We start from the raw sequence: 72,089 nt of genomic DNA on the forward strand, positions 1-72,089 counted from the left end.
TTGTTATTGACTTTCATCCTAAGCCATGGGAGAATGTGGTTTCAAATGGAAGAACTGCGCTTGTCTGCTCTTCTGTTGTCAATGAGCTTAGCTTTTGCAATGTGACTATTACTTAATTGCAGGTGCAGCGTACTTTGAATATATCACTCCTTAGCCCTCATGTCTTCCCTTCCCCATAACGCAGGAAATCAAGATAGAGTTGGGAAAAAAGGCACAGGATGGCAAAATGTTTTTATGCAAATATGTCTGTGGGGGACAAGTTCGAGGAAAAATAGAATTAAAAGGCAAGTTGGGTCCAGCATGGTAGCCTAGTGGCTAAAGTCCTCACCTTGAACTGCCAGGATCCCATATGGGTGCTGGTTCTAATCCTGACAGCTACAGTTCCTGTCCAGCTCCCTGCTTGTTACCTGGGAAAACAGTTGAGGACGGCCCAAAGCCTTGGGCCCTGCACCTGCGTGGGAGACCTAGAAGAGGCTCTGGGCTGCTGGCTTCGGATTGGCTCAGCTCTAGATGACGTGGCCTCTTGGGGAGTGAATCATAGGATGGAATACCTTCCTCTCTGTATTTCTGACTTTCCAATAAAACTAAATAAATCTTAGAAAGAGATAAGTTTATTTTGCTGCAAAACATTGCAATTCATACGTAGTTTTTCACAATATGCATTTCTCATGACATGTTGGAAGACTGTGTGTGTGTGTGTAGATTTCAATTTTTGTTTGCACCAAAATAAGCTGATCTTTTAATTCCATTCTCTTGATCTTTTTGAAATCCTCTATATTCTTGGAAGCGGATACAGGAACTAGTTGTGTGGTCTGAGAACATTGCTGGAATCTGAAGTGGTCTATTTCCAAAGTTTGTAAGCAGAGTGTGACTTTTACCATTAAATACTGAATGAGGGCCTGGCGCGGTGGCCTAGCAACTAAAGTCCTCGCCTTGAACGCGCAATCAGAATAAATAAATCTTAAGAAAAAAATACTGAACTGAAACATGTTTCATTCTTTTATTTATTCTTTAATTAATTAACTAGCTAATTAATTATTGGTAAGTCAGATTTTACAGAGAGAAGGAGGGACAGAAAGAAAGACCCTCCATCTGCTGGTTCACTCCCCAAGTGGCTGCAATGGCCTGAGCTGAGCTGATCAGAAGCCAGGAGCTTCTTCTAGGTCTCCCATGTGGGTTCATGATCCTAAGGCTTTGGGCTGTCCTCGATTGTTTTCTCAGGCCACAGGCATGGAACTGGATGGGAAGTGGGACCACTGGGACACGAACCTGTGCCCATATGGGATCCTAGTGCGTGTAAGGCGGGGACTTTAGCCACTAGGCTATTGCGCCTGGCCTGATTAGCAGATGCTTTTTAAAAATTTATTTATTTGGAAGGCAGTTAAGAGAGGCAGAGAGAGAGAAAGACAGAGAGAGTATTTTTATCCATGATCTCACGCCCCAAATGGCTGCAATGGTCAGGATAGGACGAGACTGATGTCAGGAGCCAGGATCTTCCTTCCAGTGTCCAAAGTGTGTGGCTGGGGTCCAAGCACTTGGGCCGTCTTCTGCTGCCTTAGTAGGCGATTAGCAGGCAGCTGGATGGGATGTGGAACAACTGGCACTCCACCTGGAACCTCTGTGGGACGTTGACATTGCAGGTGGCAGCTATGCCAGCCTACGAAGCAGAAAGTTACACACATCAATGCTAGCAACCAGTACCTTCAATTATTAGAGTCTGCCTCCTTCCTTTTCTAGCACTTTGTGGTTTTACAGCATTGTGTGAGGGCAAGATAAAAGTGAATGAATAAATATTGTGTATTTGCTTTTCAGTTGGCAGACTAATGCATATGCAGGCTCTGAGAGGCAGGAGTTTCCGAAGGGAGATTGTCTGGACTGAGACCCCGCTCTTCATTTGCCTGACGCTTAGACCTTGGGCCAGGTACTTAGTTCTAACTAAGGCTTATGTGCAAGCCTCACATGTGACAGGTAAGACGAACAAAAGGTATACTAGTTAGGATTGTGTTCCAAAACGTAGAATAGACCCGAGTGTCGTGGCACAGAAGATTAAGCTGCTGTTTGGGATATCTCCCACTCAGATCAGGGTGCTAGCTCGAATCCTGACTGCTGTAACACTTGCCATTCAGCTTCCTGCTAACGTGCCTGGGGGAGCAGCAGAGGATGGCTCAAGCACCCATCTGCTATGGCACATCTGCCTAGTATTCCCAGTTTAGCCTGTCCCAGCCCCAGCTGTTGTGGCCAACCAATCTCATTCCCCCACCCCTTTCTCCTTTCAAATAAATGAATAATCCATAAGAAAAATAGAACAAAACATACCAAAAAAATCATGGTTTGCTCGTGGATGTGTTTACATCTTGTATAAAATCATTTTGGAGCCTGGTGGTGTGGCCTAGTGGCTAATGCCCTCGCCTTGAATGCACTGGGGACCCCATTCACATGCCATTTCTAATCCCAGCAGCTCCACTTCCCATCCAGCTCCCTGCTTGCGGCCTGGGAAAGCAGTCGAGGATGGCCCAAAGCCTTGGGACCCTGCACCTGCATGGGAGAGCTGGAGGAGGCTCCTGGCTCCTGGCATCGGATTGGCTCAGCTCCAGCCGTTGCGGCTGCTCAGGGAATAAATCATCAGACAGAAGATCATTCTCTCTGTCTCTCCTTCTCTGTATATCTGTCTTTCCAATAAAAATAAAATAAACCTTTTTAAAAAATCCTTGTGATGTGCACAGCCCTTGTCTGGGTTGGCAGTTCTGTGATTTTCCAGCGACCTGGTTTCTTTGTTCTTCATCCTCTTCCACCTGTGGTTTGTGATTTCCATCCATAAGTTACAAGATGGCAGCTGAGCGTTAACCATTTCACTCATGCTCCAGGCAGCAGCTGGAGGGAACGGAGCATGGAAGTAGATAGGCCATCACTCCTGTCTCCATTCTTTCCTGAAAGCTTGGAAGCTTCACTCCACTAACTGGAGTCTCACATACAACCCGGGTAGTCTTCTAAGAAAGGAGGGAGCGTGAATCTTGGGCAGGTGCCTCTTAGGCTGTGCCTAGGGGACAGAGACACACATTGGTGAAGCAGAGATGATCATTCCCTGTAGAAGTGTTTGGTAAACAGATTGGCACTTGGACAGCACTCATTTCACAATACATAATTATTATCTAATTATAAAGCACCGAGACATCTAAAATAGCAGCCAAATTAAACAGAACAACATTTATAGAGTTTTGGCTTCAGAAGTAATCACCTCAAAGGCAACATATCATTTCCATTAATTGTATATTACTACCTTTGGAAAGACTTTGAGTTAGTTCACTATGTAGATGAGAACAATAGCTTCGCGCTCCGCTCCATCAGCCCCTGGAGTTGATGAACATCAACCACTCCAAGGATGAGGAGAGCTGACCCTGGAGAACGTGTTTTAAATGCTTAGTGGACTCTGTGGGGATTCTGGCTGCATGGCCTCCTCTTTCCAGACGTCAGGCGCTCAGTTCTCTTACACTACTGGGAAATAACCTCGTATATGTAACTGAGAGGAGTGTGTCTAAAATACATTTGCCCTTACTGTGAAGATTAATAGCGTCTAAGACCCTTCCTGTCTACTGCATTCACCTTTGCTATGGTGTCCACCATAATTTAGGCTTATCGATAACACTGGAAAATGATCCACCTGACTTAAGCTGGTATTTTAAGTGGCTGAAAGTGTATAAGGCAAATCGAATTTTTCAAAATACCTACGTATAGGTCTGGCATATAAGACTAACACTTTAGCAATACACAAGGCTTATTTACATACTAAGTCATGGCGATGATTTTGATAAGGTGAGTCCATTACACGGAAGATATAAAATTGATCCTGGGGGCTGGGTATTTGGTGCAATGTTTGCATCCAAAAGGGAATGCCTGGGTTCAAGTTCTGGCTCTGTTGTGGAGTCTAGTTTGTTATAGCTATGCACTTCCAGAACAGCAGGTGGCTTCCTCCATTGCGTGCGCCCCCCTTCTGCCTTCACTCACAGAACCCCCGGCTCCCAGCTTGGGCTCGACCTCACCCTGACTGTTGTAAGCATTTGGAGAGTGAACTAGCAGATGGGAGATCCCTCTCTCTGTCTCTTTGCCTTTCAAATAAAATGAAAAAAGAATTGTTTTTAAAACTTACCATGGTCTGATCTGAGCTCTGCTCACTGATTGATCTATTCGCAGGAATTTGGTATATTACTAAGTACTCTGTTATATTGGAAGCTCAGCTGTCACCAGGTCCAGTTGTAAGCGAAGGAAGCGAGACCCAGAATTTGACCAGCTTGCTCAAATCTCGCAGCTAATGTACGAGAACAGGTGTTAGATCTCCCACAGTTGGGTCCTGATGTCCTGGCTGGTTCACTACCCTGAATTCCTTCTTAGGCATTTCAGTGCTGGCACGGACCTGTATTTTTCTCCAACTAAGGCAAGGAAGGTAGACACTGAATCCGAGGATGACAACTCTTAGCTTTGGACGTGTCATTGTTCAGTCTTCTCTTCCTTATGTAAGTGCTAGTTTCTGCTAAGCAATGCAACCAGGCTGGGTTTCCCAGTCCCCTTGGCAGCCTGGAGTGGTCTAGGGATGTGGACGAGAGTGAGTGAATACAGCTTCTGCCTTAAGTCCTCTTCCCTACCCAGTCCCTTCCTGCTAGTTGGGAGTAGTGAGGCTGGAGCATATCACCTGGATTCAAAAGAAGCCTGGCCCGGTGCGGTGGCCTAGTGGCTTAAGTCCTCGCCTTGCATGCACTAGGATCCCATATGAGCAATGGTATTTGTACCCCGGCAGCTCCACTTCCCATCCAGCTCCCTGCTTGTGGTTTGGGAAAGCAATTGAGGACAGCCCAAAACCTTGGAACCTGCATCTGTGGGGGAGATCCAGAAGAAGCTCCGGGCTCCTGGCTTTTGATCGGTTCAGCTCAGGCCATTGTGCTCACTTGGGGAGTGAACTAGCAGATAGAAGATCTTTCTCTCTGCCCCTCTTTCTCTGTGTAGATCTCACTTTCTAATAAGAACAACTAAATACATATATATATATAAGTGTGTATATGTATATATATATATATATATATATATATATATATATATATATATATACTTTTTTTTTTTTAAAGACAGAATCCACATTTTGAGGATTCAGAGCTGTACCACCAGTTTGGACACACTGCCTCTGGGCTATTCTATATGTGAGAAAACTAAAATATGTAGGCCATGGTGTTTTGGATTCCCCTGGTTACAAAAAATGTGACTGTGCCCTAAATTATATACTTAATATCAAGCAAATAATCCAGCATCATAGCATCTCCCTTTTAAACACCCCATTTGAAATTCAATTCATGAGGGTCAGTTGTGCTTGGAATCAGATTTTTAATTTATACCTTTGTTGTACACCCACATAAAGATTCCCCTGCCAGGAGGCAAAGTGGTTCACTAGAAAAAAATGACCTAGGGAATTTGGCTAAAGGGTCTACCATTAGCTTGCTATTATCTTGCAGAGTGTCTCTGTGGTTACTGGCGTCCTTGGTTATAAAGTGGAGATTGTATTGTTCATTTATCTCCCCAGGTATTATGAGCAATACTTTATAAGACAGAGTTGCAAAGCAGTTGGCAAATGCACGCCTACTGCCTCTAATGCTGAACTAATCCAGTAGCTTTCTTGGCACTCCCTGTCTCTACTGATTGGTAGAATGGCCTTTTGCCTGAAGGGGCTTGACTTGGCTCTGGGCTTGTTGAGCTGATCAGCTCTCCCTGCCTGTACCATTAGAACTCAGTTCATTGGCTGTGATTCTTTTGCTTAGGTTTTGTGGAGCAGCAGAGTGATGAAGAAGGAATCTGAACTGTGGAGTCAGGGGATGAGAAACCCTGGGTGACAATTCTATCCTTTCCTTAAAAAATCATCTGAAAATCAGAGAGAGAGAGAGAGAGAGAGAGAGAGAGAGAGAAATCTATCACCAGGCTAAAGTTAGGACCAACAATTCAGCCCAGGCGAAGACCCAAGTATTTTGGTCTTCATCTGCTACCCCAAGGGTGCACAGTAGCAGGAAGTTGGAATTGGCAGCAGAGCCAGGACTTGAACCTCTGGCATTCTGACAGGGCCACGAGCATGCCGAGCAGTACCTTAACCAAATGCCCATCCCCATGGATTCCTATTTTTATCTCTACATGTACCATCTACATTGCACCCACAAATGTCAGCTGAAGACTTGTTTCTGAAACCCTTCTCATGTGATCGGCAGCAGGTTTTCAAAGCCCACCACTGAATTTAGAATCATGCATTACGCATGAAAAAGAAGCGCCTTGTGCCCAGTTATCATTCCTGTGTTGAGTCTGTGTCCATACAGACAATAGCTCATTGTGACAGCTCAGCCGGCCTCCCAGCGTTTTGCCTGGGAGTCCATTACTTAAGCATATGACTGTTGGCCTTTTTTTATTTCAGCACATTGAGAAGTTTGCCAGAAAGTGCTTGCTTGTGCCAGGCAGTCCTCAACCTTCCCCTCTGGGCAGCCTTGGCTCTTCAGTGAAGTTACTTTTGACTGTTAATCTTTTTATCCTAAGCATCTCTAAGCACACGTATTTGGAAGACTTTCAAGACTAGACCTCCCCCATCCCTCTTGTCTAAGAAGCATAAATCTGGTTGGAGCGTGGTAATGGTGTGTAAGAACAGAATCCAAGTACATTTTAAAACAGCAGTACAACAAATGGTGTCAGGACACTGGGAGAGCAGGATTCTCACCCTCATAGCCCCACCTGGAAACGACTGGTTGATATCAAAAGCTGATTACCAGAATTCGTTGTAATGTAGGCCTTCAGAGGGGTAGGTTTGGATACAATTGCAAGGTCGTTATCTTTCAGGGCAATCTGCTATGGTCATCACTGCACCCCCAGGAACGAAGGTGAGGGGAGGGGGAGGAGATAGGAAGGGAGTTGATTTGGGGTGGGAGATAGAGACAAGAGAAAGGACCTGGCGTTTGCACCTGCTGTATGCTACGAATATAAGTGAATAAAATTAGAATCAAGTCATTTATTCTTGTGAGGATCATGACATTTAGTTCTTTCAACACCCCGTGTGGTGGTGGCGTTATGCCACATGTGCAGAGTAGGCAGTCAGGAATCCAAGAGGCCAAGTCACATTCAGTTAGAATGTGTGGGAGGGAAAAAAAAAATCAGAACCCACATTTACCTGACTCCAACGTGCTGTCTCTTGCCATGAGAGCATATTGTGTTCCTGGAGAATGGGTCGTGTGCCAGGGAGACGGAGGGAGTCCAGAGGGCGAAGCCAGTGTTCCCAGCCAGCTTAAACAGATGCCGGCAAAAGAATATTCTGGGAATACAACCAGCTTGCACAGAGAAAGCAGAGAGGGGTGGGCTCTGTAGTGTAGTATGTTAAGCTGCTGCTTGGGGTGTCCATACCCCACATCAGACTGCTGCTATTGGAGAATCAAGAGTGAGCTCCCCGTTGATGTGCTTGGGAAACAATAGAGAGTGGCACACATATGGGAGGTCCAGATGAAGTTCCTGGTTCCTGGCTTTGGTCTGACCCCAGCACCTGTTGTTTGAGAAGTAGCCGAGAGAGAGAGAGAGAGAGAGAGAGAGAGAGAGTTTCATGCTCTGTTTTCCTCAAATGGCCACAAGGTTCAGGACTGGGCCAGGGTAAAGCTAGGAGTCTAGAACTCCATCCATCCAACTCTCTTGCGAGTGTTGGACCATCTTCTGCTACTTTCCAAGGCTCATTAGCAGGGGGCTGGATTTGAAGTGGAGCAGTTGGGGCTCAATCTAATCTGGCACTCATTTGAGTTTTTGGTGTTGCAGGTGGCACTGTGCCACAATGCTGCCCCAATATATATATATTTTTTTTTAAATGGAGAAAAAGGAACTACTTTGAAACACAACTGGAAGAAACCAAATGTTCAGCATGAAACTGTGTAGCGAGCATGCTTGGTTCAGTGTGTGATGTTGGTATGGAAAACACAAGAGGGTCTTTGCTGAGAGCTTGGATCTACAAAGCAGTAAGATCTGGGCTGATTAAGAATACACCAAGGCTTTCATGGAATGAGACGAAGGAGAATGAGAGAGAAACAGATCTCCCAACAGCTGGTTCACTCCCCAGGTGTCCTCAGTGGCTGGAACTGAGCTGATCTGAGGCCAGGAGCCAGGAATTTTTTTCCTGGTTTCCCATGTGGGACTTTGGGCCATTCTCTACTGTTTTCCCAGGCCACAAGCAGGGAGCTGAAAGTGAAGTAGCTGGGACACAAACCACCAGCCATATGGGATCCTGGCACTTGCAAGGTGAGGATTTAGCCACTGAGTCATCATGTCGGGTCGGAGTATATGCGTTTTACTTTCGGGAAACATGTGATTCTTCTGGGTTTAAGGTGAAATCTAAAACATCTCTCTGATATCTTGGGTCTTGGTGCAGACAGACCTGATGGATTTCCCCAATCAGGCGATCTGAAGGTAGGGAGGTTGTTAAGGGGTCTGACCTGATTGCACAAGCCCTTCAGGAACAGAGAGGAAAGTTAGAGCAGTGTGTCCTGGTTGCATTGGGAGATGCACACTACCGGGTTGGGCACCACTTAGGGGGAGGCCGTGTGGCCAGGCACTGCTGATAGTCTCTGGCAGTTGACCATTGTCCCTGACTGGCAAGAGGAAAACGGGGACCTCAGCCATTTGCTCGCAAGGAAATAAGTTCCAGGAACAGCCTGCGCACTTGGAAGAGGGGCCGAGCTCCAAGCCAGAAAGCAGCTGCTGCGGACATACCTGATTTCTGCGTAGGGAATCTGTCCACGCTGCACCCAACCTAGTCACCCCAAGAAACAATGAGGTTGGCAGCGAGGGTTGTGCTTGGCCTCAGTATTTGCAGTGATTTGTAAGGCAGGCGTAGTAGACTAAGACACATAGATCCTCCCTTTTCCCAGATCCCTCCAGCAGGTGAGGCAGGGACACGGGGGAGATCGGAGTTACTGTTCGTGATGTGGGCGACAGGGTTTGCACCATCAGCTTTTTTCTGATGTCTCCAGAACATTCTTCTGCCTTTAGAAGCCAGTGTTACCCACGTGGGTCCCCTCTGCTCTGGAGTTCTCACCTATGTGACCTGGGGACTCGGTACTTTGTCCTCAGGGCTACTCGGCAGTTTGCATGGAGTCCCTTCTCACCCCGACTTGAAATGGCCCGTCGCGTTGGTTCTGTGCCCTTAGGACCGGAAAGCTTGCTGAGGGTAGGGTCTGCCTCCCATCCTCCGCAATGGTCTGTCATGCACTGAACTTATCACATACATTCATTGAAGGATTAGACACATATGAATGTAATGGGATACACATACATATGCATAGATGTATATACACACACATGTATACATATGTTACACATCTGTATCATATCTGAAAGCTGAATTCTCTCTACATTTGATATCAGCTCAGGTGGGACTTCGGAGAGAAAATGATCTTTCATTTGGGAGAAGCACACTGAACTTTTCTAAATTAAATGTCCTCTCTCTCTCTCTCTCTCTCTCTCTTCTTTGTACAAACTGAGCTTTTAAATCTGGCCAAAGACACAAAACCTTCCCTCCTGTCCTCGTGTTGTTTCTCCTTGTCCAGTTTCTTCCATGTTTGCCAGTCCCCTATCTCTATCCCTTTATTTCACCAAATAATCATCTAGTAAATTCTAGGGAGTCAAATTTAGGTCATCTTTTATTTGATCAAAATATAGTCTTCCTGGCAAGTGGTATCATGATTACTCAAGAACACACATATTGTTTTACTTACAGCGTGCCGTCTTTTATGTCCTCAATATAAACGTTACGGCCGGGTGATTGTGGAGACAAACTGGACTCCATCTATTTGAAAAAAAAAACACTGGCTTCATCCTGCGTACTTTTCTGGCAGTCTCAACGTTTTCAAAGGAGTCTTTGCCCAGCCTTTGTCACTTGCTTGGTTGACAAGCTTTCTGCGGATGCTGAGCTGGGAACCCACCTTGGGCCACGAGACGTCCTCAGCTGGGAGAGGGGTGAAGCCCCAAACCTAGTGCATCACAGGCTAGGTTACAAACTGCTGTGCTGAACCTGGCTCCACCTCTGGACCCCCACCCTCTCTCGCGATGACCATCGGGATCGCTCCGAAAACCCCTCATAGCAAACAAACAATCATACAAACTAAAAAAAAAAACTAAAATAAATAGACAAACAACCAAAAGTAGAGCCTGGAATCTGACAGGAAAGAGCTGGCGTGGATTGGCTCATGCCTCGCTGGGTGGGATACAAAGATTAGTCACTCCTCACCATGGTGTTGGGGATTTCCCTGCACACCCCCCCCAAAAACAAACAAACAAAAAAATGTTCAGCACCTTAATTGTCGACAAATGTCTTGTTAGAGTTACAAGTCAGTCTAGATTACCCTAAAATCTGCCAAGATCAGCAAAATTATACTTCAACACAACAAATGGCTAAATACTAAAATGAAATAGACACGAGATAGCTGAATGGTACCTTATAGCCATTTTAAGGTATATAGCAGTTGGTTCTGTATATAAAACTAAAACTGAAATGTCAATGGGCTAATCATAGGTTGTGGTTAAGAACTTGCTTTCTTTTTTTTTTTGGTAACACACTGGTTACTCACAACCATGTCAATTCCATAATGTTGCAAATTGCTGTTGATGTTATGTCGGGACTCTTGGTTGAATGGGACGATATTCTGCCAGCTCTAACAACGGACCAGAAATGGTCTCCCCAAGACTGTTCAACCCATCTGGACAATAAATAGCTGGACTTTATACTTGGTATATGTTTACAAGGAAAGAATCTTGATTGAATTTGAACTGTGATACTGCATCAAGGTGGAGGAAGCCACCAGGGGGGAGGGGCGTGGGGGGGGGGGAATCCCAGAGCCTATGAAACTGTAACATAATGCAAAATAATTAATAAAAAAAATATGTAGTAATCTTTTATGGAAAATTTCAGATGATAAATTGAATCGTGGAAAGGTAAATAAGCTTGTTCAAAGTTAAAAAACAAACAAAAAAAAAAACAAAAAAAAAACAAACTGCTGTGCTGAGCTTCTTGGAGGGAGAGTGGTTGGCAAAACTGTTTTACGGGGTAAAGACTTTGGAGAATGGTGAAAAATGGTGACATTTTTGTTTGTACAAGACATTCAGCGTTAAGCGGAAGAGTCCAGTCCTGTATGATCACCATCGTTGTTATCCTGTTCTCAGGAAGGGGCTGCCCTATTTAGAGTTCTGGATGTGTACACGTGCGTGGTCTTATTCTGCCTGATCTCCATGCTCACTAGTAACTGTTGAAGTTAGTATATGAGGGTACTTCAAAAAGCGTGTAGGAAAATGGAATTAAATGATGCTTACCTTGGTACAAGAAACTTAGATTCGGGCATTTTTTTTTCATAAGATGCAATTTCTGTTAGTTTTAGAAATATATTTATTTCTATATTGTGTATTTGGAGGACAGACAGAGGCATACAAAGATCTGTCCTTGAGGTGATGCCCCAAGTGTAGTAATAGCTAGAGTTGGGCCAAGCCAAAGCCGAGAGCCTGAATTCAGTCCACATCTCTCACAGAAGTGCTGGGGACTCAGGTGCCTGGACCGCCAGGTTACCATTAGCAGGAAGCTAGATTGCAAGTGGGGTAGAGAGGAAACTTAACCTGTGTGGGTATACCATGTGGCAGCTTAACTGTTGCATTAAACACCAGTCCATTCTACGAGTTTCTTCGAAGATTCTTTATTTACACGGATTTCAGAATTCTTAAGAAAACCTGAATATCATTTTTTTTTTATAATCTTACTCTTCGTGAACTCTTTTGCAGTCCCGCATAGAGCACTGGCTCCAAAACCCAACCACCACCTGTGCTTTTCCATTCATCTGCATAGACGAGTGCTGGTGCCACTTCCGCTTATGGACCTGTTACTTTATGCTTGCATGCATCCATGTTGCTTTATGCTTGCAAGTACCCATATTGCTGCTTCCAAAAGTATGTATTTATTTGAAAAGGAGAGTGACAAAGAGGAGAGAATGAGAACCTTCTATCTGCTGGTTCATTCCCCGAATGATCACAAAGGCTGGGGCTGGGCGTGGTTAAAGCCAGGAGCCAGGAATTCCATCCTGGTCATGTGAGACATGAGTTGGTCAGGGGTCCAAACATTTGGGCCATCATCCACTGCTTTCCCAGATGCAAGAACAGGGAACTGGATGGGAAGCAGAACAACTGGGACTTGAACTGGTACTCCAGTGTGGATGTTGGTATCATAAGGGCTGATTTAACCAACAGAGCACAGTCTTGGCTCCAGTTACAGCTGCTTCTACAGGGATGTGTGCAGTAACATGGTTCTGGGACTCTTTTTACAGAATTAATCAGTAAAGACATTCCAAATCCTTATTTTTCACAGAACCCAGGCTCTTGTGTAATACAACACATGCTACACACAGATGAACTTTTATGTTAAAGCCAAATACACAAATTACACAAATCTTTTTTTTCCCTCTGTAGTAGCAGGTGTCCTATTTTTGTCAGATGTCTTGCTTGAGTCAGAGTGCTTTCTCCAGGGACCGAATAATAAGCTGGCGTGAGAACTAACAAGCGCAAGAGAGGAAAGGAGGGAGGAGTGGCAGAGGCAGTATTTGTTGGATTCTGGTAACTTGTCAACCCGTTGCTTCCAACGCTGTTTGCCTGGGGAATGGATGGCAAGCTGTTCTTTCCAGCAAAAGGATAGTTGAGAAATAACTCCAAGTTTGCAGCCTGGGGTTCAGGCTCTTTCAACCATTCACACTGATAGTGTAGAAGAAGCTAGAAGCAATGGTTGTGAGAACAGACAGCATTGCATGGGGATTAAAAGTAGACACTTGGATTCAAATCTTGCATCGACTAGTTGCGTGATTTTGGGCAAATTGCTGTAGCTCTCAGTGCTCTACTTTTTTTTTTTTTATTAATTATTTTGCATTATGTGACAGTTTCATAGGCTCTGGGAATCCCCCCACCCCTCCCCCTTCCCCTCCCCTCCCCCTGGTGGATTCCTCCACCTTGATGCAGTATTACAGTTCAAATTCAATCAAGATTCTTTCCTTGCAAACATATACCAAGCATAGAGTCCAGCTACTTATTGTCCAGATGGGTTGAACGGTTAGTGCTCTACTTTTAAAATATATATACACACACCTATGATATATATTTATATATGTATCTAAATACATACATATATAAATATATATCATAAGTGCTCTACTTTTAAAATATATATACACACACCTATGATATATATTTATATATGTATGTATTTAGATACATATATGTATTTATACACATATACATTGTTATTATCTATAGTTACCCTACTGTGCAATACAGTTACAGAAGTTTTCTTGGGTGCAGGTTGATTTATTTATTTGAAAGGTAATGTTACAGAGAGAGAGGGAGAGAGAGAACAAGACAGATCTTCCATCCATTGCTTCACTACTAAAATATTGCAATGGCCAGGACCGGGCCAGCCAAAACCAGGATCCTGGAGCATCATCCTCCAGGTCTCCTGTGTGGGTAGCAGGGGCCCAAGCATTGGGGTCATCTTCTGTTGATTTCTCATTAACAAGAGATCTGGATTGAAAATAGAGCAGCCAGGACTCTAACCCAGGGCTCCTGTGGGATGTCAGTATCGTTTCAAACAGAAGTTGAATGATGCTGGCCCCCAGAATTCCAGAACTCTTAACTCTTGTCTAACTTGGTCCCAGTCAATCATCCTGTTCTTGCCCTGCCCACACCCTTTCCATGTATTTTTTTTAAGATTTATTTCTTTTCATTACAAAGTCAGATATACAGAGAGGAGGAGAGACAGAGAGGAAGATCTTCCGTCCGATGATTCACTCCCCAAGTGACCGCAAAGGCTGGTGCTGCGCCGATCCGAAGCCAGGAGCCAGGAATCACCTCCAGGTCTCCCACATGGGTGCAAGGTCCCAAGACCTCGGACCGTCCTCTCCCAGGTTACAAGCAGGAAGCTGGATGGGAAGTAGAGCTGCCAGGATCAGAACCTGCGCCCATATGGGATCCCGGCACATTCAAGGCAAGGACTTTAGCCGTTAGGCCATCACACTGGACCCATGCATGTATTTTAAAAAAATTATTTATTTATTTACTTATGTATTTATTATTATTATTATTATTATTAAATTGGAAAGATAGATTTACAGAGAAGGAGAGGCAGAGAGAAAGATCTTCCATCCACTGGTTCACTCACCCAAGTGGCCACAACGGCTGGAGCTGAGCGGATCCAAAGCTAGGATCCAGGAACTTCCTCTGGGTCTGCCACGTGGGTGCAGGATCCCAAGACTTTGAGCCATCTTCTCCAGGCCATGAAGCAGGGAGCTGGAGAGAAAGTGGAGCAACTAAGACACGAACTGGCACCCGTATGTGATCTTGACACTTGCAAGGTAAGGATTTAGCCACTAGAGTATTGCACCAGGCCCACCCTTTTTCCGCATTAAATCATCTTCCTGATGTAATTATAGTAATGCTGCAGCAGGACATAGAAGCCAAGCTAGAAGGGACATGGCTGAGTCTGCAGCAACACGGTCAGGTGCTACACAGTGACACTGTGTCAACAACAGACTGTCTACTTTGTGATGTCCTAGTGCAGCGCCTGACTCACACATTCGTGTGATACTTGGGTAGGCTCATGGAGATACAGGACGTGCAATTCTGTCCTGAACACAATGCCTGGGAGTGATAATAAGCAGCCGTGTACTGGATTATGTATTCACTACACTATGCTATAAATCATTATTCTAGAATGCATTCCTTCTACTTAAAAAAAAAGTTTCCTGGAGCTGACTTCTGGTGCAGGGATTGAAAATTGCTTGTGATGCTCACGTCCTCTGGGTTCGAGTCCTGGCTCTGCTTCCAAAGCAGCTTCCTGCTGATGCGCTGCACGGGAGGCAGCAGGTGATGGCTTGTCCGCAAAGCCCTGACACTCAGAGCGGAGACGCAGACTGAGTTTCTGCCTCCTGGCTTCTGCCTGGTGCAGCGCTGGTGGTTCCAGGAATCTGGGGAATGAACTGGCTGATGGGAGATCTCCCTCTTCCTGTCTGTCTTCTGAATAAATAGAATCCATACATATTAAAAAATGATTGTAAAACAGTCTGCTGTGATGCTAGCTTCCCACGTTTACTCCATCCCTTAATTGCATCAGCTCTAGATGTGTGTAAGTGCCCGCTGTGGGGTTTGCACCATGATGCAGAGTCATCACTAAGCAATGCCTGGCTGTAATTGCTAGGGAATGAAGACCTGATGGAGACATGACCTATGAGCTCCAGTCTGTGCTTAAGGAATTAGACTGCTAGGCTTAGAGCAAAAAGGAAATCCGAAGAGACTTCCCATTCATGTCTTAAACATTGGACTCATTCCAGTGAGCTCAGTTGAGCAAAGCTAGCTAGCTAGTTGGAACATATTGATCTCTATCTGTTAAAAATTGATGTGTCACTGTTTATATCTTGATACATTGTGAATAATCTTTTAAAAAAATTCTCATTTCCTTTTTCTCTGTTTCTACTGGTGCATGCATTTGTTTTCGCTCACCAAATGAATTAGGAGGATTCACTTATTTTAACGCCTAGAAAACTGGAAAGAAAAAGGAAGAAGTACTGGACTGTTTTCTCATTCAAAAGGCATCCATTTTCCCCACCATCTAGACGCACTCCGTTTTGTGACTTGCTCTTTTCACTTACTATAATCTCGACCTTAAAGAGAGAGGCGCAGGTGGGACACTTTGCCCGTGTGCTGTGTAGCTGTGTTGTGTTTCTTTACCCTTGCTGGTGTGAGGCCTGGGCCATAGCTACAGCGGAATGTCCTTGTCCTTACAAGTGCTAGGTTCAGTGGGTGAAGGGGGATGGTGCCTGGGGAATGTTTGATGATTCAGCTGGAAGTAAAAAGTCAAAGTATACAGAAATCATAGAACATGGGCAACAAACGATTAGTGAATCCGAATAAGGAGTGGTTGGGTGTTGGTTAAGCTATTTTTGTATCTTTTGTGAAGATCTGAGGATATTTGATGTGAGAAGTGAGGAGGCGAATGGAGTATAAAGCCTGGGTCTTTGACACGAGGGTGTGTCCAATCAGAGTGGAACTTTCTCTGACATTATTGGGCACGCTGATACTATGTATTTCACATCTACCAAAATGCAGAAGACATCCCAGGCTCTGGATGTAGTGTTGGCTCATCATTCGGACATGCCCTACTGACTGTTCTTGAAAGTCACCCATGTCAAGGCAGGCATTAGGCACACCAGTTACAGTGCCACTTGGGACACCCACAGCCCATATTGGAGTGCGCAGGTCCAAGTCCAGGTTCTACTCTCAACTCCAGCTTCCCTCTCATGTGCACCCTGGGAAGCAGCCATGAAGGCTCAAAAACACGTGATTCCCAAGCCATTCCTGTGGGAGACAGCTCCACCTCCCAGAGCCTGGCTTTCGCCTTTCGCCCCATCTTTGTTGGTTGTTGTGGGCACTTGGGGGAATGAACCAGTGGAGCAGAGATCTCTTTCCCTCTCTCTGCTTGCTTCTTTGTTTCTGAAACAAATATGATGATTTAAGAAAATAGTGAAATCACTGATGTCTAGGTCACAATTTAAACTCTGAGGATATTACTTGACTCTGTATTATACTCTGAATTGTTATATAGGCTGTGTCTAAGCCTGGTTGATTCTAGAACACACCATTAAAGCATATACTTCTAAAAAGGAAGTCTATCAAAACTCAGAGGCCATCAGTTCTAAGATGCGTGATGACATTGGAGCGTGGAAACTTGGAAATCAGATCTTAGAATTGACCAGGCTTTGGATAGCATCAGGATTGTAGGCCGAGCAAAGGCAAACAGTGAGTGTTATCAGAGTAACCGGTGAAGTGCCAGGGCTTTGGGTGGGTGACGCCCATAGAAGCCCATGATCGGAGTCTACAGGAGCCGATACACCCCGTAACAGCCATGGACACTTCCTGATGTGCCCACTCCTGTGCAAGCATGACAAAACGGAGCGGAATTTATTACAGGCAGGACCTGAGGGGCAGAGAGATTGACAGGTGACAAGAGGGAGGCCGAGTATCCTGGAGGAGCAGGCCAGTCCTGCTGTCTTTGTACTTGCAATTGCTGCATTCTGCATGGGCTTTCCTCCAAATGCTAACACAGCCCTGAAGAAGGACAGGGTGGGGTGGTACAGACTGAAAAAAAAAAAAAATAAGAGCATGCATAGAACGGAGTTGTGAAGTCTGGTTCTCCTTATCTGTGGGCGCTCTCCTGATCATCCTATATTAGCAAACCAACCTCTTGCCCATCCTCATGCCTCCTGCCGCTACTGCATGTTTCTCTGTGGCACCTTCCACCCGGTTCTGTGTTTGTGGGTAAAGGTGTCCTGGGTGTGTCGTGGCTGTCCACAGTGGTGGTGGCACAGCAGGTGCTGTGGTTTGGAGGTGGTCTGAGCTGTTCTCCTAGCAGTTCCTGGAGCTTGGTCCCCAGTGTAGCAATGCTTGAAGGTGATGGGATCTTTGAAAGTCGAGTTCCCTAGATCCTGGGGAGTGGGATTCAATACTTCTTTAGGAACCCAGCTAGTTCTCATGAGAGGGTTACTGTGCAAGGCTAATTCTCTTTCTGGCTCTCTAGTTTGGCTGAGTCTTGCTAAGTGATTCTTTGACATGAGCTCTGATCTCTGTGAGCCCCTCTGCCATGAGATCCTTTCCAGGACCAAGAGAGGCAGGTGGTAGGCCCTCGAGCACTCAATGGTGTGAGCTAAACTGACCTCTTTCTACATAACACAGCCTCGGGTATTTTGTCATAGCAACAGGAAGCAAATGAATGCAGTAGATGTTCAGTTGATATTTGCTATATAAAGAGACGTTAGTCTAGTTCATCACTGATTAAGTGCTTATTACTAATCTTTGTTTAAACTGCGCTGAACTGTCCCTGGGCTGACTTCTGTTGCAGCTTTTTTTTTTTCTAAAGATTTATTTATTTTTATTGCAAAGTCAGATATATGTATATATAGAGGAGGAGAGACAGAAAGGAAGATCTTCTTTTTTTGTGATTATTTTTTTTTTTTACTGATTACATTGCATTATGTGACACAGTTTTATAGGCACTGGGATTCCCCCCACCCCTTCCCAACCCCTACCCCATGGTGGATTCCTCCACCTTGTTGCATTACCACAGTTCAAATTCAGTTGAGATTCTTTCATTGCAAGCATCTACCAAGCATAAAGTCCAGCATCTTATTGTCCAGATAAGTTCAACGGTTTCTTGGGGAGACCATCTCTGGTTTGAAGGTAGAGCTGGCAGAGTATCATCCCGATCAATTAAAAGCCCCAACATTACATCAGTAACAATTTAGAACGTTATGGAATTAGTTGACATGGTATTGAGTAGCCAATATGTTAAAAGAGAGAAAAAAAAAAGAATGCAAGTTCTGAACCACATCCTGTGACTTCTACATTGACATTTCAATTATTAGTTTATATACAACCTGGTTCTATACACCTTAAAATGGCTATAGATTACTATTCAGCTGTCTCATGTCTATTTTAATTTTAGGATTTAGCAGTTTATAGCGTTGAAGCATGATTTTGCTGAACCTGGCTGTTTTTTGGGTAGTCTAACTCTATAACTCTAACAAGACATATGTCAACAGTTTAGGTGAACAGTTTTAGGAGGGGTGTGCAGAGAAATCTTCCATACCCCAGTGAGGAGTAACTAATCTTTGTGTCCCACCCTGTGAGTTATATGTGCATCCCCGCTGACCGTTTCCTGTCTGTTTCTAAGCTTTCCTTTTTGTTCTCTATCTATTCTAGTTTTTTTTTGTTTGTTTATTTGTTTGTTTGTTTTGAGGGGTTTCTGGAGTGATCCTGATGGTCATTACAAGAGAGGGTGGGGACCCAAAGTCGGAACCAGGCAAGGACCAGAGAAAGCTCCTCTCCCTAGTCCCGAAGGAAGTTTACTGTTCTTCTGTTTCTGCAGACCGCTCAGTGCTCCTGGTTGTCGGTCCGAAGCCCTTGGATCCTGCAGGGCAGGATTTGGGCTTCTTCCATCCCATGTGGTAGATCCAAATGAGGGTGGGTGACCTCAGAGTTTTCGGCCTCCGAAGGCACTCCAATTCCCCGTGGTCTCCTTGGTAATTGGGATGTAGTCCTCGGAGCTCGTACTGATAGTCAGAGAGGAAGATCTTCTATCCGCTGATTCACTGCCCAGGTGACTGCAATGGCCAGTGCTCAGCCAATCTGAAACCAGGAGCCGGGAGCTCTTTCAGGTCTTACGAGGTGCAGGGTCCGAAGGCTTTGGGCTGTCCTCGACTGCTTTCCTAGGCCACAAGCAGGGAGCTGGATGGGAAGCAGGGCTGCAGGGATAAGAACCAATGCCCATATGGGATCCCGACGCATTCAGGTGAGCACTTTAACCTCTAGGCCACCGCGCCGGGCTCCTCTTGCAATTTTTCTTGCAGCTCTTACTCTGAGACACCATATTTTTACTACCTTGCTAGCACTTCTCTTCATCTCATCAGGAAAGTTACACTCCCTTTTTGTCTCTAGTGGTGAGTCTATCTATGGTGTAGATGACTTTATTTACTTGTATCTTTTAAGAAGACAGACGTATTTATTTGAAAGACAGACTGACAGTGATAGAGACAAAGCGATCTTTTTTTGGTTGGTTCATTCTCCTACTGACTGCCACAGCTGGTGCTATTGCCAAGATGAAGCCAGGAACTTGAAACTCCATTAGGGGTTCTCATGTGGGTGGCAGGAGTTCAAGGGGCCATGTTTGGCTGCTTTCTCAGGCATGTTAATAGGGAGCTGGATGGGAAGTGGAGCAGCCAGAACTTCAACCTGCGCTCAGCTGAAATACTAGCATTGCAGGCAGCTGCTTATCTCACCGGCTCAAGGAGATGTTTTTGCAAAGGGCACAATGGAGGCTTTTTCACTTCTTCCTTAGGTTAGTTCTTGGCCTTTTCTTTCCAACATGGAACTTTAAAGGTTGATGCTTTGCTAACCCTGCCGTGTGTCTCTAGCATGATTGGCCTGGCCATGTTGGCCTTGACCTCATTGGTTCCCTGCGTGTTGTCCCAGATCTCCCTCTCCTGCCACCCTGCACTCAGGGTACATACCTGATCACTTCGTTTAAAACTTTTCAGTGGGCTTGGCAGTGTGGCCTAGTGGCTAAGGTCCTCGCCTTGATCCCATATGGCCGCTGGTTCTAATCCCGGCAGCTCCACTTCCTCTGTCTCTCCTCCTCTCAGTATATCTGACTTTGTAATAAAAATAAAATAAATCTTTAAAAAAAAAACAAAAAACTTTTCAGTGGCTTATCTATGTCCTCTTGATGTAATTCACAAGACAGGTTCTGATTCGTCCCCTTACCCCACCCCCCAACACACACACACACACACACACACACACATACACTCCCTATCTCTCTGGCAGACTGTGTAATTTGTCATGACTGTGTAATCTTAGCAATTTATTACTCTTCCCTGGGGGAAAGATTATGCTTTCCTTATCCCATAGATGTCAAGCTGGATGTGGCTGGGCCAGGGGTATGGGAGCCAAGCGGCATGTTCAGACAGAGTTTGACAGCTCACATGGTCTTCCCTTTCCATCGCTTACGACTTTAGAGTTTTCCAGAAAGAGGGTTTCCTACCATTGCCCAGTTCCTGGAGTAAACATTAAATAAACAGAACCCTTGATGATTCTCTGAAGTAGGTAGAACATGGTGGAGAAGTCAACTCTTGCTGTAAGTCGCTGGGCTTTAGGAGTCATTTGTTACAGCAGCATGCTGTGACAGATACATCTGAGCAAACCGCATATCTCTCTATTGTATCTTCTGGCCCATTCTCAGTAAGTCTGTCTGGTGCACTGTGTGTTGTTATAACCTTGTGTTCACCTTACAGAAATATGGAGAGACAGACATAAACGAAACAAAAGCTTCATGGAACGATCATTATTGTGTGCAGCTAATTCGAGTATACTCTATTCTCATCTACTGTGATACAAATTCAGGGTCAGTACTCACTAATCTGGATTGCATGAATCACTAATGCGTCATAACTGCTTTGAAAAGCTTGTTTTGCTCTGTTGAACAACTTACTCTTCCCTTTCTACACTGTCATGTGTCCTGCTCGGGTGACTTCTAGTTTAGGGGAACATCCTCCAATGTACACAGCAGGCGGAGGCTCACTGCTGTGGTTTGGCTCTTTCCATATGTGCATTCCTTGGGTGACCTCTTAGGATCTTGAGCACAGGGATAATTATGATTTTATCAAGTGTTTATTTATTCATTTTTATTGATAGGAAAAGCAGAAAGAGAGAGAGAGAGATGGAGAGAGAGAGAGGCCAGCACTGTGGTTATAGTAGGTTAAGCCTCCATCTGCAGTGCTAGTGTCCCTTAGAGGTGCCAGTTTGAGTCCCTGCTGCTCCATTTCCTATCCAGCTCCTGGTTACTAACCTGGGAAGGCAGTGGAGGATGGCCCCAGCCCTTGGGCCCCTGCACACACATGGGAGATCCAGAGAAGGCTCCTGGCCTTGGCCTGTTTCTTTCAGCTCAGCCATTGAGAAGCCATCAATCTGGGAAGTGAACCAAACAGAGATGAATGATCTCTCTGTCTCTCCTTCTTTCTCTGAATTCTGCGTTTCAAGTAAAAATTGAAATAAATCAATCTTGAAAGAGAGATCGTCCTTCGGCTGGTTTACTTTCCAAGTGCCAACCTGGATTGGACTAAGTCTCATCCAGGAGGCAGAAACTCCTTCTGAGTCTCCCTCTCAGGTTCCAGAACTTGGTGCTTGGATCGTCATCTACTGCCTCCCAGGCACATTAGTGGGAAGCCTGATCCGAAGCGGAGGCAGAGGTGTGATTTTGTGTCATTCATTTCGGTGTGAGTGTCCCAAGCAGCAGGTAACCCAGCGTGTGGTAATGCCCACCCTTGTGCCACCAGTCTTTCATTTTTCTTTCTACTATTTACTTATTTTCACCTACCTGAGAGGTAGAGTAATAGAGAGGAGAGAGAGAGGGAGAGAGAAATCTATGATTTGATTCATTCCCCAAGTGCCTGCAACAGTCAAAACGAACTCCACCCCAGTCTCCCGTGTGGGGGACAGGATCTCAAGCACTGGAATCATTTTCTGTTACCTACTAGGAAGCTAGTTCAAAAGCGGAACTGGAAGTGGCACTCTGACACAGGATGTGAGAGCCTCAAGCTTCAGCTTGAAGCCATAATACCCTTAACACTCAGGCTTAATACTGGCGCCTGCCAGCCATATTATGTGTGTTCCATAAATATGTGTAGCATGAAAGAACTTATTCTCCCCGTGGTGGTTTGTAAACATGCTTGTAAAATCTATGTCAGTATTTCCTTCAAAGGGTGGAAACTAATTGCCTGTGTCTTGAAAGTGAGGAGTTTTATTGAATCTTCAGAGATAAACCAATGTGATGGAAGTTACGTGTGTGACTTCTGAAGTTGCATTATCAAGTTTGTAGCAGCCGTTGTTTCTAGGTGTTCTAGCTGGGGTCACTCATTCTTGGGAAAGTCAACTGCCCTGTTGTGAGATCATTCAAAGAACCCTACTGAGAGACTCCTGTGCAAAAGGACCGAGGCATCCCACTGACAGCTGCGTGAGCTCTCTTCCCAGGTGGCTGTGGTGCCCCATGCGCAACTCTGAGTCAGAGCTACCCACCTGTCACGTTTTAAAAAAATCTTTAAAAAATGTTTGTTTATTTGGAAGACAGAGTTACAGAGAAAGAGAGAGAGAAAGAGGACAGAGTCAGAGAGAGAGAGAGAGAGAGAGGTAGAGAGAGAGAGAGAAAGAGAGAGAGAGAGATTGAGCAAGAGATTTTCTGTCTACTGGTTCACTCTCCAAATGGCCACAATAGCTGGGGCTGGACCCATCTGAAACCAGAAGCTAAGGGCTTCTTCCTGGCCTCCCAACCGAGTGTAGGGCCCCCAACACGTGGGCCATTTGCTGCTTTCCCAGGCATATAAACAGGGAGATTGATGGCAGTGGGGCAGCTGGGACTTGAACTGACACTCATACGGGGTGGCTTTACCCTGCCTCTCACATTTAGGCCCAGGAGAGCCTGAAGCCTGTATCTGTAGTCTGTTAAATCACTCAGTTGTGGGAGAGTTGAATACATACTTATGGGTGATGAATATAGCTCACTTCTCAAATACTCATTTTGTTCAGAAGTTTACTTTTATCTACTTGAAAGGTATATATATATATATATATATATATATATATATATATATATATAGAGAGAGAGAGAGAGAGAGAGAGAGAGAGAGACAGAGAGAGACAGAGAGAGAGACAGAGAGAGAGAGGAAGAGAGAGAGCGATTTCTTCTATCCATTGATTGTCCAATTGGCCACAACAGCCAGGACTGGGCCAAGCCAAAGCCAGGAGCTAGGAAATTCATGCTGGTCCCCATGTGTGTGGCAGGGGCCCACTCCTTGGGCCGTCTTCTGCTGTGTGTCTGGATTAGAAGCAGAGCCTGAGAGTTGAGCTGGTACCCTAATTTGGTGTGGGGGTGCCCCGGTGGCAGCCACATCTGCTGCACCACCACGCCCACCCCACAGATATTCAAGTTGCTGCCTGTGCAAGTGGGTGAAGCTGCTTTAGGTTGCACAGCTACCACTTGGAAGGACTGCATTCCCAGGGCACGGCTCAGCCTCCCTGACTCCCAGCCGATGCCTCTGGGTGTCAAGGTCATGGTCCCGCACTCTCAGGGGGATTGACCCTTTGGCTGCGTCTTCAGTTCCCTTCTCTTTACTTACCTCCGAAGAATAATTTGTGAGAAAGAACAGCTGGGATATTTGTCCAATTAGCAAGACAAAAGGGTGTTTTCCTTTTTGACCACATGCCCTTGGCCCTTATTGCATTCTCTCCATGTCTGCAGAGTTATCTTTATCTGTGGTGTGTTATCTGTGTATGTCTGTGGAGCAGGGATGCTCCATCTCAGGGTGGCTAGCTCTCAAGGCAGTGTGTGGTGGCTGCGACTCCTCATCTGATGGGGTTCAAAGCCTGGGGCTGCTGAGTCAAGGAAGGGAGTTTCCCAGACGTTCCTCCTCTTGTCCTGGTGCCCTGCCACCCAGGTCTCCCTGCCCCTCAGCCTTGAGTAAGACTGGGCACTCTCTGCCCAACCCCTTATCCCCTCTGCATGTTCTTCACTGGCCACCTGCCATTTTCAACTATGTTGTGATCTTGGAGAATCCGCCTCTTCTCCAAAGGTCAGTGTGCTTATCTGTAAACTGGAGGAGGGGGACATCTCTCCTTTTAGCAAGGTGTTGAGTGGCTCACCCAGCACCATTCCGGGTTTGGAGTGAGAGCTCAGAGATGCTGCCTCCTGGTGTGCCAGTACTGCATCACTTACTGCCATGGAAATCTTTCTCTATTTGCATGGGGCCCGGAATTGCTGCTGCTTTTTTGGTTTGGTTTGGTTTTCCTTTGTCCCTGTAGCAGGTGCAGCACATTAGGACCACCACTGGGGACTCTCTTCTACTCCTCTCCCAAGCACTCAGCTCCAAGCCACCCCTCCCACCTCTGCTTTTGTCTGTCCCCTTGTCTAGGGTTTCACCCCTCAACTTCCCTGACCGTGAACTCCTCTGCCATCTGCCCTCATCTGGCCGAGCTGTTTTGAGGTCACATAATCCTTTTACCTTGTTCCTTTCCCAGGTGATCCACACATGATGTATTTTCCCCTGACTTCCAGAGTATGCACAGGTGCTTTACCCAATGTTGCTGTTTTACCACCATGATGCTTCCACAAATGTCTTCTCCAAACCTTTAGGTCGTTTGGGGTGGGAAGGTCCGGTCTCTGGACTGACCTTGTCCTTGGTACTGAGTGGTAAGTGCCACTTAGTCCTTGGACTAAGTGGGCAGTTCATGATGGGGCTGGTGGTGCCTGTGTCTCCCGGCTGTTGGGGTGGCGCATGATCAAGCACTAGGAGTGCTTTGGGGGTGAGAACAGATACAGGACAAGCAGAGCACTCAACTGTGGTGCTGCGGCTCTTCTGACGGCAGGCGAGCTGCGTTTGAGCAATTCTGCACTAGGACAAACTGCTAATTTCACGCAAGGTTATATGATTCTGTAGGGCAAAGCTGAACAAAGCCTGCTTTACTGCCTATTTTATAGTTTGTGACTTTTAATGGCTCCTACAGTCCACGATGCTTCTCCCTTGAAGCCAACGTGAACCTGTTAACCTGTAGTTTTCTTTGCATTTAACTAGTACTTTGCCTTTTCCTAAGTGCTTAGTAATCATTAATTTGTTCTTGCTCCTGCCAGTCTTGTGTTTGTTCAAATTTATCTACCTATAGGGGGAGATTTGCCTGACGTCACACAGATCTATCTGGGGATTTGTAGGGCTGCTCGAGTCCCAGATCTGTGTAAGGTCACTGTGCAGGAAGTATCAGGTGAGATCAAAGGGCTTTTGGGTGTTTGGGAAGGGATTCCCAAAGTAAGTGCCTTCTGGAACAGCTTCATCTTGGGCCCATTTGTGGAGAATACATCCCTGCATATTGATTTTAGGGTCATGTTGATTTTAGGGGTGTTTTGTTATTAGAGATGACTGGATGGAAAGTTTTTGCCTTCTCTTAAGAAAATAATTTCAGAGGCCAGCTCTGTGGTACAGGAAGTTACGCCACCACCCATATCACTGACATCCCATGTGAGTGCACATTGGAGTCCCTGCTGCTTCGTTTCTGATCCAGCATCCTGCTAATGTGCCTGAGAAAACAGCAAGAGATGGCTCTCATGCTTAGGTCCTTGCATCCATGTGGGAGGCCCAGAAGAAGCTCCAGGCTAGTGGCGTCAGCCTGGCACAGCCTTGACCATTGTGGCCATTTGGGGGAGCAACAGAAGATGGAAGACTCCTCTCTCTTCCTCCCTCTCTCTCTCCCTCCTGCGTCCTCCTTTTTCTGCAACTCTGCCTTTCAAATAAATAAATCAATCTTAAAAAGAAGAAAGAAAGAATTGCAGATTTGAGACAGAGATGGGTAGTAAATAACCCAGCAAAGTTCAATCAAAGGAATTCACCTGCTGGACCACGTGGGCATCTTAGCAAGGAACTGAGAGCCCAGTTTGCTTTCAGACTGGATGTTCTATAGATATGGGCCCACAGGTCCTCCTTCTTTTGTCTTCTTCTGGGATATTGTTGGGCAGAGGGCTTTCAGGGAAGAGAATTGGTGGGATTTCTCTTGGGGAGGGGGCTTTCCCAGAATATTATTATTGGACGTAATAACTGCTCCCATCCCCTGCATAAAACAAGGAACATTCCCCTAAGATGATCCAAGCTAGTGCCTCAGCCCACCGGCAAGGCTGTGGGACTTGGGACATGCCAACGCTGACCTGCTTCCTAGGCGTGTTTCTGTGCCTATTATCTTATTCAGCCACACAAAATTCTCATTTTCGCTCTTCAGCCCCTCTCTCACGCTCACACAGGTTAATGTTTACCTTGTACCTAACAGTGACGTCACTTAGCGGAGACCCTCTCTGTCATGGCACAGAGTCGGTTGTCCACAGTTCGATGTTGATCTAGCTGGATCAGATTTTCTTCTTTTCTCTTGTTAACTCTGCTTTGCCTCCTAGAAGCCAGAAATGCCCTATCTATTGTCCCTCAAACGCACATCCTTCTCCTCCCCTTCTATGCCTGTGGCCTGCTGTCTTCCACTTTTCAGATTCTTGGTTTAGTGTATACGTGTAACCCTTGCCCACCTCAGTGCCGGGGACTTGGTCTTTGTTTAACATAAGAATGTAATGCTTGTGTTACAATCAAATCATTTGCTAGGCACAGTCTATTCTGATGCTTCATCCTCAAGTATTTTTCCAGATTCTGCCATTCTGTTGTACGGAGTCATTACCCTTTTTTCTTTTGGCATGTCTTTGTTACTTTCTTTAAATTGTTCTCATTATTCAACACATTGTGGAATCTTCTGAATTGTATTAACGTATTTGTTAGAAAAGCAAAATGATGAGAGACAGAAAGCTATCTTTCATCTGTTGTCTTACTCCGCAAATGGCTGCAACAATGCGGGCTTTGCTAGGCTGGAGCAAAGAATATAGAACTTGCTTCTAGTTGCACACACAGTGGGCAGGGGCCCCAGCATTTGGGCCATCTTTCATTGCTTTCCCAGGTGCAGTAAGAAGGAGCTGGATCAGAAGCAGAGAAGCCAGGACTTGAACTGACACTTCAATGTGGGATGCTGGCATTGCAAGTGGCAGCTTACCCCATTGTGCCATGTACCAGCCTTCATTTAAAAATATTTAGGTAAATCTCAGGTGACAGAAATTACAAGAATAGCAAAATAGAGAGGGGAGCTCTCTACATAGGGAGGGTGAGGGTTGGGGTGCAAAGGTGTTCATTTTTACCTGCGACACAGTAGATCTTTTGCTCACTTGTTCTCTCACTGTATGAAGGGATGGGGCATGACCAGCACACAGGACGTATGAAGTCGATTAAATCATCTGCCCAGGCTCTGCCAAGGCAGCAACAGGTAAGACTCCAAATTCAATAAACCTATAGCAGGTGATTTTTAGGTTGATAATCTTGTATGGCCCATAAGTGATATTATAAATAGCTAAATGGAGCTCGATAGAAAAAGATTCCATGCTTCTTAAGTATACTTGGTGATCCTTGAAGCAAGCAGTTGAGGCCAGTGCTACCGAGAAGTTTAGCTTTCTAAAAGAAGATAGTTTAGCTTTCTACTGCTGCCAGATGCTGCAAAGGAACAGGCAAACAAGACAGCCAGAGTCTGTCTGCTGTAACCAGGCCTACAATCCAAGGAGCGCACTTGTAACTGCGCCACCTGCTTGGTTAAGGTGAGTTTCCTTTGGTCCAGTGGATGATTTGCATTTCTGGGTGGAGCTGGGGAGACTGTATCACCTTCCATCTAATGTGGTCCCAACTGAGCTATTTTGGCAAGCATCCCGCATCACTTAAGCTTTGGGACTTTTGCATTGCCTTGGGGCAAACCTCCACACTTTTAGTAGTGAGTCCTTAACAGATAGGACATTTAGCAGAATAGGGCCAAGAAGAAGTTTTTCTTTTTTTTTCTTTTTTTTTTTTTTTTTTCTTTTTAGACATTATAATTTTATGAAATAATTTACATGTTGAGTACTTGACAGTTCAGAATTTTTTCACACACATTCATACATGATTTTCATATCAATTCTTTTAGTTAGTTTTTTTTTTTTTTATAATCTATTTTATTGTGTTGTTGTTGACAATCTTTACATAGTTAATTACAGTTAAAGAAAGAAAAAGAAAAGAAGAAAAAAAAAAAAGGTTCAGGGGGATAGGGAAGTGGGTAATACTATTATGTCCACATTGTTTCCATCTTGTATCTGAGGTAAAGGGGGATATTGAGGGGGAAGCCCCACCCGGTTTCCCGTCCACCCCGAGTCCCGGATGTGGGGCATGCTCTGAGATATGTGCTCGAGTGGTGTTAATAGTTCTCCGGTTATGAATCGCTGCCAGTTTCGCTCGATGAGGTCGTCCACTGATTGATATGGTCCATCATAAAGTCTCCGTTTGCCCCATATATCGCTGCCAACATATAGCTGAGATGAATGATTGATCTGCTCTGTCTTCTGTCTTTTCTTGATTAGAGTTCTGAGTCCAGCAGTTTGATTAGGGAGATCTCCAAAGAAACTTTGAGGTATTCCCAGACTAGTTTCTTCTATGCTCTAGCAAGCACAGGGCCCGGCACAGTCCATCACCACGATCAGCTGGTGGTTGTAATTGCTGGGTTGGTTCTGTTTTCAGTCCCGAGTTGCACTGGAACCAATGGGTGTTGCAGTCCAGTCTGGTTCTGCCCAGCACGTACTCGGCCCTCACACAAACCAGTGGGAGCTGCAGCCTAGTCGGGGCGACCCACAATAACCCCCACCAGGCCCGCCCCCTACCCTGGTTTGCCAGTATGTGTAGCAGAAGACCAGTCTGTCCCCCATCCCATTTGGCTCTTGTACGTGTCAATGGGTATTAAAGCTTAGTTCTATCTAACCAACTCAACCATCCAGCCCTCACGGGTGTTGTGGAGTGCCTCTCTATCTAGCCATCCCAGCCCCCGTCCCAGTCTTCATGCCCTCCCACGGGAATAGTGACCCAAGAAGGGGGAACCCACTTTTTCCCTCCCAGGTCTCTCTGTCCCGGTTTATGCACTCTTTAGGTGGTTCTGTGATTTGACTTGACAGAATTAGTCCCCAGTGCCAGCTTCTGCGGCTATGCCCAAACATCCCTCACCCACTCTAATTTATGCTTGCACCAGCAGGAATAATCAGCCCAGCCTGGCTTTTCCCTGATCTAGTCCACATGCAGCGCACAGGTGTTGTAGCCTTGCATAGTCTAGTCTGTCTCTATCCCAGCCCACGCTCTCCGGTGGGAGTAGCTGTCCGGCGAGGGAACCAGCCCCTTAATCCCCCCGCCAGTTCTGCCCCTCCCTTCCTTCCTGGATCTCATGTGTGCTGGTTGGGTGCTGCATTCATATCCAGTACAGGCAACCACACCCTGGCATTCCATAATGTGTACTGGTTTTGTCGTGACCAAACCCGGCTCATCCCACACTCTGATCTGGTGATCGGATTTGCCAGTGGGTGATACGGACTGATTCAGCCTGGTCTGCTCCTGACCCATGCTGAATGTGTGCCAGTGGGAAACTTTCCATGGCCTATTCTGGACTGTTTCCTATCATGCTTCTTGCGCTTACCTGCAGGGACTGTGTCCTGCCAGAGGAGTTGCCCAGGCTCCTCCATCAGATCCCCTCCCAAAGGCAGGTTTTGCGCATGCCAGGGGGTCCTTGAGCCAACCCAACTCAGTTCACCTCCTGCCCTAGCAAGAACAGTGGCTTTTCCTGGCTGGCTTTCACCCCATTCTGGTTCTTGTTGTTGGATGTTTCAGCCCAGCCATGGCTTGTCCATTCCCACATACAGCTCACGCATGGCTCAGTAGGGGGTTGAGACCCAGCCTAGTCAGTCCCACATCTACCCCCTGGTTCTCCATGCCACCAGATGGTGTTGGGGTCTGAACTGGCCTGGTGCATCCAATCCCAGCCCACACAAGTGCCTCGGGTGACTGCAACTGTTTCCTAGATAGAACGCAGCCCCAATTCCAGCACATACGCCCCTTGGTGGGAACCTCAACCTAGTTAGGGTGTCCCGTTACCTCCCCGATTGGGCTTGTTCCTAGCTGTAAATCATGCATCTGCCCGTGGCTGCTCTGGGGACCAGTAGGTGCAAGAGCCTAGCTCGGTATGACCTGTGTTCCATGCTGGTTTCTAGTTTTGCTTGTAAACAAAGGTTTGTTCAGTCCTGCCCAGTACATTACGGTCCATTACCAATTTACACATTTTGGAGCTACTATGCCCTGCTAGTCCGACCCCCAGATTTGGACGGCATGTTCACCAGCGAGAGCTATGACTCGCCAGGGGAGCTTCCCAAGTACCTCCACTTGATCCACTCCCAAACCCAGTTTACATACATGCCATTGGTTTTTAGGCCAGTGCCCGGTGTACTCTGGCCTCCCATTTGGCCTTGTATGAGCTGGTGAATGTTGCAGCCCGGCCCACCCCACAGCCTATTCAGGATGCACATTTGGGTGCTGCTGCCTTGCCCAGTCCAGTCTATGGTGGATCCCTTTACCTGTGATTGATGGCAGGCTCCTTGGTCACACCTAGCTTAGTCCATAACCACCTAAAATTTAGGTTTACCAGTGGGGCCAAACTTTCTACAGGGTGTGGCCCACACATCCTGCACAGAGTCCACCCCAGTATAAGGTTCTAGAGTGCTAGTTAAAATTATGGACCTGCCTAATGTGACCAGTCTCCTGAACCAACATCATGTCAGGCAAAAAAATATCCTGCTAGACAATCCGGGGTTTATCTTTTGCATTATAGGTGTTCAAAGCTCAGCATTATTGAGTGATTAGAAGTTCTCCAAAAGAAGAGTTACTGGCGTTGGGAATCTTGAGGATTTACTCAGAACCCAGAAACAGTGGGGTCACCCTAGAGCTATCTAAGCAGCAATTCGGACATCCATTACCCCAGAGCTTCCCGGCCAGGCGGCCAGCAGGCAAAGCCTGGCACCACATGGTGCACTGGCCGCCCTGGATGAGGCCGAGGACTCGTTCACTGCCTTGCGGCAGTGTCTTTGGCGTGAGCCCCCAGCATTGGGTCCGACCCGGCAGGGGCACCCCCCACAGCCGCCACACTGTGAGGAGCGGCAGTTGCCCCCGAATCCCAAGGCCCGAACCCCTCCCAGACTCACCTAGCTGCCAGATATTAGCAGCTGGGTGGAGCTAGGAATTTTAAGCCAGTTCCCAAGTTCCCACATGGTGCACTTACCCTGAGGAATGAGCTCTCTTGGGTCCTGGATGAGGCCGAGGACTCGTTCACTGCCTTGCGGCAGTGTCTTTGGCGTGAGCCCCCAGCATTGGGTCCGACCCGGCAGGGGCACCCCCCACAGCCGCCACACTGTGAGGAGCGGCAGTTGCCCCCGAATCCCAAGGCCCGAACCCCTCCCAGACTCACCTAGCTGCCAGATATTAGCAGCTGGGTGGAGCTAGGAATTTTAAGCCAGTTCCCAAGTTCCCACATGGTGCACTTACCCTGAGGAATGAGCTCTCTTGGGTCCTGGATGAGGCCGAGGACTCGTTCACTGCCTTGCGGCAGTGTCTTTGGCGTGAGCCCCCAGCATTGGGTCCGACCCGGCAGGGGCACCCCCCACAGCCGCCACACTGTGAGGAGCGGCAGTTGCCCCCGAATCCCAAGGCCCGAACCCCTCCCAGACTCACCTAGCTGCCAGATATTAGCAGCTGGGTGGAGCTAGGAATTTTAAGCCAGTTCCCAAGTTCCCACATGGTGCACTTACCCTGAGGAATGAGCTCTCTTGGGTCCTGGATGAGGCCGAGGACTCGTTCACTGCCTTGCGGCAGTGTCTTTGGCGTGAGCCCCCAGCATTGGGTCCGACCCGGCAGGGGCACCCCCCACAGCCACCACACTGTGAGGAGCGGCAGTTGCCCCCGAATCCCAAGGCCCGAACCCCTCCAAGAAGAAGTTTTTCTTGCACCTTCTGAAGGTTGACTTGAGATGAGCTGACCATAGGTTAACAGGAGAAAAGGCATGGGCATTTACATGCACAGGTACACCAGAATCAGGCAAACTGTGAAGATCAAATGGTTGAAGTTTAAATACTGCCTTCACCGGGGAGAGGGAAAAGCAAAGATATAGGCAATTGGGGTGGGGTGAGGTCTAAGTAATTTTTCTGGGATACACAGTTGGCCCTGGGAGCTTCAGTAGGAACCAAGACTTCTTCCTAAGCAGGCAGAGGTGCTCGGCTTGCCTTAGAACAGATGGAAAGTATTGTCTCTCATGAATCTCTGATGAGATTTCTAGGGTGGGGATTTAACTCAATTGCTTATCTGTTGGAACTGGTCAGATAAGGGAATTTTGTGGGGGAGGGCACGGTAAAAAGGTGGGAGTAGATATAGAAACAAGTCCTTGATTCGCAGGCAATTCTGAAGTCTTCTAATCTCCTTCAAACTGCAAGTGCTCAGCATTTCAAAGGACCAAGCTTGGGGTGAGGAGTGGGGGGCGTTGTTTTCTGAGCTCCACTGTGGCGTCTGCGCCTGTGACAACCTGCTGTTGGTCTCAGCCAGTCCTCCAGACAGTCCTTTCAGTACAGCCCACTTGCCCCACTCCTCAGGCACAGATAAGGGACTTAGCTTCTTTCTGGAACTGTTGCATCCTCACAGTGCCTTGCTGAGGTGCCAGACGCCACTTTCCTATTGAAGTTTTTGTTTTGTGGAGATTACCTAGCTATGGGGGGCAGACCTGATCCATATCCTTTACTGTGAGCGTCAGGGTCTTGGAATTATTGTTTTAGTCTCATAATTTATTTTTCTCTCTGAAGAGTGGCTTCTTTTAAGCGACCTGAGAGCAACTTCATTGACAAAGGTGACCTTTCAGAGAATGGCATGTGAATGCTTGGGTAGCCAGATAAGTTCTGGAGATCAATCCAGTCCTGGCTTTGCAAAAAGCACAAGGGTGCGTGGCATCGCCTCAGAAAGGAGGATTAAAAATGAAGCTGCTACCTCTGTGATGCCTAATGTTTCCATGAGATTTGAAGATTTGGGAATGTAAAACATTTAGCTTATGTGTTTGTGAGTCCCCAGAGCTAAGATGAAAGATAACTTCCAGGAGCTAAACAAAACTGATTTAAAAGGGAGTAAAAGGCATTGAAATGAACAATGCATAAACCGATAAACATTTACTAGACAGGTACTATGAAGCCAGCTTTAGGAATCCTAAAATGAATAAAACAGAATCCCTGACTTTCAATTCTCAAACAAATTACAATCAGTTTTATGGAATGCTTGACCTCAGTGTAGCCCAGCCCCATCTCTTAGCCTGGGATGTAGATTTTTATCAGGGTCTAGCATCGCTTCCTCAGCTGACAATTCTTCTGTAAAGATGAAATTATCAAATTAAGGTAGTGATGTAAGGGGAAGATGCCTTGAGCTGTAGGCTCAGATTGCCTCTGTGGTTAACACCGCAATGTTAGCCTCGATTCTGAGAGCTCTGGAGGAAATCACAGGCCGGAGGAACAGCAGCCAACACTTGCCTGTTGCAACCCCCAGACTGATTTATTCTTTATGATTAAAGAACCTGATATCACTGGCCAATCAAAGAAGGCCACAAGCATTACTGACCAACCAGGAACCTGGACATGTGTTGGACGCACACAAGTCATCCCAGCTCCCCATAAGCACCTTGATCCCTGAACTCAGTGGGAGCCTGGGCAATGAAGCTGAGGCTGCTGGCTCTTGGCTCTGTACCCTGCGCTAAACAAAGCTTTCTTCCACTTTCCTGTCTCAGGGATTGACTGTCTGTGCTTCTGCCAGGTGGCCCAATATTGGGGGTTCTATAATTTACTCCAACCAATTGGGGGGACAGTTATCTGCATCCGAAATAAGGACAAGTAACTTTATCCAGAAAGGCAGGCTCAGATTGTTAAAGTGTAACTAAGTCTTTTCTTTTTTTTTTTTTTGAAGATTTATTTATTTTATTTTTATTGGAAAGGCAGATCAGATTATGAAGAGCAGGACAGAGAGAAAGATCTTCTATCCACTGGTTCACTCCCCAAATGATTGTAATAGCCAGAGCTGAGTGGATCTGAAGCCAGAAGCCAGGAGCTGCTTCTGGGTCTCCCATGCAGGTGCATGGTCCCAAGGCTTTGGGCCTTCCTTTACTGCTTTCTCAGGCCACAAGCATGGAGCTGGAAAGAAAGTAGAGCAGTTGGGACATGAATCAACATGCATATGGGATCCCAGTGCATGCAAGGTGAGGAGTTAGCCATTGAGCCATTGCTCTGGGCCAGGTAACTAAGACTTCAAGGAAGAGAAGATCACCATTGGGAAAAGGAGAGTGTTACGCACATGGGATTTATGTGCAATGTTTAGAGGCCCCAAAGGCTGGACTGTACAAGGCAAAGGGCTATGGAGAAGAGAATAGAACCAGTTTAAAACTTTTAGACTGAATTCCTAGCTCATGGGGAATTAACGATGGGTTTTAACCGATATAATCACATTGGCTTTGTCCTAGTTTATTAAGTGACTCCTTGCCGACGTTAGAAATAGAACTCATCAACACTTTTTATCTAGTAATTCTCTCTCTCTCTTTTTTTTGAAACTAAACAAACATAAACTTTATATTTCAACCAACGCCTTGTCAGCAATGATACCGACGACATAGTCTAAACCTGCAATTTGAATGTCCTGGGAATTTAGCCATTATCAGTGCAATCTCTTTTTACATTATTAACAGATGAAAACACACATGTGACTCAATCATATTGTTAAGATCAGGATACAAAAAAAGGTGTCAGAAGCAGCCAAATCAGGACTGCAAGGTGGTTACTTAATGATTTACCACCAAAATTTTGGCACAATTGGCCTTTTAGATGAAAAAAAAAATTAGCATCACTGTCCTTGTGCAGAGCTGTCTGTGGTGAAGCTTTCCTGTGCATTTTCAGTGACTTCTTGGCCAACGTTTTGGGAACACTTTGGTAAGTGGTTGGTATCATTCTTCGGTCCCCCAGGAAGCAAGCAAGAAAGCTGCCGTAAGTGTCCAGAAACCCCATGCTCTTGTTTTTGCTCGTTACCAGGCTCTGTGTACTTCGACTGCAACACTTCCCCTGCTGGAGTCTGTCCTCATGATCCTATGGGGCAGGCCTTGCTTCATCTCCTCCACCAAGCTGTAAGAAATATTTTAGAACCTTTATTCTGCTTTTTTAAAATCCACATGAAAGTTCGGCTCTTGTCTGCTCCTGATCCGGGCACAACAGCCTGGGCACAGATGTAGCAATGTTTGTTCCACTTTACTTTCGCATCAGAACTGTGTGAGCTGTGACATGTCTGTGGTGGGGAGGTCCATCTTCTGTTAACTGTAGGTCCTCTGCGAGTACTTTCTTCCCTACAGGTCAATGTGGCTAGTCTGTCACTGAAGGCCCCCCTCTTCAACATCATCCTGTCCCTCCCTAAATTTCTGTAAGTTGTGGGTGCCCTTGTGACACTGTCCCCATAGAGTTTTTGAAAAGAATGAGGAATTCTACCAACCTTTGCCCCAAGATTCACTACTACAGATTTCACATTTGTTCTTGTTTTAACGTGAGCACAATTCCTGTTGGTCTGGTAAAGGCTCTTTTCAAACTAATGTCACATCTTTCCTAATTTTTCAAATAAAATCTTGTTGAAACATGTCATAAAAATAGTATGATTTTATTGGAATGCAAACAATTGGAATCCAGGCACACTTACTTTTCAGTAATACATAGTTTTTATCAATTTTTTGAAGGTATCTGTTGTTGTTGTCTTTTTTTCTTTTTAAACAAGATAATTTAAAAAAAGATCATTTGATGGGCCCGGCGGCGTGGCCTAGCGGCTAAAGTCCTCCCTTGAAAGCCCCGGGATCCCATATGGGCGCTGGTTCTAATCCCGGCAGCTCCACTTCCCATCCAGCTCCCTGCTTGTGGCCTGGGAAAGCAGTTGAGGACGGCCCAAAGCTTTGGGACACTGCACCTGTGTGGGAGACCCGGAAGAGGTTCCTGGTTCCTGGCATCGGATCGGCGTGCACCGGCCCGTTGCGGCTCAGCTGGGGAGTGAATCATCGGACGGAAGATCTTCCTCTCTGTCTCTCCTCCTCTGTGTATATCTGGCTGTAATAAAATGAATAAATCTTTAAAAAAAAATAAAAATAAAAAAAGATCATTTGAAAGGCAGAGAAATCTTCCTAAATGTCCACAAAAGCTTGGGTTATATATGACTGAATGTTCTGTTACTATAACTGACTTTTTCAATGTTCATACGTACCCATAATAACTTCATTATTCACGGACTAAATAAGAGCTCGGGACTTTGCCTGAATACTGCTAGAGCATTTGACTAATTTTTAGCATCTTACATAGGTAGAGTAATTGACAAAGACTTATAGGAGTTTAAGCTATTTAAGAAGCAAAGGAATGAAACAAAGGAACAATATTTCTAATAAGTGCATTTGTTGGCAGTTGTATGTTGCACAACAAAAAGGAGGGGTCATTTTTAAAAAACGATTTATTTATTTATTTGAAACGCAGAACAACAGAAAGAAATGGAAGGAAAGAGAGGAAGAAAGAGAGGGGTATTTTCCACCTGCTGATTCATTCACCAAATGGCTGGTGATAAGGATCCAAACATTTAAGGCCACATCACTAGGAAGCTGGATTGGAAGTAGAGCAGTTGGGATTTGCTGGGACTCAAACAGGCAGTCTGGTTTTGGATTGTGGCTTCACAAGTGGCACTTTAACCTGATGTGCCACAACTCAGGTGCTCAGCGGATTCAGATCTTAAAAACTATTTTTTAAAACAATTTTTTTTGAGAGGCATAAAGACAAGAGAGAGTGAGAAAGGCCGACAGAAAGAGAACTCCCACTTGGCAGTTCACTTCCAAATGGCCAGGCCTCAGCCAGGACCAAAGCCAGGAGCTGGAACTCCATATGGGATCCGATTTCTTGAGCTACACTCCCGAAGTGCGCCTCAGAGCAAGCTGGAACTGATCGTGGAGCCAGGATGTGAACTCCAGCACTGTAATTTGAGACACCAGTGTTCTAGTTGACATGTTAACCACTGGACTAAACACCTGCCCCTCACGAATGCTTCTGACTCTGTCATCTCTACTCGCTACAGGTTTTCCCGCTAGAATCCTCATGCAGGTGGCATGCTGAGAAAATACTTTCTGATCAATGCATTTACTTGTCAGCAGGGTGTGGGGGCAGAGAGTTTGAAAGGAGAAGTGTTTTTTCATGAGTTATTTATTTTTAAATGCTTTTAAAAAATCTAGTAGAAAGGCAGAGATGTACTCAAATGCCTCCAACACCTGGGGCTGAGCCAGGCCACAGTCAAGGACCAGGAACTGAATTAAGATCTCCCATGTGGGTGGGAAGGCCACAAGTACTGGAGCCAGCACCTGCTGCCTATCGGGGATGCACATTTACTAGCAATCTGAAATTGGAAATGGAGCCAGGAATGGAATCCAGGATGTAGCTCTCTAAAGCAGCATTTTAACTTCCTTGCTAAATACCTGCCCTGCTGGTTTGTGGTGAATGTGTGAACTTGGTCAATTACTTAACCACTCGGAGTTCTGATTTTCTCATTTGTTAAACGAGGATGAGTATACCTTGCCATTGGGAGGAGGTGGGGAGTAAGAAAGGATCAAGATTGTGTTGATAGGGGTTGTGAACTCTGGGATCAGATGATGTACCAGACTGAACAGAGTCTTAGCAAAAATTCATACATGGCCTTAATTGGAAATGGGGTTTCCTTGGATTCCGGTTCTATGAGGAACCTAGAGTAGGCAAGTCAATAGGGAAAGACAGAAGGCAACAGGGACTTTGGGGAGAAGGCAATCAGAATTATTGCCTAATGGGTTCAGAGTTTCTGTTTGGGGTAATAAAAGTTCTTTGGCAACAGTAGTTCTGGTTACACAATGCTGGGAATGTATCAATGTCTGAACTGTACACTTAAAAATGACCCAAATGTCAAACATCTTAAGTATGTATTTTACCATAGTTATTGAGGTCATACTGTATTAGGGTGGAACCTACACACAATGACCCTCTATGAAGAGACACAGGAAGTGAAAACATTCTGGCAAAGTGTGTTAAGACACTGTTTGGGATGCCCCATCCCACAGAGGTCTGGATTTGAATCCTGCCTCCACTTCAGGTCAAGATTTCTGTGAATGCTCCTTCTGGGAAGCAGCAGATGATGGCTAAAGTCCATGCATTTGTGCGACCCATGTGGGGGACCTTTGTAGAGCTCCTGGCTCTGAGGTTCCATCTGACCCATTCCCAGCTGTTGGTGGCATTTGGGGAGTGACCTGGGAAATGGACGATTTCTTGCTCTCTGTCTCTGTTGGTCTGTTTTTTTTTTTTTTTTTTTTTTTTAAGATTTATTTATTTTATTACAAAGTCAGATAAACAGAGAGGAGGAGAGACAGAAAGGAAGATTTTCCATCCGATGATTCACTCCCCAAGCGACCCACAACGGGCCGGTACACGCCAATCCGATGCCAGGAACCAGGAACCTCTTCCGGGTCTCCCACACGGGTGCAGGGTCCCAATGCTTTGGGCCATCCTCAACTGCTTTCCCAGGCCACAAGCAGGGAGCTGGATGGGAAGTGGAGCTGCTGGGATTAGAACCAGTGCCCATATGGGATCCTGGGGCTTTCAAGGCGAGGACTTTAGCCGCTAGGCCACGCTGCCAGGCCCTATTGGTCTGTTTTTTAAATATATGTAGATTTTTTTTTTTTTTTTTTTTAAGAAGAGATACAGAGAAGGCCTGGCACCATGGCTCAGTGGCTACATTCTTGTTTTACATGCACTGGAGTCCCATATGGGTCCTGTTCATGTTCTGGATGCTCCACTTCCCATCCAGCCGCTCTGCTTGTGGCCTGAGAAAGCAGTCAAAGATGATCCTAGCTTCAGATAGGCTCAGCACTGGCCATTATGGTCACTTGGGGAGTGAACCAGCGGATGAAATATCTTTTTCTCTGTCTCTCCTTTGTGTAAAATCTGCCTTTCTAATAAAAATGAATAAATCTTTAAAAGAGAGAAAGAGAAAGAGAGGTACAGAGAGACATGTGGAGAAAAGAAAGCCTTGTAAAATGAAGGCAGCCATTGCAATGATGTGTTCTTCTGTGGTTTGAATAAGTAATGGCTCCAGCATATATCCAGATAGTTCACTTCTAAAGTCAGAAGTCAATGCTGTGGTCTTTAGAAAGGGCCCGAGAGGCAGGCCGTTGCCAGCCAGGGGCTGCTCTTAGAACGTAGTTCCCCCAATTGGACCTGACTCCTCTTTGCTTCCTGGCTCACCATGTAGTACCCCACATGTGCATGCTGCCATTATATCCCCTGACCTCACCAAAGGGTCAATGGGACCCGTGAACCCGCACAGCTGTGAGGCATAGTGGGTGTCTCTCCTTTGTGAGTTGCTTCGCTGTCACTTTGGTTGTAGGGATGAGGAGGTCTGTGAGTCGACGGGAGAGAAAGAGAGAGAGGAAGAGACAGAGAGATATACAGAAAGGGAGAGAGACAGAGAGGTTGATTCCATTTGGTGATAAATGGGAAAATAATGCAGCTTGCAAAAAGCAGCGCAACACTTTTTTTTTTTAAAGATTGATTTAATTTGAAAGGCAGAGTTATAGAGAGAGAGTGGGAGAGACAGAGCTCTTTCATCTGCTCATTCACTCCCCAGATAGCTGCAAGAGTTAGAGCTGGGCCCGCCTGAAGCCAGGACCAGGAGCCAGAAGTTTCATCTCGGTACCTTATATGGGTACAGGAGTCCAAGCACTTGGGCTCCATCCTCCACTGCTTTCCCAGGCGCATCAACAAGGAACTGGGTTGGAAATGGAGCAACTGGAACTTGATTGCAGGTGGTAGCTTAACCTACTACACCACAATGCCAGCCTGTAGTTTAGGACTCTTAACTCAATATAAAGTGGAGTCAATCCAGAGGTGCTGGGGCTGGGTTGAGAAGGAGAGTAATGGCTATGAACCGACGCTTATGGTTAGAGTAGCCTATCCACTAGCACTGCCACCTCCCTTAGCACCTCCCTCATGCCAGGTACTTGTAGGACTGGTTAAATACGCTCCCTGGTACCGGCAGTAATTCACAGTTCAATCCACAGGTCTGTCCAGGCCAGGCTTGTATATGCAGCAGTCCTGTTCACGAAGGGACACTGTGATTCACAAGGTATTTCAACGCCAGTCATCGACACAGCCCTGCTGAGTTAGGACAGAACGTTCCCTCTCGTCATTGGATTACAAGCATACTCTGAGTCTGGAGAGGCTAAGTGAGTTGTCAAGCTCAAAGTGCTGGTCCGTGGTTGTCAAATTTATTAGCACCTAAAGTGACTCCTTTTCCCCATTTATGTATCTGAAAGGTAAAGTGTCAAAGAGAGGGAAAGAGAGATCCTCCATCTGCTAGTTCACTTCTGAAAATGGCCGCAATAGCCAGGGATGATCCAAGCTGAGTCCAGGAAATTCCTTCCAGGTCTCCCAGAGAGGTGACAGGTACCTCGGGACTTAGATCAGCATCTGTTACTTCCATGATTCATTAGCAGGAAGTTGGACCAGAGGTGTGGAGCAGGCGGGATGCAAACCAGACACTATAAGCATGTAAGCATCCAACATGGCAGCTTAGCTTCCTGTGCCACAAGTCCATGCCTTTATTTCATTTGAAAAACAATTTATTAATTTTTTGAGAAGTAAAAAGAGAGTCTTCCCATCTGCTGGTTCAATGTCCAAAGCCAGGAATTGGGAACTCAATCTGGATCTCACATGTGTGGGGCAGGAAAGCAGTTACTTGAGTCATCTCCCGCTGCCTCCCAGGGTTTACAGAAAGCTAGAGCCAGGAGTCGGGGTTGGGAACCCAAAGCCCTGATACACTAATACAGAGTCACAACCATCTGCCCTGCCAAGCCAGCATCCTCCCCCAGTGTACAGGATATCTCTGAGTTTGACCACTTTAGGTACCTGTTATAAATAAAACCATACCATACTTGGGTTTTCGTGATCAACATGTTTCGTTTGGTGTAATGTCTTAAAGATGTGACCGTGTTTTAGAATTTTCTTCCTTCTCTAAGTTGAATGACCTTTTCTAGTATGGACGTAAGAACCACATTTTGGTTTACTAACTTATTCGCTTGAGGTGCCAGCATCCCATACGGGTGCCAGTTCATGTCTCATCTGCTTCATATTGGATCCCACTTCCTTGCTAAAGCACCTACAGAAGCAGTAGAGGATGGCGCTAGTGCTTGGACCCTGCACGCATGTGGGAAACCTGGAAGAAGCTCTAGGCTCTTGGTATCAGAACGCTGTAGCTCCACCAGTTACAGCCACTTGGGGAGTGAACCAGCAGATGGAAGATCTCTCTCCCTCTCTCTCTCTAACTCTCATTTCAAATAGATAAATAAATCTTTCAATAATAATAATAATAATAACGTAATGAGCTACCAATGTGGAAGCAGAGAGTGACCCTCACCAGACATCCATCTACGACTCTTTGATCTTGGACTCAAGGACTGTGAGGAATTCGTGTCTGGTTTCTGTAAATGAGCTGGCCCTATGTATACTGTTAGCGCCTGAGACAATGGCTGAACTGGCTAATCCTCTACCTCCAAATGCTGGCTCATGTCCCAGCTGCTCCACTTCCCATCAAGCTCCCTGTTTGTGGCCTGGGAAAGCAATGGAGCTTAGCCCAAAGCCTTGGCACCCTGCACCCAAGTGTAGGAAGAAGCTCCCGGCTCCTGGCTTCAGATCAGCTCAACTCTAGCCATTGCGGCTTCTCAGGGAGCAAACTTGCAGATGGAAGATGTAAAAATATGCCTTTTCAATAAAAATAAGCAAATCTTAAGAAGAGCAGATAATGTATCATGTTAGAGCTGCAGGAGTAGACTTAGCAGAGGGTGTGTTTAGACACAAGCTGCTTTCCAGTCATGCAGCATGTCAGTGCAGCAGATTGACCACTCTTGAACTTGGCCTGGTGCTTGGGTGCTCTTAACACTGGCGGGACCCCAGGACAAGAGTCTGTGTGGTCCAAGGGCCAAGTATGACTATCATTAGGCACTGTCTTTAGTTACATAATTGCTGATCCTCCACCTTGTCAATTATGTGGTTATTAGCCATCAACCCCAAATACTTGGCCTACCCTCTCTCCTTCCCAGGCCAGCAGGGCAGATCCCACTAAGACCTGCTTACTTTCCTTGCCTCATTTATAGTTAAAACCTTCACCTGTGGAGTGGGGCTCACTTCAGTCAGGAAGGCAGGAATCCACTAAGTCACATCAGATTTCACCCTGCTGGGGACTATTTTCTTCCTTCTTTCTTGTGTAAAGACTTATTTAGTTCTAATTTAAAGGTGGATTTACAGAGAGAGAGAAGGAAAGACAGAGAGAGATATTCCATCTAATGGTTCACTCCCTCAAAAGGCCTTGGATGCCTGAACTGGCCAGCCCAAAGCCGGGAGCCTGAAGCTTTCTCCTAATCCTCTTTGTGGGTGCAGGGACCCAAGAATCCGGGCCATCCTTCGCTGCTTTCCTATGCACATTAGTAAAAAGAGATAGATCAGTAGTGGAGCAGTTTGGACTTGAACCACGCCACTCATATGGAATGCTCACACTGCAGTGAATGCTTAATCCATAATGCCATGGGTCTGGCTTCTACTGTTTGCCTTCAAATCAGAGTTTGGTGTTGGAAATATTTTGCTACAAAGACTATGGGGTAGGAAGGCCCTTTGAAGCTTAAGGAATTTCCTCTGGCACTCTATTGAACTCTGGCTGTTGGGAATTTACATGAATCCATCTGCCTTCCAGTTGTATTCAAAGCATTGACAATGGTGTAGGCAGCACCGGAGAAGAACTCATATTGGGAATTCAGACTGTTTGCTCACCTCAGGCTGCAGGAGGAGATAACTAGAGCAGAAGCTACAGAGGTTCCCCTCTCTTTTCCCCAGGAGCACCCGAGCATAGGAACAAGTGGTGTGCTGATTCCTGACTTGGGAGAACTCTGACCCTTGTCCTACAGTTGTTTGCCTTTCCTACTGTTAATTTTCAGTTTTTATTTTGTTGCAAAATATTTGGAGGGGAGTCAGTGCAATGGCTCAATTGGCTAATCCTCTACCTCCAAGCACAGCGTCCTCTATGGGCGCCCGTTTGTGTCATGCTGCTCTACTTCCCATCCAGCTCCCCACTTTTGACCTGGGAAAGCAGAGTAGGATGGCCCAGGACCTTGGGACCCTGCACCCAAGTGGGAGACCTGGACGAAGCTTCTGGCTCTTGACTTCAGATTGACTCAGCTCTGGCTGTTGCAATGTCGTGGGGAGTGAACCAGGGGGCAGAATCTCTTTCTCTCTGTCCCCTCTCTATAAAATCTGCCTTTCAAATATAAATAAATAAATTCTTACTTAAAAAAAGTATTTGGAGGGTATGTATTAAACATGCAGATCCTCCTGAGGGTCTGGGCTGGAAATCTAATCTTTGTTCTGGGCATCCAGGCGTTGGAGGGGAAAGACTGGACCATTTGCCATGGAAGCCTGCTTGATCCACAAGATCCCAAAGCTGGGATGAGATTGGAACTCTTCCTGAAAGACCTGAATTTAGAGGATAAAGTTCTTGTTATTCACAGACTGGATGTTCGGCCAGTGTTTCTGTTACCAAAATGTGATCACATCACATTTCAGGGTTGGTTTAAGGCAAGTGATCTGTAGTTAGGTTGTACCACTTGGGTACCTGTATTCCCAAGTTCCCAGGCACCCTGTCTCCACTGCTTCCCCTTTTGCCCTTGGCTGTTCACACTTCATGGCATCTGGGGAATGGTTGCTGACTGCTGGCTGCAGCAGATGAAAGCTGTGAGGGTGGTTGACAGGGAGGAGGGTGGCGTTGCATCATTTGCTTGGTCTCTTTGGAGTTATTACAGAGAGTGAAAATGTTTGGCTGTGGGGAAATAATTGGGTAGGTTGAGCCCCAAGCTGCCAAGACTTTCTGGAAGGGATCGCTGTGGATTGCATGTCCACTTTGCACTGAGAGTTTTGGCCCCGGAGCTGCTGAGATCGTGGTGATTCAGTCACACTGCTAGATTACATTGGCAAGCAGACATTCATGGGCAGTAAAAATGAGCCCCCTTTTTTTAAAAAGAGAAAAATTATTCTTACATTTTAAAATTCATTTTATTTCAAAGGCAAAGAGAGATATCTCCCACCAGTTGGTTAACTCTGCAAATGCCAGGTGGAGGCCAGCAGCCTGAAGTCCATCCGGGTCTCCCACATGGGTAGCAGGAACTCAAGCACTTGAACCATCATGACGTCCTGGCTTCCAGGGTGGGTATTAGTGGGAAGCTGGCAGCAGCAGCAGCAGGGCTGGGACTTGAACCCTGAGTACTCTGAAATGGGTTGTGGTCATCCTAACCACTGAAAAATCAGTGTATCAGGATTGTTTCTCATGCAAAAGTGAAGATTGCAATCATACATCATGTGTGATGTAATATTTTTTTCCGCCTCGTGAGACGATCTGAGATATCAAAGGGTGCCAGGAACACTTGCACATTTTTTTGTAGCTATGAATACAATCAATCCGTCATGTCAGTTGTTACTTACTAATTAATCAAATGCCTAATATTCCGTCTCCCCCTCACCCTGGGCTGAGACACAGTGATCTGTGCCTTTTGGTGTCTTTCTCCCTATGGGAAAGGCACTGAGGGTTCTATGAACATTTCTAAGAAATGGCCGCGTTCTGGGCTGTCTTCTTAGAGTGGGGGAATCTCGCCCATGTCATTTGTTTGGACATTTCACCTAGACCTTCCCGTTAGGCCTCAAATGGGGATTGGCCTTTCCCTTGATGGGTTCATTGTGTTGATTTAAGCCACTGTGGCAGAAAGCCTGATGTCATCTGCAGCTGCTATCCTGAGATTTAAAGCAGGCATTAACCCTCGCTTGCATCCACGCAAAGGTGCCTGGTCTTTTTTGGCTTGTCAGTGTGTGTGGCGGGAGGTGCCTTTCTACATTTAATATTTGTGCGGTGTTGCCCAAGGAGTTTTGAGCTATTGTATGTATTCAGTGAACACCCATTGGCTGATCCCTACCATGTGCGAGGCAAGGAGATAAGCTCAACCAACCACATCTTCAGCCTCATCTGTCTTTAGCTGCCTTAGCAGTCTTTCTGGTCTTCAGAAAATATCCTGATATTGGAGACAGAATTCTGAGTCTAGGAGAAGCATTGGGAACCTGTCCTGTTGACCCTCTGGCCTCTGGCAGGTTTCCAAATGGAAGACTCACTCACTGATGGCCTTGGGCCTCTCATGTAGGAGAGTCTCACACAGATGGAGCTGATCTGTGGGGCAGCTGCTGGGCATTGGGAGTCTCTTCTTGCGCTGTGTGCACAGCATCTGGGGAGTCCTCAGGACCTGCTGCGGGTGTCGGCCTGACCTAGTCAAGTTTTTAGATGTCGCTGTGGTTTGGTTGTGGTCTGTGTCCCACAGGTTCATCTGTGGGAGGTTTGGTGCTCAGGGTGGTGGTGGGAAGTGGTGTGGAATCTTTGAAAGACGGGGTCTAGTAGGAGGCCTTTCAGCCATGGGGAGTGTGCTTGCGGCCTGGGAGTGCTGGTCTCTGAGAGTGAGTGTCCCAGACAGTGTGTTCTAGAAGCTGGCACCTGGCCCTGACCTTCCTGCTCTGGGATGTGTTTGCTTCCTCTCATGCCAGCTCCTGTTGTCTTTAGGTCATCCACCATGAACCACTTCTGGCACCTGTAGTCCAGAATTGTAAGCCACGTGGACTGACCTGTTTATAGAGTTATGCTCCCTGATGCGTTCTGCTATAGTTACAAAAAGGATTAATGCGGATACTTTCAATGGCTGTTATTTGATCTGAGAAACGCAGTTGTGGTGTTTATTGCTGTTTTATCAGTTAGCATTTTATTTTACCAAAATTGTGAATTCAGAAATTTAAATCCTTCTTTAAATTTTTTAGAACTTAGGAATCTTACTACTATAGTTTTTTTTAGCATACTTAGCAATCATTTTAATAAAAAGGAGCCTTTGAACTATGTTTGTTTCAATTCATAAACTGAGTTAATTGAACTTCTTTACATACTTTAAACTCCATTTATAAATGTAACATATTCCATTTCATTGTCCATGCCCACAATGATGGACATATGACTTTGTATGAATAACTATACTTTAGTAATGATATAGAGGATCTAGGTAGGGGTGTGGGAATTGGGGAGGGGATAAGGGAAATCCCAGGAGCCTATGGAACCGTGTCATAAAATGATAATAATAGTAATAATAATAAAGAAAAAAAAGTACTTTAGTGACCAGACTGTCAAAACTTTTAAGCACTGAAGCAATTTTTATAAATCTAATAAGTGTGAAAATATGGTGGGCTTTAAATACTGTTAAATGTTCCAATAGTGGATAAATACTTTAGTAAGGTTTTGACTTAAAATCATAAGCTTAAATCAATTCTTCAACTACATATTCCACATTATAGTTGCAAAGCCAAACTCGCTCTATTTGGCCCTGTTAAAATACTAAACACATCAGCTGATGCCCTGGTGCAACAATAGCTGTGATTTCTGTGCTAAATCTGTGATCTCCCAGGGATTGTGATAGTGTTGACCAGCTAAGCCAAGAGTGGCCATTTCAGGCAGATTTGGGGAAACAAAGTTAGTCCCTCGCTGCATAAGGATGTGTGTGTTCGCGGGACCGTTGAGGGCATCCTTCTTGTTGACCCTGATGACACCACCTAGGGCCCTATGGGCAGTCCATGGCAAGGGACAAACTAGAATCCTTTGTTCCCACACAGTGGACTCCATGGTCTGCTGGAATACGTTTATTGTGTCTGCTGGTGATCTCCTCAGTGGACTTTGGAGTTCTTTGGCTCCTGGAGTAATCAAAGGGTCTTCTAATTCTAAAAGACCTTTGAACTGAAAGCTACCTTTTATCTTTGCAAAATGCTGTGTGGCTCCTGCAGGTATCAGCAAATGACCTGGCTACTTTCGGCTCCTCCTTGGCTTTACCACATTGTTTCATTGATTTGACTGATAACCAGTGAATTGCCCACAACTTCTACTTTACTGACACAGCATGATTCAAAACATGTTGATTCCTGGTCAGTGGTGGCCACTGTTATATGAGATTTGGGACCAGAGTCCCTTAAACATTAAGAAAATCCAATGGTGATCCTAGGTGTTCCATACACATTGGAAACTAGACAAGGTGTTAGAGGGAGTACCTGAGTGGTGCATGTGGGAACTCGACAAGAAGTAGGGAATGGATAAAAGACAGAAAATTGGGGCCCGGCGGCGTGGCCTAGCGGCTAAAGTCCTCGCCTTGAATGCCCCGGATCCCATATGGGCGCCAGTTCTAATCCCGGCAGCTCCACTTCCCATCCAGCTCCCTGCTTGTGGCCTGGGAAAGCAGTCGAGGACGGCCCAATGCATTGGGACCCTGCACCCGCTTGGGAGACCTGGAAGAGGTTCCTGGTTCCTGGCATCGGATTGGCGCGTACCGGCCCATTGCGCCTCACTTGGGGAATGAAACATCGGATGGAAGATCTTCCTCTCTGTCTCTCCTCCTCTCTGTATATCTGGCTTTCCAATAATAATAAATCTTTAAAAAAAAAAAAAAAAAGACAGAAAATCGGCTGCAAATCAACCCTGACCATATAGGGATATTTATATGTAGTAAAAATATTTTCAGCTTTGGCTTACCCACACAAAAACGGGCGAAGCATCCGGTTGAATACAGCAACGTATTGCCACAGGGAGACAGTGACTCACAGAGAGATCTTCATAAAGAAACAGACCCCAGCCTATTCAAAAGCGATTCCATCTAATGCAGAGCTGCATTGAGCCGAGCTCCTTTTCAAGGGGCTACTATTAGATGCAAGATGATTATCTTTAGCATTTTAGATGGCATGCTGACCGGGGCCGTAGCACTGGGCCACTTGGGTGCTGCCATTTCAATGTACAGTGTGATCATTGGGGCATTAAAAATAGCTTGTCCAACCTTTCAAGGCTTCCTCGTGTGGCCCTGGCAGTGTGCTGTGGCGAAATGCCTGGTGCCCTGCGGGGAGGGCTGCTGTGTTGAAGTTTGTTCTGCTGTTGACTTATTGGGGGTCTGGGCTGCAGGAACACCCTGGGGGCACAGACCTGTCGCATCCACAACCTTTGAGACCACAGGTAAGTGGAGAGGAAAGCCTGTCCCAGGCCCAGGGTTCTTGACATGTGGCCAGGTACTCAGTTAAGGTCATCATGGGACTCACGTGTGCCTGCTTTGTTTCTTCTTCTTTTTTTTTCATTAAAAATTTAAAAAAAATTTATGGAATTTTTAAAATTTGAAAGAGTTACAGAAAGGGAAGGACATACAGAGTGGGGGATAAGGTGAAAAGAGAGAGACTAAGAGAGTTAGAGAAAGAGAAAGAATCTTCCATCCTGCTGATTCACATCTCAAAATGACCATAACAGCCAGGGTTGAACCAAACCGAAGCCAGGAGCCAGGAGTTTCATCTGGGTCTCCCATGTGGATGCAGGGGCCCAAGCACATGGACCATCCTAGGCTGGTTTTCCAGGCCATGAGCAGGAAGCTGGATTGGGACATGAACTGGTGCACGTACGGGATGATTAGGTTACAGGTGGTGACTTCACATCACAAGACTGACTGAAACAAGAAAGCGTTTAAAGATGGTGGATGGTTAGCATTATATGAAAGTCATAGGAGGCCATTGTTTTGAACTAAGCCCCTGTAGCACGCTACAACCAAACAGAGTCTAAATCACAATGGGGTCCCTCATGCTGTGGCTTCACAAACCCAGACTGAAACTGTTTCTCCAAGAAGGAAAGAGAGAGAACAGTGTGATTTCTCCATCAGACCAATTTCAACGGGCATGGTAATGAAATTCCTCTGTCTTAATCCTTACACGGAGGGGGTAGCATGATGCTAACCAATGAGTTCTTTTTCTGTTGTCCGGTCTTCCTGTCTCTGCCTTATTGGGGAAACAACCTTGAAATGACTAACCTGAGTTTTGTTTCTTCTCTTTGCTGTCTTAAAGCCAGCCTCCTGCTCAGCTCGTAATCTGTTTTATGGAGTGAAGTGTTGCTCAATTCTGGGATTGAAAATGAAAACGGTTTAGTTCTGTAAGTTGCTGTCGTTTTGTCCTTTGACCCCAGGATCTCAGGCATGCTCTAGAGGGAGTTCAAACAAGAGGTTCTTTTGTGCACAACAATCAACAAGCAAGAGAAAATTTACGATTAAATGAAGGCTAGGAGGACCTGGAGTGGTAGCCTGATGACTCACCTTGCTTGCACTCGGATCCCATATGGGCGCCAGTTTGTGTCCAATGCGTCCCACCTAGCTTCCTGCCTGTGGCCTGGGAAAGCAGTCGAGGATGGCCCAAAGCCTTGGGACCCTGTACCCGTGTGAGAGACCCAGAAGAAGCTGCAGGTTTCTGCCTTCAGCTCAGGTCAGCTTCAGCCGTTGTGGCCACTTGGGGAGTGCATCAACCGATGGAAGATCTTGCTGTCTCTCCTCCTCCTCTCTGTATGTCTGACTTTCCAACAAAAAGTACATCTTAAAAAAAAAAAAAGAAAGAAACGAAGACTAGGACACAGTTGGCTCCTGGAGGCATGAGCAGAGAAACTGAGGCAGCATTGAATCTGTGTGACAGTGCAGCTCTGGATGCAGTGATCTGTTTGCCAGAGGGGGTAGTGACCAGCGCTGATGAGTGTTGCCATCAGAGCCTGGCAGCTGTAGCTTCTGTGACCTGCTGTGTCCAGGATGACAGTCCCGGCTGCATGTGCCTCTTTCCATTTAAAAGAAGAAGCAAGCAACAATATGCAAAAGTCACATTTGGCTCAATGGTCGCAGGGCTAAGTGGTCCCTGTTAGGTTACAGACCATAGAAATGATCCCTGAAAGTATAGTCTAAGTGGTCCCTGTTAGAGAATGCGGAAGACTGCTCCTTGCTGGAAGGCAGTTCTGTTGGGCAGTAAAGAACTGCAGTTTCCTTTGCCCTTGACCTCCCCGTGTGTCCTGAACTGAGACATCTCTGCGGTTGGAGTCTCCTCAGCGCAGTCCCTTTAAGATGACTTCCATACCTTGTGTTCTGTGAGAAGCTGGATGTGATGTTTCAGCTGACACTACGCCCCACGTTGGTTCCTCCCAGTATTTATTTATGTACATTTTCAAAGACTTGTGGGAAAGGATGCATAATCTAAAAAATTGCCATTATAACTGTGATCAAGTAGCGCAGCTTGGTGCAAACATCACCCCATCTATCTGGAATTTTCCTCTGCTTCCCAAATGGAAATTCTATACCTTCTAAATAACAGTGCTTCATTTTTGCCTTTCTCCAACCTCTGGGAACTGACCTTTTCTTTCTTTTGGTAGGCTTCGCTAAGGATCACGTATGTGTGAAATAGCATCCTTTTTTGAAGGCCTGGAGCTGAAGTGTAGGGCCACATGGTGTTTGGCCAATGATGAACGAGACAGATCTGTGGGATGTGTAGACCTTCTGTGGGGATTGCAAAAGCAATGTGGGGAAGGAAACCCCAACTGGGACTCACTCTCCTGCTGCCTTATATGACGAGGGGCTGGGATGATTTTGGTGTGAGGAAAAAGTGTGACATTGCTTTGTAGCCAGTGGCTTGATGAGGTCTGAGGTGCCTGGGTTCCATCCCTCAGTGATGGTTGCTCAGTGGCTCCTTAACCTAGCCATTCCCCTCTGCTAGCTGTAGGTTGGGCATCCTGGTTTGGGCACAGCCATCACCAGGCTGGCCCTAAAGTCAGTAGGCTCAATGTGTTGATTCTGTGTGGCTACAGGTTCTTTGAGGTGTTGCAGGAGAAGTAGACAATGAAGGGTGGGTCTCAGAGACACAAGGCTAGACAGAAAACTTAGAGAAGAAGAAGAGGTTTGGTATGGTGATTAAGTCACAGCTCGAGGGCTGGCGCTGCGGCTGCCGGGTACACCAGCAACTCATATGAGTGCCAGTTGGAGTCTTAGTTGCTCCACTTTCCATCCACCTTCCTGCTAATACTCATGAGAAAGCAGCAGAAGTTGGCCCCTGTGCTTGGGTCCTGGCTTGTGTCCAGCCAGGTTCCAGATTCCTGGCTCTGGTCTAGCCAATGCTGAGCCGTTGTAGCCACTTGGGAGAGTGAACCAGTAAATGGAAGATTTCTCTGTGTTTCTGCCTTTCAGATAAAATGAAAACAAGCAAATAGCACAAGAGAAGAGGTTCTAAAGAGGGGATTGTTTGCTTGTTTCGATATTAAAACCATTCTTCAGCAAAGGTGGTCTGTATTTGCATGTTTCTGTTTCGGTCTGAGCGTGGGCTCTTTCCTGTGAGCAGAGGTCAATGAGTGTCAGGTCAATGAGTGTCAGTCTGTCCTCTATGTTCTGGGGTTTGGAGGAGTTCCTGGGGAACCTCAGAGGGGGAGGCTCAGGAGACCTTTCACCAGAGCTGCTTTGCTTGGCTGACTTTCAGAAGAGGTTCCGTTTCAGCAAAGGGCTCCACAGCAAAAGCTGCTTTTGAAACCAAGGTCCGCACACCCTCCAAGCTCGTTGCCAGACCACACTACTTATTGTGGACCTGCAGCTGACTCCTGTAACTTATAAATTTCACAATTATCATGAGAATAGCGGCTTCTTTTGCAATTTCTGTCTCTTTGTCGATTAATTGGTAGAATGCTATTATATTTTAAGGTTTATTTGCAAAGCAGATTTACATAGAGTCAGAGATCTTTCATAAATTGGTTCACTCTCCAAATGGCCATAGTGGCTGGTGTTGGGCAAGGCTGAAGCAAGGAGCCAAGAACTCCATTTGGGTCTCCTACGTGGATTTCAGGGCCCAAACACTTGGGCCATCCTCCGCTGCTTTCCCAGACACATTAGCCTGCAGCTGGACTGCAACTGTTGCTCCAATGATTTGCTGGTGTCTCAGGCTGTGGCTTAACCTTCAGCAACATAATGCTGTCCCCAATGATGATATTTTAAAAGCATACACATTTTCATTGAAGAGTGAGCCCTAATTTGACTTCCCTTTTGTGGCATTCATGGTTTTTTTTGTTTGTTTGTTTGTTTGTTTCCATGAGTGACTTCTGTGGTCTCCAGGTTAAATGATTCTGCAGGGGGCTCAGAGGAACTAGCCGGACTCATGTGCATGGCTGTGAGACACAAAACAAATCAGCAATGACACAAAGCTAAATCAGTGACAATGTGTGAGTGATTGTGTCCACCAGGGAAGCTTGCTTGAGACTTGGTATGCAGCGTGTTCATTGGGGGGGCTTGTTGCAAGTGCCTTTTTATTGACATGTTCCAAAACTCCAGGCTCCAAGAGGAAAGGATAAACCCGACATATATGCAGTGTAGACACAGTGAGTTCCTCTTGCCAGAGAACAGCGGGCAGCTTCAGAAATCCAAGTTTGCAGATGCCTGCCAAGAGTAAAGCTGATAGGCAGGTTTTTCTAAAGAGAGTAGTCACGTTTGCTTTGGTTTCTCTGTCTTCAGCTTTTCTTTCTTTCTAGTAGCCTGGGTTTCTCTTCACCATTGAGGGGCCCAGTCATGCTGGCCATATTGAGGATTGCTCCCTCTGGGGAGGGAGGGCTTCAGAAGGGAGGGAGCAAGATAAAACAGAAACCTGATCCTGGGGTTCAGGTGTGAGGTGATAGGTACATTTCATGGCAATGAGAAGGGAATGGAGAGGGAACCATTTTGAGAGCTACAGCTGAAGACAGATGCATGGCCAGGGCTTGGAGGAGTTATCTTGGCTTGCTTTCCCTGTAGATTCAGAACGTTTCTAGACTACCTTCCATGGTTTCACGTTGGTGTGTGTTCATACAAAAAAGTCAGCTGTCGTCCTTTTCACAGTAACCCATGTAGATATATTGGTCCTTAACCCAGATAGGCGTTACTTGTTAAAAAGATTTATTCATGTATCTGAAAGCCAGAGAGAAAGAGAGAGAGAGAGAGAGAGTGCTTCTATCCTCTTGTTCAGACCCTAGATGACTGCAACAACCAGTGATGGACCAGACTGAAACCAGAAGCTCCATTCAGGTTTCCCACATGAATGGCAAAGGCCCAAGTATTTGGGCCAGCATCCTCAGTCTTTCTCATTTTTGTTAGCAGAAAGTTGGCTTGAAAGTGCAGTAGCTGGGATTTGAACCAGCACTCTGATATTTAGGATTACAGCATTACAGGCTTAACCTGCTGTGTTGACTCTTCATGCGGGACTTCCAGGACCAAAGTCCTAAGTGAATAGTGCTAACAAGGTAGAAACAGTGTCATTTCAGTGCAAAGGAGGAGGGGCCTGCTGGATGTTCCCCGGCAACTTCCAAGTATTCTTGGAAGGCACAAGTCAGAGGATTGCTGTAAAACCTGAGTTTGGACCCAGCCTCTCTCTCTGCTCCCTGCCTCCTTGTGTCATTCTTACAGACAGGTGCTCTTCAGTCCGGCCTAAGCCATACCTTCACTGTGCTATGCCATCTGCATCTGAACCTCCAGAACTGCAAGCTAAATACAGCATTCTTTACCCCTTACTCAGCCTGTAATGGCCAGCTGACAAATGCGCTTTCATTGTGGGGTGTGTGTGTGTGTGTGTGTGTGTGTGTGTGTGTGTGTGATTTCTGCTTGAATTTTTCCCAACTAGAAATGCGACATGCATGCATATTTTAGAGGTTAAAAAGAAGCCAAGTATGGGCCCAGCAGCATGGCCTAGCGGCTAAAGTCCTCGCCTTGAAAGCCCCGGGATCCCATATGGGCGCCGGTTCTAATCCCAGCAGCTCCACTTCCCATCCAGCTCCCTGCTTGTGGCCTGGGAAAGCCACAAGCACCCGATTGGGAGACCCGGAAGAGGTTCCAGGTTCCTGGCTTCGGATTGGCTTGCATCAGCCCATTGTGGCTCACTTGGGGAGTGAATCATCGATGGAAGATCTTCCTCTCTGTCTCTCCTCCTCTGTGTATATCTGGCTGTAATAAAATGAATAAATCTTTAAAAAAAAAAAAAAGAAGCCAAGTCAAATTCATGATGCATAGAAGCCTTGATGATGGAGTATATGAGTTCTTTGATCGAGTAGTCATCTGAGATTCAGGTTAGCTGGGCTTAGCAGCTGCGAGGGACAGATGCTGAGCTGCTGGGAATGCCCAGGTGTGTACATCTCCATGAGGTGCTGGTGCCCTCATGTCCTTCACCCTGATGCTACCCTCATGGTGGAGGTGAGAACTGGAGACACACACTTTATTATTATGTATTTTTTAATTTATCTTTTGTTGGAAAGACAGATCTTCAGAGAGAAGGAGAAATAGAAGGATCTTCCATCCACTGATTTACTCCCCAAATGGCTGCAGCAGCCAGAGCTGAGCTGATCCAAAGCCAGGAGCCAGGCGCCTCCTCTGGGTCTCCCACATGGCTCTCCCACATGGGTGTAGGGTCCCAAGACTTTGGGCTATCTTCCACTGATCTTCCAAGCCACAGGCAGGGAACTCAAAGGGAAGTGGAGCAGTCAACACAAGAAATGGTGCCTGTATGTGATTCTAGCATTAAAAGGGGGGAGGATTAACCAGCTGAGTCATTGTGCCTGCCTTCACACTTTTTTCTTTGAAGTTTTTTTTTATTTGAAAGAAAGATCTATAGGCAGAAAAAGAGATAGAGAAGGACATATTTTATGTGCTGTTTCACTTCCCAAATGGTCACAATAGCCAGAGCTGAGCTGATCTGAAGCCAGGACCCAGAGGCTTCTACAGGGTCTCCGCCAGTGCAGTCTCCAAGGACTTGAGCCATTTTGTGGTGATTTCCCAGCCCATTAGTAGGGAGCTGGATTGGAAGTGGAGCAGCCAGGACTTGAACTGGTGCTCATATGGGATGCCGGCATGTAGATAGAGGCTTAGTCTGCTATACCGTTCTGCCAACCTGAAGACATGCTTTTGATGGCAAACATTGGTCCGGCTGCCTGTGTAAAGGACACACTTCTTACAAGGAGATACCAACCAGGGAAAAAAGGAAAATGAATTGCAATGTTTAAAGTCTAAATGAAGGACCCAGTTTAGCCCATTATTTATGAATTAAGAGCCTAACAACCCCTGCCAGCGTACTCCACTCCCTGGATCCTGGCACTTGTGAAGTTCTATAATTTTCTACCACTGCTAGACAAATTGGTATTCTTTTTTTTTTCAAGATGTATTTATTTACTTGTTTATTTGGTCTAGATATTTACTTACTTATTTTGAAAAGGAGGGAGATAGCGAGATATCTTCAGTCCACCGATCCATTCCCCTGATGACTGCAACAGCCTGGTTGAAGCCAGGAGGCAGGAACTTCAGGTTTCTACTTGGGTAGCAGAAACTCAAGCATTTTTTGCCATTGCCCTCTGCTTCCCCAGGCTCCTTATTAAGGAGCTGGATTTGAAGCTATATAGCAAGGACTTGAAGTGGCATACCAGCATGGGATATGGGTACCCCAAGCAGTGGGATAACCTGCCTTGCCATGATGCCTGCATTTTTTGTATTTTATTCAGGTCTTTCAGTTGTTTGAAACTAGAGATGAAGAAATTCACAACTGCAAATCAAACGCTGTCTTGTGGGTCCTCATGTTTAGCCTTCACACCTGCCCCATGTCACAGAAAGGGCTCGGTGGCCCATCTTCCCAGCTGACCCAACAGTTAGAGAGCAGAGCCCTCTCCTGCTACAGGGTCAGGCTGAGAGGAGAGCTTCCTGCGCCTCTGTGCTGGCACGCTGTGCTGCCTGTGCCCTGGATCTGTCTATGCGGGCAACTGTGGCTTCAAGAACAGACACGTTTCCTCAGGGTTCTGGAGGCTGGCATCCAGGTCAGGGTGCCAGCAGGCGCTGTTTTCTCCCGAGACGCCTGTCCTTGGCTCACCAGTGATTGTGTTTGCCTTGTGTCCTCATATGGTCCTCCCTGTGTGCCTACCGTGTGCTAATTTCCTTTTTTTTTTTTTTTTTTTTTTACCAGAATACCAGGCTACTGACCTCATTTTTGCTTAATTACCTTCAAGACCCCATGTCTAAATACAGCAGCATTCTGAGCTACTGGGAGTTAAGACTTCAATCTATGAATTTGATGGTGGTGTAGGGTGGTAAAATTTTTAACTCCTAAACCATATGTGAGGCTATGAAGGTAATTGTCAATTTTGTTAAAAATGTCTTTAAATTAGATGTGGAAAGGACCCCCTCTTTGCCTTAGCAAAGAGTTCTTCAGGTGTGACGCCAGCTCCCCTCCAATTCATGTGTGCATCAGCCTGAACTGGTTAGCTGGCCTGAGGCTGACAGAGTCCAGGCTGCTGTTTGTAGTCTAGCTCCTTGCTAACATGGCCATGAATGTAGTAAGAGATGACCTGAGTGCTTGCTTGGCTTCCTGCCATGCACGTGGGAAACCCAGATGGAGTTCTAGGCTCCTGGCTTTGGCCTGGTCCAGCCCTGGCCATTGTGGCCACTCTAAACCTAAATCCCCCCACATTTCCCCAGCACCCCTGAAGTGCTGCTTGGCCAGAGACCCAGGAGAGCACAGCAAGGCTTAGTGCTGTGCAGAGTGTCAGTGGATGGAACATCTCTCTCTTGCTCTGCCTTTCAAATGGATCTTGAAAGAAAAAAGAAATGCGGGTACTCGTTTCTTCCTTCAGCCTTGCTCAGTGAGAAGCGCTACTGGAGGGCCCAGCAAGTCCCGTGGGAGGGGGTGGCAGGCAGGGACCACGATGCCCCTTCAGTTTAAGAACCCAGCCTTTGCAGCTGGGCAAAGGACAGCTGCAGCGCAGGGATGGTCTGGCTGTAAATCCTAGCCCTTCGATTCCCAAGTCCTTTTCTAAAAGATGACTCTCCTGGGACGTGAGTGTTATGATTGATGGCCAAATCTGTCAGCGCAGTATTGAAATCAATGCTCATCGGTCTTGCGATATCATCCGGCATTCAAATATCACCTACTCACTTTAGTGTTTGTAAAGAGGCGATCATCCGCCAGCACTGCTCTTTGAGGAAGGGGGCTCTTCGCTAATCTAGGCTTCAGATTCATTATCCTGGAAATGAGAAATCTGCATTTCCTCCTAACTTTGACAGTCTGTGCATGCATACAAATACCTCAGAGGAAGTAGCATGATTTTCTGGAATTTCATCAATGGCCAGACTCAACTGCCCAGCCTGTGCCACGCATGGTGTGTCAAGTGAGAAGTTCCTGGGGGTGACATGAGATTTGTACCCAATTGTCCTCGTCTGCTTTGCGTTGCTATAACGAAACACTTCATGTTGGATGACGTGCAAAGGACAAAGATTCAATGAGCCCTCAGTCCTGCAGGTTTAAGGCCAAGGTGTCTGCGTCTGCTTGGCTCTGGCCCATGGTGGAAATGTGTGTGAGATTGAAAAGCAGGGCATAGAGAAGAGGAATTCAGGGGGAAGTGTCTCTTAACAACTCATTCTTGTGAGAACTAATCTAGTACCAGGAGATTTAACTCAGGCTGCCAGCTGACATTTAGTCACGCATTCCCCAAAGCCTGGTTTCCTTCCCTTAGGCTCCGCCTCTGATGCATGCCCCCAGTTCAACACTGCTGTACTGAGGACCAAGCTTCCAGCATGTGCACATTTGGGGCGAATGAACTATAGTCAACCACAGCACCAAGCGTTGCGTCAGGGGTGCTGGACAAATGCGGGAGGATTTAGGTTAGATCAGCCCAGTGTACCTGAGTCCTCCCAAACACCACCCAGTCCCAGGACTTTGTCTTCTGGTGGCCCCAGCAGAACTGTGAGGGCTCAGTGTCCTCCCCAGGGGTCATCATGCTGTCCTGTGGCATGTTTAAGCAAGAATCCCGTTTACTTTGTACAGAAGCTTCTTCCATGTCTCAATCATAAGCTCACAAAGTTGGCAAGGAAGGTCTTTTCGTTTCTTTTAAAGATGTATTTATTTGAAAAACAGAGTGACAGAGGAAAAAGAGAGAGTGTTCGCCCCCAGATACCTGCGACAGCTAGGACTGGGCCAGGTCGAAGCCAGGAACCCAGAGCTCAACTGAGTTCTCCCAAGTGAGTGGTAGGAACCCAAAAGCTTGAGCCATCACTTGCTGCCTCCCAGGGTGAATGCTATCAGGAAGCCAAAACTGGGAGTAGAGCCAGGACTTCAACCCAGGAACTCTGATATGGGATGCCAGCATCCCAATCAAGTCTTAACCACTGTGCTGAACATCTTCCCCTATTACATGTGCTTTAAGAGAACCTGGAACATTCATTCCATTCCCTTAGGCTGTTCACTACATGTAGAATCCTAAACCCAAAGCAGTCACTTCATCTGCCCTCTTATGTCTGAATGGATATGTTTAAACTGTTTTAGGAAGACAAAGATAGCTTTTAAAAATTTATGTATTTTTATTTTTAATTATTATTATATTTTGATAAGCTTTACATAACTGATTAGGGCACAAAGGGTCAAGGACTACAGGAAAGTGGGTAAGACCATTGCTTCCACATTCTCTTTCTCTCCGTCTCTCTCTCTCTTTTTTTCTGTATCTGGGGTAAGGGGAGAGATAAAGGGAGAAGCCCCACCCAGCCTCCCACCCATCCCAGGGTCCCTGACATGGGACATAGTTTTTGATAGTTCAACAGTTCTGAATTGCTGCCAGTCTCACCCTTCCAAGTAAAATGAAATCTCTGCAGAATCCACTGGCTGACATAGTCCACCTTAGAGTCTCTTTTTGTCCAGTTATTCACTGCCAACCCTTTGCTAAGGTAGTTGATCAATTTGTTCTGTTCTACGTCCTTTAATGAATTTTAAAAAGCCGATGTCCACTTGTAGCAGGCTCACCATACTATGAATACATTAGTGTAGTTTAGATTTTCAACTGTTAAGAACATAACTAAATGCCTCAGAAAATATTAGGACGCGCAAAATTAATACTCATTTTTCTCCCATCAAAGGCTCAGATATCATTAAGTTAAAACCCCATCAAGTTGCTAAGCTGTGCCTAATAAATCTGAGTGATTTTTGATGTCCATATAGCTGTTCTTCCTCGTCTTTTTCCCAGAGCACCATTGTTCTGAAATTTGAAGGTTGTTCTCATGACATCTGGTGTCATTTCTCTTCTAAGGATGATACTCCCCAAGAGGGCGTCTGGTAATATGTGGGTGAGGGTTCATTTGCTTGGTTTGGTTTGGTAATCACAGTGTCTGAAGGGAGAATTGACACTTCCTAGGCCAGAGCTCCCAGCATGGCAGAATTCAGTCATAAGACAGATAAAAATTTGTCTGCTCCCAGTAACAGCAATTCCGCCTTTCCTCCCCCCCCCACAACAAAACAAAACAAAACAAAACAAAACAAAACAAAACAAAACAAAACAAAACAAAACAAACAAAACAGGTCTCCCTGTCCCTGGGCTGTGGGGCATGTTCAGTCTTATGACTTCTTTGGGACAGTCATACCTTCTGCCCAGAAGGGCCCTTCAGTTTTGTAGACTCACTCAGAAGATAGGAGGCTAACCAAGCTTGGGGCTGTAGATCTCAGTTTTGTATCCTAGATGCTGAAATTATATAACATATCCTTAGGAATTTCAGCACAACCCTTGGTTCAAATAGGTACTCACTTGTCCTTTGGTTCCTGCTAATGATAAGCTGTAATCACCCTGATTTCATAAATAGGGAACTGATTGACTAACTAGAATCCCTGCTCCTAGTATGTGCCTTTGCCCTACCTGCAGGACTGTGCAGGTAGAGAAGACCACTGCTAGTTAGATCCGGGGTGCTCCTCTGGCAAGGCCAGGCTTGTCTCCTGTGATTTGTATGGCTCAGTTCAAGCAGACACAGTGCCAGATCACTTCCTGGGAATCTGTGCTGAAACCCTCAGGGATATTGCAGGTTGTGCCTCTGGATGGGCCCAGAGATGAAAGGATATGGGCATCCTGGCTTGGACAGATTTCCTGTGTGAGCACCCAGGTAATATTTATTCAAAGAGAAGGGAGCAGAGCTTAGTTCACTTTCTGTAACAGAACACTTGAGAGTGAGTACTTTATAAAGAAAAGAGGTTACATAGCTCCTAATTCTTCAGATCTAAGGGCCGGTACTAGCAACCTGGCAAGGCCCGCTCTGGCTGTGTCTATGTGGCAGGGAAGTAGAAATCCCACTACTTTCCAGCAGCGTATAGAAGGGACAAGGAATATGGAAAGGTCTTGTTTTACAGCAACCTGCTCTTAGGAGAGCAGCTCACTTGGTTCACTCTCAGAAATCCCTTCCACCTCTTGCAGGTGTCACCACCTCCACCCATCTACACTGCAGACCAAGCCTCCCAGCCCCCAGCCTCTGATCCTCAGATGGACACACTCAAGCCATAACAAGAGTACAAATGCAAACAGCTTCTGATAGGGATCCTGGCGAGGCCTCGCTTTGCTGTCTGTAGTGGCATGATGCAAAGGGCTGTGATTCAGTGCGATTGTTGACAGCAAGCCGGAAGAGCCTCACTTGCAGCCTCCAAAGGGCAGCCTGGAGACGCTGCTCTGAAAAGGGAGTAGGTTTTTTTTTTTTTTTAGTGGATTCTGAGATCTTCTGAAAAACGCTGCCTGGGTTCCCAGGGACATTTGCCTGGTCCTTGTTTTAATGGAAGCTGGCAATCTGAGAGATGGTTCGGAGGGGAGATTATTTTTGGTGCTGCCCAAGTTTCCAGTTTTTATGTTTGCCAGGAGTTACCTCGGACGGTTACATCCGTTCCTCCCACAATGGAAGGCTTTTCCGTTTTTTTTTCCCCCAAAGCCACGTCTCCTGTCGTTCACGTTTTCTTTAAAGCATGAAAACGAAACACCAGTATTACTCTCCGGGCTGGAAGAGCTGTTTCTAAAAAAGGATCTCGGTCTCTAGTCTTCTTGATGCTATCACAACCCAAATGCAGAACAGACACCTACTTGGAGAAGAAAAGTGAACTGAGCTTGTTGTGTGTCTCCACACAGATGCACTTCAGATGTCGCTGTCGTCAGGATCGCTCTGCCTTGACCGTCTTGCCAGCCATTAGGGTAGGAAGTGAGAACACCTGGCTTCCATTACTGTGACTTGCGTAGCAGGCTCGTGCACAGGCTTTTGGGCAGAGGATGTGTGCACACTCAGGAAGGCAGTATCTGATCCTTGCTGGGGGGTTTTTGATTTATGTTTCCCTTTGCGCTTTCCTGTTGCATTTGCTTCAAGTCGGTTCTCTCTTCACAGCTGCTGTGTTTCTGTTGGCCCCGGGGTTGGTGTGGTTGTTTCCCCACACCCCACCCCAAAGGGACACTGAAAGCCAGATGCTTCAATCTTTTCAAGGATCCAATGTTCGTGATCTTCCCTTGGCCTAGTTTCTCCTCCTCCGTGCTGTTTAATTTTAATCCCTTAAAGGGATAAGTAGTTTAGGTGAGGGCAGGAAATGAGTGTGCACAGGTAGGGGTTTTCCAGCTCTGGTCTCGCTCCTGTTCTTGTCAGAACAAGAGAAGAGGCTCCTGGATGCGAGGTGATTGCTGGGGACTCACAGCCTTGGCAGCTACCCTTGACAAGCGCCAGAAGGGATTGTTGAGTCCATCATTTAGGACCCTTTAGGAAGCTGCAAGGGCTTGTATGTTCTGTAGAAGTTCAATGACGACAGCAAAGCTGGAGATGAGAGGGGGGGAGCATGAGTTATGGGGTGCAGCGATCGATGGCTTTCATCCACTTGACAGCAAACAGGACGTGGCAACGGAGTTTCTGCACCGCACCCTTCCTACCTCCTCTCCCTGCATTCAAGTTAATCCAAAGCAAGAAAAGCACACCCCACCCCTCCTGCTTTCCGTACCATTCGGAACAACTGACAGCTCGGAAATCACTCCAGAGGCTCCATGTGCCTGGCCCTTCCTGTGTCCTGTTCTACTAGACTCGGTGAACTACAAGAGAACTTTGGGCTCTGGTAACTCCCTTCCTGCCTCTTGCACAAGGAAGCTTCGTTTGTACTGAGTGGCTCTCAGATTGATTGGAGGATGAGTGCTTAAAAACCTCTGACTTCGGCAGCTCGGCATGGTGGCTCCTGGAGTGTAGCAGCAGCTGCTGTCACCAAGCTTGGGCAATAGACTCCACCTAACATCCTACATGTGGGTCCAGCGTGATCTCTCTCGCACTACACAACACATGAACAGCAGATGCGGTCTTCTCAGCTTTGGAATCCAGTTGACCCAGGTTCTGAGGAGGTCTGGGTGTGCGCATCCCTGGATGAGCCTTCAGGTGGTAGGGTCTCTAATCAATGTTGAGTGGCATTTCCCAGTGGGCTAAGTTCAGAAGTCTCTTTTATGATGGTCCCAGAGGTGATGATCTTCAGAAGGCTGATACATGGTGGAATTCAACTCTCCACAGGGCGATTGACATTTCAGAGATTCAGATGGGACTTAAGCAAGGGTGACCATCCTAGCATTCTGGCCTTGACACTCCCCTCTTCCGGTGAAATCCAGGTGACCACGGTCCCTCAAGCTATGGAATATGTTGCCCTGTATGTGTCCCTGGGCCCGTCTGGCTGCTTGACTTCTCAGGTTCTACCAAGTAGTAGTGGAATTAGAGGAGAACTCTTGTATCATGTGCTCAACCACAAACAAGCCAAGATTCTCGCATTCCTATTCTCTCCAGAGTCCACCCAGCTCTACCTAATGCCTTGCCTCTTTGTTCTTGTGCTTTCTCTGCCCTCCCCACTCCATGCAGAGCAATTTAATTTACACCAAACTCCTAGTCTGATTTACACTCAAACCCACTGCTGGGCTCACACAATAAAGGACCCAAAGGTGTGGGAACCCAAGCCCCTTAGGAGCCTGACAGATCAGCTCTTGTTGTTTATTGCTTGGCAAGCCATTCCTCGGTCCATGCGCTCGTCTATGAAATTTCTCCCTGGTAAATATATAGGACTGTCGTTAAAAGGAAGTCTCATTCCAGCTGCACAGGGGGGAAATTTTCCTCTCCCTCATTATGCCAGAAGCTGGAAAGCAAAACTAGTCATTAGAATGTTGCTTGGTTTTCAGGAAATCAGGGAGAAAATTGTTGGATGACTTGGAGAGAGCTTTCAGGCTAAGAGAAGGGCAGGCTGGCACTTGGGCTGCCCTACTCGAGTGTGTCACTATAATGATGGTGTGATGGTGTGATGGTGGCCAGAGTCATGCCTGGGTGACTGCTAATCATCTCGTCCTTGCCAGCTGTCCAGCTGGCTCCAGGTAGACCTTCCCTTTTCAGCCTGCTCTGGCCTTGGCACTTCACTGTGCCTTAAGCACTCTCCCCACAGAGCACATGGCTGGATTCTGTGGATTTCCGGTTGGATTGTGATTCATTTCTTCTTCCTCTTCCTTCTTCAACATTCATTTATTTGCCAGGCAGAGTGAAAGAGGGGAAGAGAACGAAAGAGATGGAAAGAGATCCTGGTTTGCTTCTCAAATGACCACAACAGCTAGGGCTGGTCCAGGCTGAAGCCAGAGCCACGAATTCCACCTGGGACTCCCATGTGGGAAGCAAGAATGTGAGTACTTGCATCATCTTCCACTGCTTTCCCAGGCATATTAGTAGGGAGCTGGATCCTAAGCGGAGCAGTGGAGGCTCTCTAATAGGGGATCCTTCCTCCCTCCCTCCCTCCCTTCTTTCCTTCCTTCCTTTCTTCCTTTCTGTTTCTTTGTTTATTTGGGAGGGAGAGACACACAGAAATTTTCCACCCACTAATTCAGTCACGAAGTGGCCACATGGCTAAGGTCAGGTCAATCAGAAGTCAGGAGCATAGAATTCCATCTAGGTTTCCCTCATGGGTACATGGGTTCAAGCACTTGGGCCATCTTTTTTTTTTTTAAAGATTTATTATTATTGGAAAGCCGGATATACAGAGAGGAGGAGAGACAGAGAGGAAGATCTTCCATCCAATGTTTCACTCCCCAAGTGAGCCGCAATGGGCCGGTGCGCGCCAATCTGATGCTGGGAACCAGGAACCTCTTCCGGGTTTCCCACACAGGTGTAGGGTCCCAAAGCTTTGGGCCATCCTCGACTGCTTTCCAAGGCCACAAGCAGGGAGCTGGATGGGAAGTGGAGCTGCCGGGATTAGAACCGGCGCCCATATGGGATCCTGGCACATTCAAGGCGAGGACTTTAGCCGTTAGGCCACGCCACCGGGCCCACTTGGGTCATCTTCTTCTGCCTTTCCAGGGGATGCATGAGCAGGGAGCTGGATTAGAAGCACAGCAGCTGGGACTTGAACTGGTGCACATACGGGATTGTGGTGTCTCAGATGGTGTCTTAGCAGGTTATGCCACAACAATAGCCCAGTTGCTGCTTTTTTGGCATGGGGAGAGGCACATTTAGCTCCAGAGTTTGTGTTTGCCACTTCCCTTTTGTAGGATCTGTTTGTTGGGGAGGAAAGAGTTCTTTTCCTCACCTGTGGCTGGGTTCATGGCTGAGGCTCTGGTACGAAAAGACAGTTTAACGAGACAAAGACATCACAAATGTGTTTGATATGAGCTTGATAGGATGCAAGAGCGTTTGTAAATGAAGCAGTGGATAGTCTGGAGAAAAGTGAAGCGAGGCAAGAAGGGTGTGATTTGATATAATAAAGCGGGGGACCTCAGCAAGACTGTGAGGTTGGAGTCTTATCTGGGTCCCCACATCTTCAGAGATAAGATGCCATTTTCGCTTGTCACAGGGACAGCTTCTCTCTAATGAGATTTCATGACCTGCTTTAGAGGAGGGTGGGGTCAGAGGGACCCTCTAGCTCCTGCTGTTTTCTCAAATAGCTACTGGATCCTGGAGCTCTTCACACTCATCAGAAAGCCTTCTTGAGGGTAAGGCATTGGCAGCAGTGGCTGAGGCCCACCTGTGATGTCTGCATCCCACGTCACAGAGCCTAGTCTCCTGTCCTCGCTTTGTTCCAACCCCAATCCTAGTGGGCGGGAAGCAACAGGCGGTGGCTCAAGTGGGCGGGTCCCTGCTGCTTGTGGGATTCCAGCAACGTGAAGCAGAGAAGGTGAGGACCATGCCCAGGTGGATCCCAGAGCTGACTCTCAGCTGCTTCCCAGTCATCTTTCTAGAAAACAAAACAAAAATGCCAAAGGGGATGCTGGCAGAGATAAAGCCAAGATGAAGTGCTAAGCACAGAGCCTAAACAGAGTGGAGGAAAGCTACAGGTGCTGCAGGTGCTGCAGGTGCTGCAGGTGCTATAGGTGCTGAGCGAGGCTTGGGCATTTCTGATAACCCTGCACTCTTGGTGCCTATACAAGTAGGAAGCACAATTTCTTATCAAACATTATCAAAAGGCAGCTGGTTTTCTTTTTTCTTTTTCTCTTCCTTTTTAAGATTTTGTTGTTAGCACACAGATCACTATTATTTTGGGGAAAGGGGAACAGCTCACTGACAAAACATCTCTGCAGCTTGACTGATGTGGGGGAAAAGCTGCTTTCCCTTCAGGTTGCCAGACACGTCCTCTGGGTCTCTCTGCTGCTGACACACGCAGCCAGAACCACACAGATACCTCCTGGTGTGGAAAAGGCCCCATCCATCTTCATGTCCTCTTCCTCCCCATTTGCCTTCAGCATGGGCGACAGTCCTTTAAACACAGAGATTCCCCAAACTGGCTCCCCGTATGACAGGTGACCTGGACCTGACAGTGACACTGAGACCATCAGAGCCTTTTCTAGCTGTTGATCTTCAGATTGAACCTTCTGCCATCTCCATTCCATCGCCCTCACTCCACATCTTCCTTTGTCCACGGCATCCAATCAAGGCCTTGTTGGGCCACGTAGAGGCTTCCTGATTCCAGGACAATGGAGGAAGGGAGGCTGAAAGCTGCCGTACACTCGGAACCATTGTCTATCATATCCTGCTTGAAATCTCAGGATTGCATGTGAGAAGAATGAGGCTGGGAATACTCTGGCTTGAGAGAAGAAAAACAGAGGCTCACTACCCAGGAGAGTGGTTACATGAGCCGTAACCAAGTGCAAGGAAAAGGAGAGAAATTTCGAAGGGGTCAGGAAACACTGCAGACTGCACAGGCTTCGGCAGGAGTGGCCGTACCGCTTGTGAGACGCACGGGCTGTGTTCCTGCAGCCTGAGCCAACGTGCAGAGGCAGGAGTACGCGGGGGTCTGTGGAGGGCGGCTGGTCCGTGTGAGCTGCAAATGGGCGATCTGAGGTTGCAGAGGGAGGCGCGGACCTTTGAAGGTGTGTGGAACCGTGCTTTGAGTGCGAGCCTTTGAACAGGCGTGGAACAGCACACCAGTGCCTCCCTATACCATCTGTTCCAACAGAACCTGGCCAAGAACACATTCATTGAAGTTTGCAGAAAAAAAGAATTGATCAAAGATGCTAAGAGTTCACCAACTATAAAAGTTATGGCATCCAGGCCATGTATTGTTTAAGAGCGAGAGTGGCCAGTTTTTAAATGCCAGTTTTACTAGTTGCAGACTGTGCCACTGGTGAAATAAATCAAGCGGGGTCTATGAATACAAAGTATTAATACTTTAGATTCATAATTTAGGTTCATAGTAAGTACATTTCTCAATTATTTTAATTTTTTTTAAAGGATCTGTTTATCTGAAAGTCAGAGAGAGAAAGGCAGAGACAAAGACCTTCCATTTGTTGGTTTATTCTCAGTGGCAGCTGGATCCAGCTGAACCAGGAGCCAGGAGCTCCGTCTGGGTCTCCCACCCAGGCAGCAGGGAGCTGAGTCCTTGAACTGTCCTTCCCTGCTTTCCCAGCTGCATTGACAGGGAACTGGATCCATTCTGATCAGCCAGGAGGTAGTTGAACCACTGTACCATAATAACAGCTCCAATTATTGTTATAATACTGTTGGGATTATATACTACTGCAGAAGGAAAAAAAACTCTTTTCAAAAATAACTTCTATTTCATGCCTTACTATCTGAAGGTCTCTCAGTATCTTCTTTTAAAAATTCAACGGCATTTATGAAAATACTTACGTAAGTGGGAGGCCAACTGTAGAGTATCTGTCATTGAATCTTTTGCAAGAATTCTCTTACCTAATAGAGTCCAGAGAAAATGGGCTTATAATCACAAATCAAAAAGAATAGTATTAGGACAGCTAAATAAGTCATATTTTTTTGGAGAGAGATACTTATAGAAAATATAATTACCCAGATTCTAACAATGATTTACAAACCTAATTTTTTTTTTTTTTTTTTGGAAAGGCAGATATACACAGAGGAGGAAAGACAGAGAGGAAGATCTGAAGATCTTCTGTCCGATGGTTCACTCCCCAAGTGACCGCAACGGCTGGAGCTGAGCCAGTCCGAAGCCAGGAGCCAGGAACTCTTCTGGGTCTCCCACGTGTGTGCAGGGTCCCAAGACTTTGGGCCATCCTCGACTGCATTCCCAGGCCACAGTCAGGGAGCCAGATGGGAAGCGGGGGCCACCGGGATAAGAACCAGCACCCATATGGGATCCCGGCACGTTCAAGGCAAGGACTTTAACCGCTAGGATATCATGCCAGGCCCACAAACCTAATTTTCTAAGGAGGTACTTCAGGAATTCCATTACTGTTTATATCACTTCACTTTAAAACTAATCTAAGTTGTTAAAAATATGTGCCAAACTAAAAAAATATAAGAAGATACTGATATGATATTATTTGTTATCTGATTCATTCATCCTGAATGGGCCACATAATTCTACTTCTTATGTGTCTTCTGTTCAGTTGAGGAGCATTTTCTTTATTTTTAAAGGTTTATTTATTTATTTGAAAGTCAGAGCTTACAGAGAGGGAAGAGCAGATCTTCCATCTGCCGGTTCATCCCCCAAATGGCCGCAGTAATGAGCTGGGCCAGGCTGATGCCAGGAGCCAGGAACTTCTTTCTGGTCTCCCATGTGGGTGCTAGGACCCAAGCACTTGAGCTGTCCCTTGTTGCTTTCCCAAAAGCATTAGCAGGGAGCTGGATTGGAAGTGGAACAGCTGGGACTTTAGTTGGTACTCATATGGTATGTTGGCATTGTAGGCAGTGGGTTAACTCTTTACACCACAACGCCTGCCCTAAATTGAGGAGTATCTTGAGACTGTAAAATGTATTTGTTTCTTCTTTTAAAAAATTTGTTTTAATTTATTTCACACACACACACGGTTGGGGAAGCAGGTTCAGTCTTTACATGGTTGTAAGAATTGGCTGGAATTGAAGCTAGAATCCAAACCCAGTTCAGGTCTCCCATAGAACCCAACAGCCACAAGCGGGGAGCCAGGAGCTTGAGCTGTGAATCAAACTGAGGTCCCCTGACATAGGATGTGGGTGACCTCACCTGTATCTTCCTTGCTAGACCAAATGCCTTTCCGCAGCACCTTATTGCAGACAAAGTCTGGTAACGAACGTTTTCTGCGTATTTTACAACTAATAAATACAGAAATAAATTGGATGGCAAAGTTACCAGAAGATTGCCCGGGTTTTCCATAACTCTATTAGAAGCTTTCATTTTGAGCGAGATACCATTGGTCTTATTGATTTTGTATTAAATACCACTAATTTGGATTATCAAGTAAATGTCTATTGATGGTTAATACATCACGTGGCACACCTACATTCTATGTTGTAGTGCCTATATTTTCGTCTAGATTCCTGTTCATGTGCACCCTGAAGATAGTCATGATCACCCCAGAACTTGGCTCTGTTGCTATCCCCAGGGAAAGCCCAGCTTGAGTTCTTGGCTCCTGCTTTGGGTTTTGTGCAGTTTTGGCTATTGTAGGTATTCAGCTAGTGAAGCAGCAGGTATGTCTCCTTTCAAATAAATAAAAGCAAACAAATACTAATTAAAGTTTGAAATGAAAACCAAAACCAAAATGATGCTTGGAATTTAAATTTTTTTCTGTAACCAAAAGGTCTGTTGAATTTTTAGTGTTATTTTCTACGGCATATTTTGAAGTACCTTTAGATAAACGTCTGAATAAATCAACGGATGATTTACTTATCTGCATAGGACGAATCTGCTATGCAGAAATTCCAAACAATGTGCCTCACGGATTCTGCACCCAGGGGGAGGTAGCTTAGCTCCCGACTCCTTAAGTGACGGCTGCCTCAGGTAATGTCTTTCCCAAGAGGAAACCATGCAAAGGAGGGAAAGAGAAACTTTTGGTAGGAGACACCTGTCAAATACAACCTGAGCCAAGAGATCAAGGTCAGAGACAGTGATAAGCTGTGCTGTTAAGTGTGTATGACACTTTACCCCTGTGATCCTCCTCCCCTACCTCATAACCCCAGCCTAATCATTCTGATAGAAGCATATCTTGCATGATACCTGAGTAGCACTTCTCCAAAATGCCAACGTCATCAGGAACAAGCAGGGGCTGATGCACTGCCACGATCAGGAGCCATGACAATGAAAGGCCGTGCAGTTTCCTGAATGAAATCCTGGGGGAAACACGGCATTTGGTGGATGCACAGGAGATCTGAATAATAGGGACCGTATTTCATAATGCTGTGTCAGAATTGGTTCATGAATCACAGTAAATATGGTGCACTTATTTAAGCAAGGTGTTGATAGTGGAGGAAGCTGGGTGTGGGCTGGGAGTGGGAATTATATGAAACTCTTTGCTGTTTCCTGAGTTTCTTTTTCAAAAAGATTTATTATTTATGGATTCGAAAGGCAGCATGACAGAAAAGAGAGTGAACAATACCCACACACATACACACACACACACTGATTTTCCATCAAATGGTTCACTCCCCAGGTGGCCACAACAGCTGAGGTAGTCCAGGCTGACATCAGGGGCTCCATCCTGTTCTCTTACATGGGTGGCAGGGTCCTGTGTGTGTAGATTGTTCTTCTTTCCCATGCGCCTTAGCAGGGAGCTGGATTGGAAATGGAGCAGCTGGGACTGAACTTAATGCTCATGGGATACCAGCTTGGTAAATGGCAGATTAACCTGCTAAACCACAATGCTTGCCTCCTAAAATTTCTCTATGAATTAGCTATTCTAAAAGAGAAAGCCTATTAATTAATCAGATGAAAAAGAAAAAAAAAAGATTAGAAGAAATGAAGACCCTGGGAAGAATCAAAACTATAATTGTCCCTGATGGGATGAAGAGATTCAAAGAGTAGGATTCTTAGGCAGACACACGTCATGGGAGAAATCGAATGTTAAGATAGGAAGATTCAGGAATATACCCCTTTTGGACGTCAAAGGTTTACTCTTCACAATAAAAGCCTGATGACGTTGACTTTAATGAGTTAATGCTAGTATCTCATTAACTTTTATCATGGGTGTATGTTTTCCCTGATTTGGCCGGAATAAATGTGAGGGAGGAAGTACCTTTCCTCTAGCTTTTTATGTTCATTGATGGAGTTCTGTGAACAAATCAAAAGATAAAGGAACAAGACAACACACAGGTTTTTATTTATGAGTCAGAAAGTATATAGAAATTCACAGGAAAATGACACTCCAAGAGGTGGTTGCAGCTCGGGGATCACATACCATCTTAGTAAGAAAAGGGGAAGAAAGGGCAGTGATGGGAAAACGCACTGCTGTTTGGAAAGATGAGCGAGCCTTGGAGAGGCCAAGCGAAGCTAGGAGAGTGTTGTGACAGTGTCCGTTGAGGTGATCTTGTGTCCTGGTACTGGCCTTTTCTCTGGTCATTCTTTAGTGATTGTGAAATGCCTGGGGAGGGAGTTTATGAAGGTTGAACTCTTTTGAGAGGCTGTGCTGTTAGGCAGATAAAGAGACTTTAAGAAATGTAAAATAAAGACAAGACTTCACAGTGTTGTTGGATGCCTTCAGTGGAGGGCTACGTTCCCCAAATGTCAGTTGTCACAATCTGTGTTTATTGCAGTTGGTGAGACACTGCTTGGACCTTACACAGCGTCTCCTGAGGGACTGGCAGGTGCACACTGACTGATAGTTGGACATTTAGTTGAAGGACTTTCTTTGCAATGTGGAGGTCTGGCTACCCTTGGATAGTAGTCCTGATTTGGGAGAGGCAGGGAGTCAGTGAGGGGAGAGAACTGAGAACAGCTTAGACCCGAGCCACGTGGACTGCTTAAATTCCAGCATCTTCCATGTCAATTCCACATGGCTGTAGACTGGTCACATCTCCTCTTCATGAGGCTCTAATTTTCCATCCTGCACCAGATGTCATGGCACCTTGCTTCCTGGAGACCACGATGTGCACTACAGTCCCACTCCAACCCTGTTTCCTCTGCATCCTCCATCAGGCCCTGCCCTAAGCACCAGCCCTAACCTATAAAAGGATGACCCCAGCCTGGGTGCTAGTGATTCTTTCTCCTGAGGCGGAGCACACTCCTGTCATGAGTGTACTGTCCCTGTGCCCTTCAGTCAAAACCTGTTTTTCTTTTCACTTCCTTCTGGGACACACACACACACACACACACGTACACATACACATGTTTATATACATATAATTTGAAAGGTAGAGTTACAACTGAAAAAGAAGAGAGTGAGCAAGAGAGAGAGCCTCCATCTGCTGGTTTAAAGGCCACAAAGGCTGTAGCCGGGCTGGTCGAAAGTCAAGAGCCAGGAGCTTCCTGTAGGTTTCCCATGTGGGAGTAAGAATCCATGTTGAATCATGCTCCACTGCTGTCCCAGGGAGAGTTGGATCAGAAGCAGAGCAGCCAGGACTCGAACCAGTGCCTGTATGTATAGGATGCCAGCACTGCAGGCACAGGCCTAACTTGCTATGCTATGATGCTGGCCCTTCTGGTTGTATTTTTACATTCAGGGAGACAAGAGGCTGGATTAAGTCTAGCTGGGTCTCTGGGAGTCTACCTGGGGCTCTCAATGCATGTAACATAATTCAGGGGTCCCCATTGCCACCGCAGCCTAGGACTGATGGAAGCAGTGAGAATTTTCAGGTGAAGGGCTAAAAGCTCTTTGGGTTCTCACAATCTGTTTTCCATGGAGGAATTACTCTATCCTTGAGGAAGTTTCTATAATGCACAAGGCCTATGGTTGCTGCCAGCTTCTGCATTGTGCTAATGAAGATGATGAGTTACAGTAACACTGGAGGAGATAGCATGGATTCCCAAGAGATCTGGGGAGGCGGGGTGGGGTCAGTCCTCTGTGCAACCTGTGCGT

This window comes from Ochotona princeps, chromosome 1 (assembly GCF_030435755.1).
Source record: "Ochotona princeps isolate mOchPri1 chromosome 1, mOchPri1.hap1, whole genome shotgun sequence".
NCBI lineage: Eukaryota > Metazoa > Chordata > Mammalia > Lagomorpha > Ochotonidae > Ochotona > Ochotona princeps.